The sequence below is a fragment of the Callospermophilus lateralis genome, chromosome 7 (assembly GCF_048772815.1).
Source record: "Callospermophilus lateralis isolate mCalLat2 chromosome 7, mCalLat2.hap1, whole genome shotgun sequence".
Taxonomy (NCBI): domain Eukaryota; kingdom Metazoa; phylum Chordata; class Mammalia; order Rodentia; family Sciuridae; genus Callospermophilus; species Callospermophilus lateralis.
The window spans coordinates 137,895,901-137,965,958 of record NC_135311.1 but is presented as its reverse complement, the minus strand read 5'-3'; the positions used below and the strand labels follow the sequence as shown (position 1 = coordinate 137,965,958).

The 70,058-nt window shown below is 56.0% G+C and overlaps 1 protein-coding gene across 1 annotated transcript; it reads left to right on the top strand.

Annotated features, from left to right (window-relative positions):
* The first annotated feature begins 20,528 nt into the window (after nt 1-20,528).
* On the top strand, nt 20,529-29,243 carry Spsb1 (splA/ryanodine receptor domain and SOCS box containing 1). The gene is made up of 2 exons (XM_076863385.2): nt 20,529-21,357; nt 27,291-29,243. The coding sequence occupies exons 1-2, from the start codon at nt 20,664-20,666 to the stop codon at nt 27,416-27,418; spliced, it is 822 nt and encodes a 273-aa protein (XP_076719500.1). The 5' UTR covers nt 20,529-20,663; the 3' UTR covers nt 27,419-29,243.
* The last annotated feature ends 40,815 nt before the right edge of the window (nt 29,244-70,058 follow it).

The following is a 70,058-nucleotide window of genomic DNA, read 5'->3' as shown; positions in this document are numbered from 1 at the left end:
GTGCTCATGAGAGAAGCCAAAAAGAGGAGGGGCCCAGGGAGTTGCAGGTTTGGGTCTGGGTGACCCAGAGGTAGAGGATATAGGCTGGATATAGTCATGTAGGGGCTGAGAGGGCCTATTTGGATCACCACAAGAGAGGGCTGTTTGGGGGACACAGCAAACTAGAGAAGAGGTGCTCCTGGAGCCGTGAGGGCAGAGAGCCTCTGGAAGGCTCAGAAGGGCTGTGCGTGACGGGCAGCACAGGAATGGGCAGAGGAGCCCTGCAGAGCTGCAGAGAGGGAGGAGCGTCCAGTCACAGAGACTGAAGGGCACTTTGTGCCAAGGATGTGGGCAGAATTTTCAGATGCGGTTGAGAAGTACAGAGGATGCTTCTTAGGTTCATTCAATTTATCGATTAGGAGTTCATGACCTTGGAAGAGCACTTGCCCTTGAGGCTGGGCCTGACTCAGCTTGCTGGGTGGGGACCCAGCCCACAAAAGAGGCAGGTGGCAGCAGGAGAGGGCATTGGAGAATGGGGTGGTCCTGGTGACCCCCGCCCTGGCCTGGCCTGGCTCCGTGCCTCACACTTGATTTTAGTGCTCTACACCAGCAAGTGCTGAGCCTCCGTCCTGTGGGCACCATTGATCCCCAGGTGTCCCAGCGCTGGCCTCACCGGTTCCTGGTCCACAGGAGAAAGTGCCACAAATGCAGAAATCACCTTTCTCAGTGAAACCCTATTGAGGAGCCCAGAGGGGCCAGGGGAGACCTGACTCACTTCCAGGACAGTGGCCTGTCTCAGCTTCTTAGTCATCTGAGGCTTGGCCTTCTGCAAGTATCTGCTCTCTCAAGTCCACTTCCATTTCCGGCCAGTTCAGTCTCCTGGTCAGTTTGGTGAAGTGCCGGCAGTGTGAAATCGCCCTGCCTTGACTGGCCTCGGATGGTGCAGACCTGACCCAGGCACAGCCTGGGCACAGCGATGCCCTCTCTTATTCCAGCTGAAAGGGAAGAAGGTTGCAGAGTGGCCCATGGAAGCTCAGCCAAACAAGTGCTGCCATCCTGTCTGCACCAGGCTGATTCTGTCCTCCTGGTGGCTCCTGGAAAAACAGCTTGATGCATGGACAGCCTCCAAGGCTGGTCAGCCTGGGGAGGCAGCAGGGCAAGGCCAGGCATGATGGGGCCGCGTTGCTCAGCAGTTTATCCCAGAAGCATCTGCATAAAGCCCTCCTACTGAATTTTTGTGTACCTCCTGTTTTTATTCATTTCGCGTTCATGTAAAATGAAGATTTATTATTATTATTATTACTGTGGCAAATACACCTAACATCAGATTCACCATTGTAACCATTTTACGAGTTGGTTCAGTGGCATTAAGTACACACACACACCCACCACCATCTGCAGATCTTTCCATCTTCCCCAGCGGAAGCTGTCTCTGTCTGAGGCCGACTCCCCATTCCTCCCCCCACCCAAGGGTCTGCTCTAGGAACCTGACAGCTCTTGGGGCCTCACGTAAGTGAGGAATCACACAGGTTCTGTCTTCTATGATGACTTACTTCGCTTCACAAAACCTGCTCGGGGTTACAGGAGCAAGTGTCAGAATCTCCTTTTGAGTCTGCCTTGTATCCCATCGCTTGTGGACGCCACGCTTTGTTTATCCGTCCATTCATTTGTGGGCTCCTGGGTGGCTTCCTCCCTCTGGCTTTTGTGAGTGATGATGCTGTGGACGTGGAGGCCGAGTGTCTGTCGGGGATCCTGCTTTCCATTCTCTCGGATGTCTACCCCAAAGTGGAGTTACTGGGTCATTCAGTGGTCCTTCTCTCCTTCTGAGAGTTTTGAGAAACCACCATCCTGTCTTCCACAGCAGCTGTACCATTTGACAGAACCAAGCATTTTGTTCGTTAAAGCATCTTTGTGCCTCAGGGCAGCAGTGAAGTTCTTGGGTCCCTTGGTCAGCAGCTGGAAGATGGTATTTCGTGTGAAGATTTGACCACCAGAGTGTCAGGTGAACAGCAATAACAACAATCACCCCTAATGCGTCAATACGCGTCACGTATTAATGCTCAGGAGGGTCCCACAGGTGCGGCTGGACAAGCATGGGCATCCCAGCAGGACCTAGAGCTGGGAACTGTACGTACTCATTATCTTCTGGGATTCTCTCTGCAGTCTCCCTGAGTTGGCATATATCTTTGCAGGTGAAAAATGAGCAGGGCTTTCCCATGCTGTTGCTTCAAAATGTCACTTCTTGGGTTGTTAACCCACTTTGAATTTTCTGTGTACCTAAAAGATATTTCTCTAGCTGGGTGCGGTGGCTCACACCTGTAATCCCAGCGGCTTGGGAGGCTGAAGGCAGGAGGATTACAAATTCAAAGCCAGCCTCAGCAAAAGTGAGGTGCTAAGCAACTCAGTGAGACCCTGTCTTTAAATTAAAAAAAAAAAAAAAAAAAAGGTCGAGTGCCCCTGAGTTTAACCCCCAGTACCAAAAAAAAAAAAAAAAAAAGATATTTCCTAATTCTTCCTGGTTCTTCTCCTGCCTCCCCTAAAGGGAAAGAGAGAGAAAGGAAGGAGGGAGGGTGGGGAGGAAGGAGGAGGGGTACAGGCCGTCAGCCTGGGTGTCCTGGTAGCATTCAGGAGACGTGTTTGGGGTCCCCTCCCATGTGACCCTCATGGCAGCCTCTGGCAGGTCTCCCAGTTTGGGACATCAAGAGGGCATCCATGGCTGTGTGTGGAACCACTGCTGGTGGCCTTGTGGTTTGTCAGGTGGTGACACTGTGCTTGCTCCTTGGGAACAGGAGGACCTTGGCTTGCTATTTATAGTTCTTTCTGGTTCCATCTGGATGACCCAGTGCAGGAAACCTTCCAGTGTCACCTCCCCATCTGGTCCCTGCCGGTCCCCCCAGTGCCCAGTCTCAACTCCCCGGCTGGGTCTGGCTCCAGACCATGTTTCAAGCTCTCTCACACTATTACCCTCAGTGGTCCTGGTCTTCTGGAAACTTCTCCATCAACTCGAGGGAGGGGTGCAAATATAAGGGGCAGGGAGCCTTTTGGTAGTTTCTGTCTAGCTGTCTTAGAAACGTGCTCTCTGGATTCCCAGCATGTCAGTGTCAGGTCCAGGACTCTACCCCACTGTTAACTCCAGCCTCTCGGCCTCCCCCTCCCCGTGGCGGGCAGGGCGCTGGGTGGGGTGGGCCCTCGAGCCCCTCTGAGGCCAGGACAGGGCTGAGGCCAGAGGCCTGAGGCATGGACTCCTGACACTGCAGCGAGGTCGGGCCTCCACTTCCAAAGAAGCTGATTTGTTTTTAAAAGGGGAGGAAGGGTCCCGTGCAGACCCCTGTGCCCACAGAGCAGGATCTGAGCGGGCACCTCCCCTGCCAGCTGCCAGCCTGCCTGCCTTAACTCTAAGGCCTCCCTGGTTTGGGACAGGAACCCCTCCTGGGGGGTGAGACACACCCCACTGGCCCCAGCTGGCCTCAGACTCCAGCCCTCTACCGGCTCCCTCCTCTCGCCCCTGCCGTGCGGGCGGGATCCCTAGCCCACAGCCGCTCTGGGGTGCTCAGAACCCCAAGCCTCGCCCTCCTGGTGGGGCCTCTGCCACCTGGGGCCTTGAGCTGACTTCATTCTGCCTTCCTCCTGCCCTCTCACCTGCGCAGGTCCTTGAAGCCTGGACCAGCATGGCTGCAGTGAGGATGGGGGGCAAGGGACCCCCGTGCCCGTAGGGGTGCCTGGAAGACATTGAGGGCCCAGGTGGGGCGGGGGCAGACGCCTTCCCCTGTATGCGCCACTCAGTCCCCGCTCCATAGCCTGGGGCACACCTGGAGACAGCTCCTTCCCTACCCTCTGCTACTTATGGGGCCTGCTTATGGAGGCCTTAAGACTTGGTCAGGGGGTCCCCTGGGTGGGAGAAGCCCTGACCTAGAGGAGGAGGGGCCTGACTCTCTGAGGGTCCCGGGTGTGCTGGGACAGAAGGTGACCAGGGACCAGTGCCCAGGCTGTGCCAGCTGTGCCTGAGCCCCCGTGCGCTCTCGAGGGGCACGGCATGGTGTGGTCCTGGTCGCCGTCCTGCTGGCCCCAGCTGCAGCCCACAGTGAGGGCATTCTCCTTGCCGGTGAGTCCTGTTGTCTGGGGACAAGTTGCTTGGGGACAGGCAGTTGTTGGTCATTGCTGACAGGGAGGCTGCAAAGGGGCTGTGGGAGTAGTGCCCTCCCTGAGTCCCTGAGCGCCCTGGGCTGGTCCTTCAGTGACCCCCTTAGGGGTCTCCTGGGGGTGTCCCCTCTGCACCTGCCAGGTGGGATGGTGGGAAGTTGGGGAAGCTGGCTAGGCTGGGAGTCTGCCCTGGCCCAGCCTCTGGGGGTCCAGCCTTGCTTCCCTTGCTTTCCTGAATGGGGTGGGGGTCCCTGGGTTTTGGGGTGCAGCAGCAGTGCAGGACGGGAACGAGTTGCAGACTGGCCTTCCGTGGGGCCTGCAGCCCCCACGCAGAGGGCTTCTCCCTGTAATTGTCCCCAGCAGTGAGGAGCAGGCCCGCGGCTCCAGTGTTTGTTTTGCCTGTGTTAGGCCAGTGGTAACCAAGGGCCGCTTCCCCTTGGTGACGGCGCAGCTCGCTCGGGCCAGGGCTGGTCCAGCCCAGCTCGGCAGGCCCAGGGACCCTGCGGGCGGCCTCGGTGGGGAGGACACCTGGTCCTGGGCACCGGCTGCCCCCCTTCACTCCTTAATCCCCCGCCCCAGTGGTGGGGACCCACAGACTCCTCCTGGCTTGTTCCCCAGCACTTGCCTGGAACATTCCAGAACTCCAGATCCTCTGGTAGGTACTGGGGAGAGCGTGAGGCCACTCGCTGGCCAGCCGCATGTGGGCGGGTCTCGGCAGGCTTGTGGACTTCAGCCAGGACTTGGGTCTGTGAGTGACCACCAGCCTAGGTTTTGGCAGGACCTGGGCCCTGGGGAAATCGGGGGCAGGGGTGGGAGAAGGAGACATGCTCAGAGGCAGGCCCTGGGGGGCCAAGCAGGGAAGGCTCCATGGAGGAGGGAACCCCCGGCAGATCCGGACAGTCGGGGCTCCAGCTGGGTGGGGTCGCTTGAAGTGCAAAGGACATGGCCAGTGTGGCTCTTAGGGCCCGCAAGGCTGACCTGGCTAGCTGGTGTCCAAGAGGGCTTGTCGGAGCTTGAAGGGCTGGCAGAGGGGGTGCCGTGACGAGCCGTGAGCGTTGGGAAGGGGGTGCACTCAGGACCATGTGACCGTGACCGTCTCCCCAGAGCCCAGTGAGCACGGGCTTCTTGAAGGATGCACCAGGAAGGCCACGGCTGGTTCCTGTTTCCCCAACCCCTCCCCCCCCAGTGGATCTAATGGAAGGACGGGGCTCTGATCCCGACAGGGGACCCTGCCTGCCACTTTTGCCACACAGGTCAGCCTCTTGGCTTGGCTTGTTCAAGTCTGTGGGGTTTCGGGACCAGCCTGCTGCAGGGAGCCGAGCCCTTCATCTGCCATCTTCTTGGCACGGGTGTCCTCTGAGCCTCCTGCTTGCAGATAACCCACACTGAGAGCCCGGGGTCTCCTGGACGTGCAGGTCACCTGGGGTCTGTCCAGCAGTGGGGTGGGGCCTGAAGCTCTGCCCTTCTGACCAGCTCCTGCGGGCTGTCCCAGGGGAGCTGGGTGACTGGCCCCTTGCCCTAGAGGACTGTGAAGGAGAGGGACATGCAGGGACCGATGCACATGCAGCATCTCCGTCCCATCTGGTTTTCCGTTTGGGGGCCTGGAGAGGGCGCGTCAATCAGGAGAGGCGGGTGTGGGGACTTTGGACAGCTTCCTGCCCCCAGCCCAGCTGCGATCCCCTTGGACCTCAGTGATTGACCCGCGTGCCAGGCGAGGCCGGCACCGTGTTAGGAGAACGTGGTCCTGGCCGCTGGCTTTGCCGGCAGGTCCTGCTGCCTTAGCTGAACAGAGGTGCTTTTGATATGGGAACGGAAACCCAGGACAGCGCCTGGTCCTCCTCCAGCCATGGACACTGCAGCCCAGGGGAGGATACAGCTCGTGGGGCTGGGGAGGGGTCCCTGCACCTGGACCTGTGGCCTGAGCCTCTATGCTGTGATGTGGCAGGTCCTCCGTCCCCAGGGCAGGCCGTGTCTGTGAAGGTGACGTGCTACCTCTCTTATTTTATGGAAGGTCTCCCTGGCAGAGGGAACGCCTATCTGAAGGCACCAGTCTGATGTCACAGAGCAGCTCTGCCATGCGGGGGACACGGGAAGGCCCAGTGGTTGTCCTCTGTGTACCTGGGGGGGCGGGGCACTGGGGTCTGTGCTTCTGTTTCCAAAGCTGGGCTGACAGCTCCTCCAGCCCTACTCCTCCTTCCCTCAGCCTGTGGCCATCCTCGATGAGTCCATTACATGGACATCGGGCCAATTTCCCTTTTTTCCACTTCCCCTTTTTTTCCTTCTGATTCTCAAGACTGAGAAATGGAACAGACTCTCTCGATCCAGGCTGCTCTCCCGAGGAACCCTTCTGATGCTCAGGCCCTGGCCACCTGGCCTCAGAGAGCAGACAAGTGGGGAACACGTCCCTGTCCCTGCCCAGGAGGCTGCGGACCCACTGTCCCCAGGGCCACCCCCTTTCCTGGCGAACGTGGTTACCAGGGGAGGTTCCGTGGGAGAGTCCGGCAGAGGTGGAAACCATGCCGGCTGCAGACCCAACCTCAGAAGACCCGTGGGCTTCCTGCAGGGGCCTCTTAATAAGCTGGAAACGGCAAGAGGGGGCCTGGCGCTAAGTCACAGCGCCTCGGGGCAGCTGTCCTTTGCAGTGATGGCTGAGTCTGGGGCAGGGAGGGGGTCCAGCTGCCTTCCCCCACTGGGGGACACCTAGAAACCCCATCTCAGGAAAACCCCCACCCCCGCTTTCCCTCTCTTCACACTAAATCATGCACCATCAGTGTTGCTGGCTGAGGTCTCCGCGGATCTTCATCGCACCCTTAAAGCAGACCAGCGAGACCCATCCACCACCCACCCACATCCCAGGGGAGGGGCCCTCGAGGCTCAGCCAGGAAACTCGCCCCACTCCGGACTGCAGACCCTGTTAAATGAGCCTCCCTGAATTCACCCTGTTTCAAGAATTCTTAGATAAGGATCCCAAGGAGGTGGCCTAGATCCCTGGGGACATTATGACCCACCCACATTTTGCAGATTGAGAGACTGGAGGCTTTTCCCCCCTGGTGTGTGCAATGTTGATGCAACTTCGAGGTATCCACCAAACTCACAAGAGACTGACCGTACAAACCCGAGGCACTTTGTTCTCATGCAGCAAGGAGTAGAAGAATCAGGTGTGCTGAAGATGTATGTCCCCGCCCAAGGTGGCAGTGCAGAATGAGGTCTCAGGGGTACCAACAAGTGGCTGTCATGACAGGTGCCTCGAGTTTTGCAACCCAACGTCTCCGCCGTACCCACAGGGTAGCCCTGACAGGAGCTGAGTCCCCAGGCTCCTGGATGAGGCCGCCATCTCCCTGAGCCACCGTCCTGCTGGCCCCTTTACTAGGCCCCCACTCACCTTGATTAAGCAGCACTCTGCGTGGGCGGGTTGTGACGTCAGCGAGAGGGTGAGCGCTAGATTGGGTTACGTCCTGTATCCCGCTTTGTCTGCCAGCCCGGGTCCAAGCTTCATCCTTGCGTTGCCTTCTTGCTGGTCTCCCTGCCTCCGCCCTGGCTGCCAAAAGCCCGTCCTCAACACAGAGGGATCCTCTTACAACAAAGTCAGCCTGTGGCCTCTGGCCGTGGATGCTAAAAAATGCCTGCTTTCTCAACACACTGAATGTAAAACCCAAAGTCCATATTGTTGCTCACCAGGCCCCTACCTTCTGCCCGTCTCTTACCCTGTCCCCTCCACAGCCCCCCTCCCTTTGCTCCAGCCACATGGCTTTGCTGGTATTCTCCCATTGTGCCAAGCATAATTTTGCCTCAGGGCCTTTGCATATCCTGCCCCCTCTACTCTGCTGGGGAAATTCAGCTCTTAGCAACAGGACACATTTTGAGAAATTCATCATTAGGCAGTTTAGTTATGATGGGAACATCAGAGAGTGCACTGATCCAGACCGAGATGATGCAGGGCAGGTAGGCCACATGACCTCTCTGAGACTTCATGAACACCAGAAGTGTGAGTTGTCTCTGGCAGAACCTGGCACAACCCTTTACAGGAAACTTTGCTTTATTAGCAAAAGCAGCACACTCTGTGGCAACGATAAACAGTGTACTAAGTACACCAGTAGGTAACGGTTGTTTATTACCATTATTGAGTCCTAAGTGCTGTGCTCAGTCCCAGGTGCTGTGCACAGTCCCAAGTGGTGTGCACAGTCCCAGGCATGTGCTCTATGGCTGGCAGCACGTGGCTTGCTTGCTGCAGCATTGCTGTACACTCCTAGGTCCCTCCTATATGAGGTCCAGTCCTCCGTTGCTGGCCCATCCCTCTCTCTTCCGGCATCTGGGTGTCTGCTGGTGTCTGTGTGTCAGGACCCTCCCATCCCACCCTCCCCTGCCACTTGCCCTGTCCTCCCCACGTGGATTCATTTTTCTTTGACGCCGGTTCACTCGCTGTTCATTCGTTCAGCCCTTGCCTCTGGGCACCTGCCATTCTGGGAACTGGGGCGACCCACTGAGCCTACAGAGGGAAGCCCCTTCCCTGAAGCTGCGTTTATTGCTCACTTGATTGTGTTATCTGCCACCCCCCCCCAAGATTTCTACCAGTTCTGTGTATATAGTAGGTAGCTAATAAATGCTTTGGGCGTGCCTGCCGCCCCAGGCCCCCACTTTGGGACGTGGGTATTTTCTGCGTTCATCAGCTGCGTGTTGGCCGGTCGTCTCTAGGGTGGGCTGCCTGGTCGGCTTTGGCCTTCCCGTCATGTGGGGCAGCGCCGCCCACCTCTCCTGAGCGGACCCTGTGCGGCCTGCATGTCTGCACGGCCCACCTGTGGAGGGGCTCTGGGACTAGGGAGCATGTGGGTCTCCAGGAGCCCACGCTGGCCTTCTGGCAGGGTGGCCCAGGAAGGGGGCTTGGAGCACAGGCCCAGAGCCAGGCCCCCAGGCCAGCTTTCCAAGGTCCCCACGAGCCAGCCCTGGAGGGGTGTGTGGGAAACGGTGGCACCTGGCATGAGGCGCTCAGGTTGCGCCAGGGCCACGAGGGATAATCCTCTTGGGAACGCCTCGGCTCGTCCGCTGGGCAGCCTTTCCTGTGGCAACAAGTCCAGGCCACCTGTGCGTCAGCCTGGGGCCTCTGGCTGTGGGCAGGAGCTCCATGGGGTGGCCTCGGAGCTGGCAGCCAGGCCCTGACACATGGGCAGGGGCAGCGAGCGGGATCTCAGTGGCTGGAACTATTTCCTGATACCAAACAGCAGGGCCTTTGCCAAAGCCAGTGGCCTCCCGGTGTTGGCAGGCTCCATAGGAGGTCCAGCCGGCCTCCTCCCCGGGGGCCCGCTCCCCATGGCCTTGTGTCCATCCTCATCCCCAGACCCGGGGCTTGGCGTGCGTTGCCCCCTCCAGAGACCACGTTCTGAGCCCAGGTTGGGTCACACAAGCAGATTCCTCTGGAGAAACCTGACCTACAGGTGCCGGCTCCAGGCCGCCAGAGTCTCCAGACCCGAGCTCTGAGCTCTTCCTTTCGGAGAGAAGGTGGAAGGAGGGGTCTGGATTGCAGCAACTCTAGAAAGCTCTGTGCGCTCCACATCTGAACGTCGTCAGCCCCGTCCCTGGGCGCAGCCCTGGCGAACAAGCTCGTGCGGCTGGCCAGGTCTCTGGAAGCCAGCTCCGAGCTTCTCTCAGCTCCGCACCCCGGGCCACACCCTCCTGGCCGCGTGAGTTTTGGAGGGTGGACACTTTTCACCCACTTATGTTTTCTTATTTATTGAGGTGAAATTCCTGTGGAATGGCATTTCATCCCTCCAGTTCTGTGCAACGCCACCCGTCCTGTCCATTGGCGGTCACTCCCCTCCCCTCCCCGGGCCCTGTGTTCGGCCTCTGTGGATTTGCCTGTTTCACAGAAATGGAATCGTGGGTACTCACCTTCCACGTCTGGTCCTCTCACCTCCACGTTCGCAAGGCCCGGCGTTGCCTGCTGTGCCGGCAGATTGTTCCCCTCTTGTGGCTGCGTGATACCCCACTCGGTGTGTAGACCACACCTCGCTGACCCGTTCACCCGTTGAGGGACACTTGGGTCCATCCATTTATTTTTTCTGCAACAATAAAAAATGACAGTGAAGAAATTTAAAAAGGAAGGGAGCTCATAAACTCGTGTTTGTAAACAAGCGGGCACTTGCTCTTTTCTGGGTTCCTTTCTACCTCTTTGTGCACATGATGCGTGTTTTTTCTAGGCTTTCATCTTGGCACAGGTAAGATTGTACCTTTGTGTCACCTACATAGCAAACCTCTGCCCTGGCCTGTTCTACTGGGAGCCTTCTCCTTAGGATTCTTTTCTTTCTATCTTTTTTTTTTTTTTTTTTTTTTGGTACCAGGGATCGAACCCAGGGGTGCTTAATTAACCACTGAGCCACATCCTAAGCCCTTTTTATTTTTTATTTAAAGACAGGGTCTGGCTGAGTTGCTTAAGAGCCTCACTAAATTGCTGAGGCTGGCTTAGAATTCGGGATCCTCCTGCCTCTGCCTCTGGAGCTGCCGGGATGGCAGTCATGCACCACCACCCGGGTCTCTTTCGCGTTTTTGACAGCTGAGTGACACTCTGTGGATGAGCTGCTCTCTCCTCTCTTTATCCTGCGAATGACAAGCTGGTGCCCCAACACCCTTTATCTTGCCTGGAAGTTTAGGATTCGCTTATCTGCTGCCTTTGGACTTGCTGGGGCTCTCCCCTCTAGAGTGTTCAGGACTTTCCAGGCTGACGGGGTTGGAGGAGGAAGACCAGGAACACAGCAGGAGAGGTTCTGAATGTGGTGGTGGCTGAGGAGGAAGCTAAAGTGCTTTCTTCTGCCCGCTGCCTGTGAGGCCCCAGAATCTACCTCTCCCTTGGCATCTGGTTCAGTTCCATGAAACCCCATCCCGGGGGTGGCGGTCAGGTAGCACCAGCCAACGGGCTGCCCGATTCCTTTTAGGACCCTTTCCAAGGTCGTTGGCAGTGGTCCAGTCAAGGTCCAGTTGACCAACTTCAGTCCAACTAGCGCTGCCGAAACCTTGGGCCTGCCACGCTCGGTTGCAAAGATCAGGAGGCTTGGGGGGAGGTCCCCTGCACGTTTGATTTTATTCTACTAAAGTGGGCAGCCGGTGGGAAGTCCTGAGGTCTGAGATTTTGAGGGTGGCTGTGAGCTGAATAAAGGACAAGGCTCCGAGGCCCTCCTGTTACCAGGAGCTCACTCCCTGCACCTGGAGATCATGACAGTCTAAGAGCTCAGGTGTCCCTCTGTGCAGGCACGCTACCAAGAGCCCAGTAGCCACGGTGGGCTTCTGGGCAACCATCAATCATGATTAAAAGTGACCAATATATTATGACACAGAAGAGCTGGGCATGCTGTGCCCCTGCCCATGAAGGGACAGCCGTCCTGTGTCTGCACTTGGATTCATGCCAGAAGGGTCTGGGAGACACCTGCCCCTCTCTTGGTCTTCCCTGTAGGCAGCGGGGGAGGGAGCCCTTTCATTTATACTTCATACATTTGGGAATTGAGATTTCTTATGAGCATGTAGGACCCTGAAATAGTTCTTATCCAGATAAAAAAAGGAGTTAAAAAAAAAAAAAAAAAAAAAAAAAAAACGTGGATTACGTCCAAGCCTGGTAGTTCTCATTTAGTATGGATCTGCCATCCCCAAAGGCTGAGATCTGATTCCTTTAAACCAGCGATTCTAAATGGAAGCCACCTCCCAGTCCCCGGAGGGCCTGTCGGATTGCGGACGACCCCACCCTGCCCCAGGTTCTGGTTCAGAGGTCTGGTGGGGCCGGGAGTCTGCGTCTCCGGCTGATTCCCAGACGAGGCTGCTGCGGTCTGAGGACCTCACTTTGAGAACGGCTCCTGGAAGTGTGATCTCCGGGGAGCAGCCCGCAGCCCCTTCCCACCGTGGCTGCGTTAGGGGACCCCGGCCTCTGCGCTGACCTGAGGGATCAGCCTGATGGAATGTGTGAGTTTCGAGCGTGAGAGGCTTCAGGGGCTTTTTCCCTGTGGAGGGACACCTGCCCGGGCCACTGTGCCCACTGCCTCCGAGCTGCCGTCGGAGGGGCTGAGTGACTCCTGCTGCCCCTGAGATCGCAGGACCACGCGGGCCTTGGTGTTTCCCGGCTGAGTGTGCTCTGGCACTTGGCGTTCAAGTTCCACGCTTTCAGGTGACCCTTGGTATGAAGGGGGAGGAGGGGGGCAGGGAGGTGCATGCATTATGCTCCAGCTGTGTGCCTGACCCTGTGTCAGGAGCTTTAGCTACGAACTCTGTGCTGGAATCATGAATGCCATCCTTCTTCCCTCTAGCGCCCCCCGCAGGCGGTTTGAGGGTATCCACCTGGGCGTGCAGAGGGTGAGGTGCACCTCAGAGCCAGGTGTGGGCTACTTGCTCCCAAGGGCTTTGGTCCTCCCCGTGTCCTCCTCCTCTCTCTCCTGCTCCTTCTCCCTGGAGTCGGGTAATCCAAGAGTCCACTTCCAAAAGTGACCTTCATCATGGTGAGAGGCTTAGCTGCCCAAAGCTTGGGATTGGTCAGGCACCTTGTTTGCCAGGGGCTGCCTTCAGGTGGGGCTGTGGCTGACCTGGCCTGCCCAGGCCTCCTCCTCTCTGGTCAGGCAGGAGGCCAGGCAGGAGGCCAGGCAGGAGTGAGGCCAAGTCTCCTGGGCACCTGCTTCCCCAGGGAGCCACCCCCAGCAGCTCCTGGAGGTCAGTTACCTGCTCCCAGCTTTCCTGCTTCTGCTTTTTGGGGTGTCCAGGTCCCATGTGGACCAGGAAGGCCCAATCTGTGACAGACACCTACCCACCTCCTGGCCAGGTGGGGTAGGTGGTCCTCAGTCTAGACTCTTCCCTGGGCCGCGAGGCACACCTGCGGCTGTCTAGGTGAACTTCCTGCAGGGCGGGAGGCCTCAGGAATGGGCTTCTCGCCCGCAGAGCCTCAGCCTGTGTCCCCCCCGGCTCTAACTAGGTTGCCACCGTGGCGTCTTATTTCAATATCAGTCTCTGTATGAATATCACGCTGGTTTCCCATGGGCATGGCTCAGCCGATTCGAGCCCTTTCTGAAAGTTGGGTGAGTAATCTAGGTCCTTCTGTAGGTGTTTGCGGCAGGTGCATTTTTTGGTCTTTTGAGGTCAGAGGCTAGAGCTGTGGACCGTGTGGAATTTTCTCTCCAAAATCATTTGTCAGAACTTTCCAGAAGGGTCCAAACTTCTTTTTTTTTTTTTTTTTTTTACATTGATTCTGGGAGCAGAGACTTATCTCCTGGTTGGTTGGGCCAGGGTGAGGTTTGCAACAGGTGGCAGAGTCCTGCTGGTGGTGGTCCCTTTGCCAGGGCTCTGGCTTGCATGGAGCAGCCCCGAGCACTCCCAGGAAGGCCGGAGAGAGTGCTGAGCCCTGATCAGCAGGCAGAGCCCGCGGAACGTTTCTCGTTTCTCTTGCAAAATCCCGGCTGCCACCACGGCTGCGAGAGGCAAGGCGGAGAAGTGTCTTTGATCTTCAGGTGAAAGGAGGCCTATGTAGGTCACCTTGTCCCACATCCTGAATTTCATTCTTTCCCCTCTGGTGTCAAAACAATGGTTTCACTGTTCTGGGGTCAGGTGCCCCGAGGGGGAACTGAGTTCAGGAGGTGGATGTGTGTCTGCGGCTCTCTGGTGGCCCTCCTGGGCACCCCCTGCCTACCCCGCCCAGTGCTTCCCCTCACCCTGGGTGTCTCCAACCGAGTGTCAAATGACAACAGGAAAGGGTGATCTTCAGCAGAGGCGGCCCCCCACCCCCACCCCGGACTGTTGATCTGCAAACCCAGCGGGGCCCTTGAGGTCCTAGGGTTGTGGCCTCGTGGAAGCAGGTGCTGGGAGACGGTCCTATCTGAGCAGTGTTGAAAGCCTGGCCCCCTCCAGCCTCTCTCCAGGCCCTCACTCTTCTGTGGCACCTGAGAAGCGGGCGTCCCTGCCAGAGCAGCCTGGGCAGGCCTTCGCCCAGTGCCGAGCTGAGGTACAGCCACCTGGCTGGGCTCTGGGACGAGCAGCTGTGTTTAGGGCCCGTGGAGACAGACAGCTGCCCCCTCTGTACTGGACAAATGAGGTTTGTCGTTTCGAGATGGTGCAACCCTAAGTCTTAGGAGAAATCATTGTAGAAATGACGTTCCTCTTCGTGCGGCCTCGCAGCTTTCCAAAGGTTCTGCCCCTTTACTTAAAATGCCCTTCTGCCCATGGCAGGCTCTGACTGTGTGTGGTCTGGGGGAAGCATGCAAGGTGGTCACTTAAGCATCTACCCTGTGCTAGCTTTGTAAGAGGTGATGTAGATGGAGGGTCTAGGAGTTGCTTTGGGGACAACTTGTTGTTATAAAGAAAGTGGATTAAGTCAATGTTTTCAGCCTCTGCTGAAATATCATTTTTGTGACAAAAGTAATGCATGCACTTATTTATTTGTTTATTTATACTGGGGATTGACCCTGGGATGCTCTACCACTGAGCTATACCCCCAGTCCTTTTTATTTTTTATTTTGAGACAGGATCTCACTAGTTGCTGAGGCTGGCCTCAAACTTGAGAGCCTCCTGCCTCAGCCTCCTGAGTGGTGAGAATGAGGGGCTGCCTCATTGTCTCCCTGGGCTGTGCAGTTCCCGCTGTGGATGAAGTGGGACTCACGCTGCCCTGAGCATCCTCCTCCACGCGTCTTTGTGCAGACCTGTGGGGTTTGTAGACAAGATCCTGGGAAAAGCGACTGCTGGGTATTCAACATCTGGACACAGGGCACCAGGGCACCAAGAAGCTTATTCCAGACGGCTGCTCCCTAGCCCTGTGCAGGAAGGCTCCCCCACAGCCTGTGACTCTCAGGTGTTTAACTCACGGCGCCCCCTGCGCACTCACCGCTCAGTGGTACCACGCCAAGCTCCAAGTCCCCCTCCAACTTGTGGTGAAGCAGCCAGCCAGTGTGCCCCACTGTATGTCCAGGTGGTCTTTCCTGTCCCCAGCCCCCTCCCTCTGCAATGAGATGGCTGGCTTAGACCATCCCAGGCTGTGGGTAGGACTGGTGCCCTTGGCCTGCGCAGGTCTAGGACCCCCCAGCAGTGCCCTCTGGGTATGTTTGTGCCCCTGGCCCTCCACACCTCCTTCCTTTTCACCTGTCACTTGCCCGTCGCACCCCCCCCATCCTGGGGGGAGAGGAGCCCACCGGAGGAGCCCAAGAGACTGGAAGGAGTTGGCTTGTGACCTTCTCCCTTCCCACTGAGAGCTGTGGCCAGCAAACCTCTCTGAAGCAGGCCTCCCCTGGGGTAGCAGTGCTGGGCCCCCCGGGCCAAGACCATCTTAAGTTGCAGCCGGCAGTGGGGGGACAAGGCCCTGGGGAGCTCACGTCCTTAGAAGCCAGGCTGTCTACCACTGTGGGCTTGTGGCTCTGCTGGGTTCTTAGCACCTCGCCACCCCCACCCCTGACAACCACTGGGGACACTGGGTTGAAGGCTTTTGCTCCTGAGAGGCATCCCTTTCACGAAATCATGAACTGACCTGTGACCCCAGTAAAGACTGTGTGTGGGGCCAGGGCAGGGGTGTGGGCAGGCCAGCCACAGGGCCTAGGTGGGCCGGTGTGAAAGCAGCCAGCTTGATTCCATTGTGCATGCCCTCCGCCTGCCCCGCCCCACCCTCCATGCCTGCCTTCGACACTGGGGACCTGTGTCTCCTCTTCACCCTCAGCTGTGATGGCAGGCAGAGCAGCCGGTGTCGAGGGGGAGCTGTGACCAGAGAGCAGAGGGACAGGGAGGGTGAGAGGCAGAGGCCCCGTGCACACCCCACCTGTAGACCTGAGGTCACCCCAGACCCTCGTCAAGGTGCGCTAACTCGACCCACAGCACTGCCAAGGGAGGGGGCGCATGGGTTCATGGGGAAGCCGGCCAGCCGCCGGCTCCCCGAGGATAGCCTGAGCACTCTCCCGACGCACAGTCCCACAACGGGCGTTGGCTTCAGAATGTAGACCCCAGGGAGAGGCAGCTCTGAGTCGGCTGACAGCCCATTGTGTGAAGGACGTCCTTTCTCTCAGGCTCCCAGCCCACCCTTTGATGGCTATTTTTCTACCCTGACCCTTTTGATCTTTGCTCTAATCTGATTTTACCTGTAGAAAAGTGCTGGTAGGAGTTCCTGGCCCAGAGTGTCTGCCCATCTTCCTGCCACCCGTAAGCGTGACGGACCTGCCGTCAGAGTTCCTGCTCACGCACGCACATACACACACACACACTCACACACACACACATTCACACACACACTCACACTCACCCCACCAGGAATCTGATCATCTTGGTCTGAGACGGCAAAGAGGGGGAGTGGGCAGGTGTCCTCTGAGGGGACAGCTGGTCACTGTGAGAGAGTGCCTTCTGGGATTTAAAACTTCTGCTGAGGGCGTGAGGAGCAGGAGCCACTGGCCAGTAGCCCCCACAGCCTCTGCCCATCACGTCTGTGTGGCACGCGTGTGCCCAGCAGGTGCACGAGCAGGCACGTGGCGTGTGTGTGTGTGTGTGTGTGTGTGTGTGTGTATGAAGGCATGCACAGGTGCACAAAGCTCATGGGCCAGGTGACAGCACAGCCGTCTCTGTCCTCTGCTCTCACATTCCAGCCCTGCACACTGCACACCCTTTGTGGTTTGGCTTCTCCAGGGTGGGGACGAGGCTGAGTCCTCCCACCTCTCGGAGGCTTGTCATGGGTTCGCTCGGTGACCAGGTCCTGGCACTCCTCTGGCACCTCTAGGTTCTGTGAGGCTTGTGCTTCTGCATTTGTTTCTCAGAACAGCAGGAAACAGGTGATCCCAGGGCTGAGCTGCCCCCTTCCTGACAGCAGTTTGGTCCCCACACTGGTCTCCCTCCTGGCCCAGGGGAGCCATCTCGGCTCAGTGTGAGCAGGAGCTGTAAGGCCCAGTGACATCCCTGTCACTCAGCAGCTGTGGGTGCTGCACCCCACCCCCATCCTGAGCTCCACATCCAGGTGTTTTGGTGCAGGGGTCAGAAGCTTCAATCCCTCCTGTCCCTGTGTATGTGTTGCAGGGTCCTCCATCAGGTTTAGAACAGGAGTCAGCGGACAGCGCTGGGCCAAATCCAGCCTGCTGAGTGTTTTCTTAAAGTTTTATTAGGACCTGGCCACACCATTATTTACCTGTTGTCTGGAAAGCCCAAAATAGTTGCAATCTGGCCATGCACAGAGGGAGTCTGCTGAGCCTTGATTTAGAAGAGACCTTAATCGTGGTCTGTTCCAGCCCAGCACTCCATGCCCTTGGGTCATGGCCAAAAGGCAGTGTCTGCCTGCTGGACCAGGTGTGGTGACCAGGAACACCGGTTAGCAGTGGTCTTTGTTCAGTGAATGGAGCACATTCTAGAAAATAAGAACAAAAGTAAAATGCACCAGGCCCTCTCTGGAACATTGTCTCTGCTGAGTTTTAGGCAAGCCTGTGACCCACAGGTGACATCCAAAGTACAAATGAACCAGTGGACACTCAGAAAAGTCAAAGGCGAATTCTAGTTGGTGTCCACCACTGTTGTGCTGCATGGCTTTGGGAGGCAGGGCCAGGGAGGTGCCCTGCCGGCCTGCAGTCCTGGGGGGGGGGCAAGTGGTGAGCTGCGCTCCTGGGGACTCCCAGGAAGGGGGCGTCAAAGTTGTATTGGGCTGGGCCAGGCTCTGACTTCTACACCTTCCACAGACCCTTCCATGCTCCAGTGGCAGAGCTGGTAGCTCATGGAGAGGGTCTGGCCCACAGAGAGCACATCTTGCCCGACAGAGAAAACTCGCTGGCCTCCGGTCTAGCTAAACCCGGGTTCCCTGTGCGCCCAGGCCCAGGTCGTCCCCCCACCCACTTCCCTGCCGTGTTGGGAGGCCTCTCCCCTTCACTTCCTTTCCCAGCATCTCCGCACCCCAGCCTCCTCTTCACTCCCACTGTCCCTGTGTAGGTGTTGGGGGACGGGGACCCCATCAATGAGAAAGTTCCCTCCTGCTGTGACGATGGAGCTGGCAGAGGCCATGGGCTGCTTGGCTGCAAGAAGTGGTGAAATCCACTCTCTTAGGACATCAGTTCCCTCCCCCGCCGCCTCCCAGGGAGCTGACCTCTGTGGTGAGCTGACCCAAGGACATGGAGGTCACTGGCCACCCATCAGAGAGTTGTCCAGACTCTCTGTTTTAGGGCGGTACCTCTGGGCCCTTCTTATTGAGCTCTGACTTTGGGAGACACTTCTGATGGCCTCCCCAGCTCTGCACCCTGTTCCAGTGGGGCCTGGGGAGGAGTTGGGTGGGGGTCACTCAGGGAAGGCTGAGGTCTAGTTCGCTGCCCCCAGCCTCATCTTCAATCCCTCCTGTCCCTGAAGTATGTGTTGCAGGGTCCTCCATCAGTGAGACTGGCCAGAAAGTTCCTTCCTGCTGTGACGATGGAGCTAGCAAGGTCTTAGGCAGCAAGATCCCATTTCTGCACCCAAAAGCAAGATCCCATTTCTGCACCCAAACCCAGTCTCCCCCCTCCGCCCGAGAGCTTGGATGGGGATTGTCTTTGGAGACTCAGTAGGCAGAGTCATTAGTGTCCACAGATCTTTTGGAACAGGGCAGTCCCTCAGCGGCAAAGAGGGACATCGCAGCTCTGTACTGGCCTGGCCAATGCTGGACACAGGCCCTAGCCTGTCTCTGAAGAGATGACCATGCCTCTAGCATGGAGGGAACCCTCTGTCTCACACCCAGAAAGGAAGGTGACAAATGCCACCTGCTCACAGGATAAGGGCCCCTGAGCACCCAGCATTCACATGGAATGTTCTACAGAGAGGGGAGTCTGCAGGAGGCCTGGCCTCCCTGAGGCTGTGGCCCCACCCCTGTGGTCTCTCCCCAGCTGAGAGGAAGGCGGCTCAGTTTGGTCCCACCACAGACCCTGCCCACCTGCTGGCCCTGCCGTGTCTGGGGCTAAACAGGAGGCCATTACTCTGTGGTACCCAGATGTCCCTGTGTCTGACAGCCTCCCCGACATAGACCTTTGGTGTTCTCTTTGTCCCTGTCTTCAGGAACCTTAGTGCTTCTTGGGACAGATGACCCAGTGTGACCCTGTCCCCAGGGGCCAAGCTCAATGGCCTCCACCCAGCTTCCTTGAACTCTTGTTGTTAAGTTTATTTATCCAGAAGCCTCCCTCCCCACCTTGTCCGGTTGATCCCAGGCTCCTGAAGAGATGACCGTGCCTCTGTGGTCATCTCCCAAACCCAGTGGCAAACATCCCTCCCAGAGGCCAGGGAGGTCTTCTTTGTTCCTTTATTCATTCATTCTAATCAGCTATACCTGGCAGCAGAATGCTCTTCGACTCAAGGAGGGTTTTGATGGTAGAAAGAACTTGGCTCTCGAGTGAGGCCCAGGAGCCCAGCAGGGCAGGTGGTCTGCCCCCATCTGAGGCCGGACACTGGGAGGTGGGGACATCCTGCCCTCCTGCTGCTCTTCCTGGGCTGCGGGGTGGGGGGGATGACAGGAACAGATGCAGTGAGATCTCTGTGTCCCCTAAGGAATCCAGGGGACAGTGAAGCCCGAGAGGGAGGAGAGCCCCTGGAGTCGGTCTTCCTCCCAGGAGGCCATTGAGACCTGAAGCGTGACATGTTGGCTTCTAGCTGAAGGGCGGGCGGACAGGAGAGGCAGCTGGTCTTCTAGGTGCTAGCCCCAGACTCGGGGGAGGGGGGTGGAAGTAAGGCCGCCCCCTCAGCTGAATGGGGACCTGCCCCAGACCCTTAACAAGAGCATCGCTGGCTCCTCATTCTGGGTGAGACAAGACCCATTGGGGGAGTTGCTGCGACCTTAGGGGTGCCAGGAGGCTCTGGGGCCCTTCCCACCCAGTGCATACACAGGTCCCCAGGTTGAGTTTCCGGTCCACGACCTGGCTCCCTTCCCAGGCTGTCCTGGGTTCCTGTGGTTGTCCAAGGCGCCTGGCTGTATTGGAGGAGAGAGGGGAAGGCTGGGATTTGGTGTCTTCAGCAGTCTCTGCTGCTCCTTGGGCTCTGCTGTCCCCTCTCTGCAGTGAGGCAAGGACAGGATGCCTCCCTTCCTTTTGACCATGAAGGTGCCCACTGCATCATGGCCGGCTCTGGGCTGCGCTGCCCGGGGCTTCTGCCCCCTGAGACCCTGATGATGTCCCTGGGGGTGTCCCCTGATTGTCTCAGGCTGACCCAACACATTGAGAATGGAGTCGGCCTTCAAGTCCAATCTCCATGCAGACCGCAGGGCACGGAGCCCCTTCCCTTTGTGACAGCATAGCCACGGGAACAGGGGAACAGGGGACATTTCATTCTGGGCCAAGGCTCCGGGCTGCCCCTTGTCAGGTGTGAGGGGAGCCCGGCGCCAGGCCCTGGGACACGTTGGCACGGGCAGCCCTGCTCTCCTAGGTAACTTTCCCTTCACCCCGCGCTGCTGCTCACCCGGCCTCCTGTTTTTCTTTCCATCCATTAGACGCCACGGAATGCTCCACAACGTGCGGAGGTCTCCTAGCAACCTTCCTTAGGAATTCTGCCTGGCCCCGGTTAGAGAGTGAGCTGAGGCCCGGAGATTGATGAGTTTGCCCTGGGAGCCGGCGAGAAGGTGAAACCAGGCGAACATGGGTCAGAAGGTCACTGGAGGGATCAAGACTGTGGACATGCGGGACCCCACATACCGGCCCCTGAAGCAGGAGCTCCAGGGCCTGGATTACTGCAAGCCCACCCGGCTGGACCTGCTGCTGGACATGCCCCCCGTGTCCTACGACGTCCAGCTGCTCCACTCCTGGAACAACAACGACCGCTCACTCAACGTCTTTGTGAAGGAGGACGACAAGCTGATCTTTCACCGGCATCCGGTGGCCCAGAGCACAGATGCCATCAGGGGCAAAGTCGGGTACACGCGCGGGCTGCACGTGTGGCAGATCACGTGGGCCATGAGACAGCGGGGCACACATGCCGTAGTGGGGGTGGCCACAGCAGACGCCCCCCTGCACTCCGTGGGGTACACGACCCTCGTGGGGAATAACCACGAGTCCTGGGGCTGGGACTTGGGGCGGAACCGGCTCTACCATGACGGCAAGAACCAGCCGAGCAAAACGTACCCGGCCTTTCTGGAGCCGGACGAGACGTTCATTGTCCCTGACTCCTTCCTTGTGGCCTTGGACATGGATGACGGGACCCTGAGCTTCATTGTGGATGGACAGTACATGGGAGTGGCTTTTCGGGGACTCAAGGGCAAAAAACTGTATCCTGTAGTGAGCGCCGTCTGGGGCCACTGTGAGATCCGTATGCGCTACTTGAACGGACTCGATCGTAAGTGTTGCCTGCTTTGTAGGAGGCAGTACCCTCCCCATGTCCCTGTGTTCCCTTCTGGGCTTGGGCTACAAGTTTATGCAGCTGTTGGACTTAAAGTGTTTTTAAGTAGATGTCCTCATGTATTCAGACACTCAAAGGCCACTCTTACCTGCATCTGGTTCCATGAGAAACTCTAGCCTGAGTTTGCTAACTCATCTGGCATTGCTTGATGGATGGCTGGATGCATGAATGAATGAAGAGTGGGTGGATGGACAGATGGAGTGAGTGGCTGAATGGATGGGTCAATGAACAAATGGATGGATGGAATGAATGGGTGGATGGATGGATGGATGAAGGGATGTATAGTTAGGTGAATGGATGGGATGCGTGGATGGATGGATGGATGGTTGAATGGATGATGACTAGATGGATGGGTGATGATAAACAAATAGATGGATGAATGATCTTTGTTTATCTCTGATTATCCTGCCTCCAGGTTTGACCTGCAGTTGACCAAACTCCAGCATGGTAGCCAGCATATTATTGAGTTGGGATTTGCAACCTTGGGGGTGCTAGGCCCTCTCAGATAAATGAAAAGCATTGGCCTCTGTCACTCTTCAGACAAATTTTGGGTTTTTCTCTCCTGGTGCTAGAGGCTCCTTTCAGACACTGTCCCAAGAGTGGCGTGTTCATTCACGGTGTCAGCAGACTCGGGGGAGGAGCGCGTGGATTAGAAACAGGCAGCAGCAACAGCAGGTTCTGCCTGCTCTTTTGGAAAGGGGAGTGGCTTCTGTTGGACTGTGTGAAAATAGTTTGTGTGTGGTGGGAGGCGGAGGGCTCTGTGTCTGCCTGGCGAGGTGCCTGGGCTAGCAGGAGGTCCTGGCATTCCAGAACTGTCTGCCCCTTGCTGGGCCCCACGCTGGGCTCTTTGCCTTACAGGTCCCTTCTGCTGCATATCCCACCTCTGGAAAGGAGTGGGTCAGAAAGCTCCATCCGCCCCGTGGGCTGACTGTCTTTAAGGGCAGGTTTGGCCTGACACCCTGAATCCTAGCCCTGCCCTACAAGCCAAATGGGCAGTGGGCAAGGCCCCCCTGAGGTTAAGTGCATTTGCTTGACCGTCTCACAGACTCCAAAACTGCAGGTTCTCCTGATCTTCATCCTCCTCCTCCCCCTCTGCCACCACCCACTTCAGTCTTTGGAAAATACTGAAACATGGAGGGTGGTCAGGCGTGAACTAACTCGGAAGGCTTTCTCTTTGAAAGCCTCCCCTCTACTCTGGCTCTGGATCCTCCCTTCTGGCTTTGTCTGAGGAGTGACAGGGAGCTAACAGCCAAATGGGGCAGCATGTCCGAGTGCAGGCTCCCAGTTGCTCCATCCTCACCTGGGCAGTGCCCTGAGGTTGTGGCATTCCCAGCAGGGTGGCCAGGTGTGCATCCAGCAGGTGACTCCTGAGGAATTCACCTGAGACCTGCACTAGGGAACCAAGAGAGTGAGTTCTGTGAGTCCATCTGCCCAGGTGACAGAAATGGGCAGCAGAAGTCCACCACCAAATTTGTCCCCTGAGTGATGGTAAAGGAGCCGAGATAGGCAGGGACTGGGAGCCCTGGGCATATGCTGCCAGCACTTAAGATCTTGGGGATCCCTGGCCCTTGGGTCAGCCTCCATCCTCCCAGCAGAGAGGTGCCATGGAGCTAGCGAGGTTAAGGTCCATTCTGTACCAGATGAGGGGACTGATGAGCCTACCATCACAGCCTGGCCACCAAGACTCTTGGTCCCTCTGGAAACAGGCCTGCCGATACTGTCACAAGTCCTGTGAGCTACACAGCTTTGCTGTCTGTGTGTCCTTGCACTAGTACCGAATACAGACCTGGAGCACCGCGAGGGGTCTGGGCCTATGAGTCCTGGAGATATAGGCGCAGCTCAGAGTTCTGCTGACACAGTCCCCGAAGCCCAGACACATGTCCTCTGACTAGGTGATGCTTATCCTGCATCTATTGGGAAGTTGAAAATGTTTGTCATTTTTCTTGTTTGAAAAGTTCTAGGGATTGGGGGAAGGAGAGAATGGGAATGTGTGGTTGGGTACTGTACCTGTGAGCTGGAATCTGCATGGAGACTCCAACTGTCACACCAGGACCCTCTTGGTCAGGGTTGAGGAGGCCTCCCCCACCCATATGCAGATGCAAACTGAGGCACTGCCAGGGCCTTTGGCTTCCTGTCTTCCCCCATCCTGGCCGGGCACGGTTGACTGGAGGATCCAAATGGGAACATAGACGTGCATGGTCAGTCCCTAGGACACTGAGCAGAACACCAAGGGTCGGGCATTGTCAGCCCCACGGCAGGACTGGGGTAGGATGAGGAGCCATGTGTTGGAGCCACCAGCGTTGACCTGCTTAAACAGATGCCCCAGGGGCTTGAGTCTGGGGAGCAGTGGCTCATGTCCTGTGTAGAAATGGACAGTAGTGGCAGCCGTGACAGTTGACTGGGTGAGAGGTGACCAGCGTTGGGCCGGGTGGGAGCTGTGAAGGTGGTGAGGACAGGACTGCTAACTGGTGAGATGGAGAAGCCAGAGGGTGGAGCAGGTTGAGGGGCCAAAGCTAAATTTGAAAAGTTCCTTCAGTACATCCTGATGGCCTACAAGCCTGGAGTCTGGGACAAGGGTCAGGGGAGAGTCACCAATGCACCGAAGGCATTTAGGGCTGCGCTCTCCCACACCTCTCATTCATTCCTTTAGCCCACGGACCAGGTACAGAATTGCACTCTTGCAGTGTGAGTTGGGTCCACGTCTCCCAGAGAACCGTGAGAGTCACGGCGGGGGCTCTGAATGGCGCCAGTTCAAATAGGCCATCAGGTGGCCTTTTCTCATAGACGTGCAGAAGGTGGCTCCTGGGCTCCTCCAGGTTCTTGACCTTCGGGTCCCTGAAGTGGGACCTGATTTGCTTTCTTATGTCTTTGCTGCATGTTCATCCACTATCAGTCTCTCTCGTTCGTGTCACTTGTTAAAATGAACTAGTGTCTTAGCCTCTGGGGAATGGGCATAGGACCAGGGGCCCTAGTCAACACGACAGTGCCCACCAGTATGGTGGACTTTCAGTGGGCACCTGGGCTTGTGGATGGAGCTGGATACAAGGCTCACAGCCCACAGTCAAAGGTCCTGAAGTGGGGGAGACCTTCTGGAATTGGTGCTGACACAGAATTGGTAGGAGGGACATTTCTCCGAGGCACAGTGCCCACATCCATTTCTGTGGCCAGTGTGTTTTGTCTCCGTCCAGCCTTTGAAGATAGATCACCACCCTGTGCACCGTTGTTTTGCTTCCTGCCTGTGACATCAGGGAGGTGTGACCTATTTGTGTACTTGTAGCCCCAGAGAGTAGACCCGTCCACGGGATGCCTGGGTGACTCTGGCATATTTTCACCATAGCCATTAACTGCCCCTCTGTAGCCAGTCCAGGAAGATCCCACAGCCCCTTCCCACACAGCAGGAACCCCCACACCCCACTGCTGCCATGTGGGGTAGAACGAGGTAGCTGCTGGGTCCTCTTGGAGTCTTTGGCTCTCAGACTGTGGTCCCCCAACTTTGGTTTCCCTGTCTGTAGGTCAGGGCCACAGTCCCCATAAGATAGACTATGGGTGCTCCACACCCCATGCCTGTTGCTGGTGCTACAATGTCACCCAGGCCTCTGCTGCACATTGCTCCACAGGGGTATTCGTGAGGTGACCTGGAACCCGTCTAGCCAAGAGGGTGGCCATGGGAGCATCCTCCCAGCCCTGGCTCTTCAGCCTGGCAGAGAACCTGGGCCACATTCAGTGGCTCTTCATGCTTTCTCAAGTGCCTTCAGACACTAGGGGAAGCCCCCGTACCCCTAGTGGGAGCCAATCTGCGTCCTCCAGGGAGGGGACTCAGGCTCTTTGGACCTCACGAGGGGCAGATGGAAGGCTCTGGGCAGCCATGGGTATGCACTCTTGAATTGCACCCTGCACCATGCAGAAGGGCTTCCTCTCAATGGCCACGCCCCAACCAAGAGCTGCCGCGAAGCACTTCAGGTTTTCAGGGTCTCAGCTGGACAAGGCTTTGGTCTGGATTTCCCTGTCTTAGGACAGGGAAAGTCATGGGCTCCAAGTCTTGTTGTGTGCAGGGGGGAATGAGAAGCCAGGTCCAGAGTATCCTGGGTGTAGACTGAGTAGGCAGGTGAGGTTGGAGGGGTCCTTGGTCCTGAAGGATAGAGGGTCACTTAGTTCAACCTCCTGGTATGGTCAGGGCTCCTGGATTTCATCCTGAGCTCTCTGGGAAAAGCCCCAGTTCAAAGCTTTCCATCAACAATGTTCACCATCTCGGTTCTTCTGTCTAGCCGTAGCTACAGGAAGGGGAAGAGCAACTAGGGCTTTCCTTCAAAGTCTGGAATTTAGTAAGTGCATTATCCAGCCTAAGATTTACTCTGTTTCGATAAAAGCCTCATTGACGTATAATTTGCGTGCCATCTAGTCCAGCTACTGGAGTGTTCCAATCATGGTTTCTAGTGGTACAACCATCACCACAGTCAGCTTCAGAACATTCTCTTCACCCCAAAAAGAAGCTCCTACCCATCACTAGACTATTCCCATTTCCCCAGCCATAAGATTTGCCTTTCAACATTCAAGGCTTTTAATGTCACTTTAAAATTGAATTGAGTTGCATTTATTTATTGTTCGCAGAGCTGGGATCTGAACCCAGAGCCTGGCACATGCTAATAAGCACATGCTGTTCTGAGCTTAATATTTTTGAGGCACATTGGTGAATATCAAAGGACTTTTAAAAATAAGAATACACTTTTTAATCAATGGAATTGAATTTTTTTTTCCCAGTTTTTTTGGTCTGAACTTTATTTTACTCCCAAAGAAGGCTCACAGTCAAAGGGAGACCATGGACAATGCCTCAATCCATTCATTTCTGCTCTTTCCACCCTCAGAACCCAGCAGGTGCCGAGCAGTTCCAGGTGTGCTCACCTGTGGCTGCTCTGGGGCAGAGAGCAGAGAGGGGCCGCCTTGGGGAGGCTGGGTGAGCCGAGCTGTCTGCGGTCTCAGCAGCCTTGGGGGCTGCCAAGCCTGAGAAAGGGTGATTTTCAAACTCCTGAGATGCCAGCTGGCCAGGTCCTCCTCTGTAGCAAGGCAGGGCCTGGGCCAGCTGGGAACTGAATGGAGAAGATTCCAAAGGCTTTAGGGGTAGGTTCCCTTTCTTCTGGGTGTCCGCAGAGCCTCTGCCTGGGAAATACCCTGATGGTGCCTGGGACGGTGCAGGGAAGTGGCCCTCGCTGTCCTTGGGGCATTTACAGGTTCCCTGAGCCACTCTGTAGGGTAGAAAGAAGCCCCAGGACCTGGGGTTTCTCTGGTTCCAACCTGCCAGTGGGAGTGGCCAAACCCTGTGCCATCAGGCTGTGGGGGCAGCTGACCGGAAAGGCTCCTGAACGCCACCACCTGTAACGTGGCTCTGGGCTGGTGTTTCTTATGTCTTAATGGGCTACAGCTTGGTGGCTACAAATGTGGATGCTGGAAGCAGTCTGACCCAATTTGGGTTCAACCTGTATCCTGGCATGTTAGGGACCCTTTCTAGAACTCAGTGGTTCTCTGCCATAAATCAAAGACAGGAACAGTACCCAGTGGGGAGCCCCGGGATGGCCTGGGTTCAAGTCCCAGCTCCGTCTCCGACAACCCATGCAAGGTATTTAGACTCTGTCCATTTCCTCTTCTCTAAAATGGGGATGATCATCATGGCATCTCTGTGAGCGCATCTCTCTTGGCAGCCATCAAGGGCACTGAATGAGTCAGTGTGGGCAGAGGACTTTGGAAGCTTCTAGGTTAGCTTCTGTGCACTTAGAAATCAGCCTTGCTATTCACTCATTGCAATGCTGTGAGCGAAGGTGGCCTCGTGCGTGTGGACGCTGACACTGACCTCCAGTTCTCTCTCTGGCTTTTCCCAGCCGAGCCCCTGCCGCTCATGGATCTCTGCCGTCGCTCGGTGCGCCTGGCCCTGGGGAAGGAGCGCCTGGGTGCCATCCCGGCGCTGCCACTGCCTGCCGCCCTCAAGGCCTACCTCCTCTACCAGTGATGCTCTGCCCCAGGACTGCTGCCCGACCGCCACCTGGTGCCAACTCACTGAGCCACCGGGGCCACCGCACCCTATGCCTGAGACCGCAGCCTGCGGCCACAGACAGAAGTGCCTACTCTTCCTCCTCGTCCTGGCTGCCTCTGCCAGACCCGGACAGATGCCGGCTGGGGCTCTTCTCCCTGTCCCCGGCGCTGGCAGGGGGCAGCGTCCCGGCAGGCGGGATCGCAGCCCCTCCTTGAATCCAGACGCAGAGAATAAACTCTACGAAAGCCACGTGGAGCGCCTGTCTGCTGGGGGGCGTGGTTTGCTGTCCACACCTCTGGGGAAAGGCTGCAGCCCCCCGGGGGTCCCAGGTGGTGGAGCTGGCAGGAAGTGCCAGGGCTCAAGGGCAGATAGCAGGAGTGGGAAGGGCAGGGCCAGGCTGTGCACATGCAGCTCAGGATACCAAACGCCATGGACCCGAGGCAGAAGCCGAGGTCGGACCTGCCACAGGCAGATAAGCACCCAGCACCCATCCCCGTCAGCGCCCGTCCCCTGTATTTATTCTTTTAACCATAACAAAGGTCGTTTATTTATTCCATTTGGAAAGGAAACCTCGTTTGGGTCACCTCTCTGGCGCGTTCTGTTGCCTTTCCCCCAGCTGCTGCCTCCGCAGGATGTGTGTGTGGCACCTGTCCTTCCTGGGCCGTGCCCGTGGCGTGGTGCCCTGGTGCTCAGGCACAGAGTGTCTCTGTTGTAGTTCCCTCCTTTCCTGAAGCTCTGCGCTGAGTCCTCAAGCAGGCCCCTCAGAGAGACTTAGCCTCACGTGCAATAGGAGTGTCTTAGGGAGCCCACCTGAGAGGGCTGTGCCGGTCCCCAGGTCCCCAGGTAGCCACTTACCTCTTGAGTTCATATATCGTTGCACATGTTTGGATTTCTTTTGTCGTCTATGATTTTTTTTTTTTTTTTTAGTGTGGGTTTGATTTTGCATCTGCTTTTCTAGATGAGATTTCCCAAGTGCATCCTCAGAAGCTCTGTGTCCCAGAGGACCCCAGAATAAAGAAAAGGAGTGAGAGGGTCCCCACCCTTAGAAGCCACAGGCAGGGCAGGGTGAGGAGAGCAGGCGTGGGGTCCACCTCACAAAGCCAGTGTGAACCTGCTCAGCACCTGCCTGGGCTCCAGGCCCACACGCAGGAGCTCCTCTTCCCGTGACCCCGAGGGTGGTGACGGGTGGCCAGCAGCAGGATGCCTGTCCCCAGCCACGCCCCCATGTGGTGTCCCAGCACCTTTTGTCTTGAAACCAACCCCCTTGGAGTCTGAGCTCTGTTCTTTCTGCACAGGTACAATAGATGACTTTATTTGTTTGAAATGTTTAATATATATGCATAAATATTTGTCCATAAGAATTATGTTTTAAGCAGCTGCTGTAGGGTACCTTTTTTAAAAAATAAAATTCTTCCAGTGGAGTTTATTTTTTAAAGCACAAAACTGGTGCCAAGACTGGGTGAGGAATGTAAATTACCCCCTGAGTATTTGAGGGTTTTGTTTTTTTGTTTTTTCCTTTCGGGGAAGGGGACCTTAGCTGTCGGGCTCTTGAAGATTTCTCTGCTCTCGTTTCAGGGTGGGTCACATTCTGACACTCTTGCACATGACAGAGGTTCACTTGTACAGGCTCCAGCTTGCTTCCTTGACCAGTGTCCTCCACCGGTGCTGATGGATGCGGGCTCTCTGCCCCCCTGGCCTTCACTCCCTGGGACCCTCCACCCACCTTTCTCTCCTCTCAGCCCAGAGCCTTGTGGCGTGTATAGTTTTGAAACTCCCGTTCTATTTTATGATGGTTCATAATAGCCAGTAACCTAATAAAAGAAAGTTTGTTAAAATAAGAAACCACTTCTGAATCCCTCCTTTGTGCTTTGCGGGAGGGGAAAGAGGCATGGCAGAGCCCGCCCAGGTCCAGCCCGCAACGCGGTTTTCCCTGCCACCTGCAAGGGACGGATGCCAGCCAGAGCCTCAGGTGGAGGAGAGCCCTGGACGACAACCCTAGGACACACCAGCCCCTTTCAGGAGTGTGAAGCCCCGGCAGCCAAACAGAAGGGCACTTGCTGAGCCTAAAAAAGCGATTCTATGCACTACGAGCGCCTCTGGCTCAGCTGCCCAGTTACGAAGCTCACCCGTGGGGGAAGATGTCACGACCCCAGTGGGACCCAGTGTGGCATCCTCAGACCCAGGCTCAGCACTCTGCAGAACTGCGGATCCTTACTTGTCTCTGTCCCCAGGGTCAGGTGTAGTGATGCTCCCTCGCCAAGCTCTTGCCTGTTGAAGCCATCCTGCCAAGGGGCTGTGGGCAGGGCCCTCTCTAGAAGGTCGGGAAATCTGGCTTATTTGGAGGCTCAATGAGTGATATGTGAACAGTCAAAAAATGTACTAGATGTGATCTCATGTTGTCACTGTTTCAAAAAAACCAAAAAAAACAGCAAGAGCCCTCAGCTCCCTGCAGGGACTTCTCACCTGCTGTGAGAAGTGCCTGGCTAAGGGCCCAAGGTCCCTAGGACCAAAGTGCTCTGTCCCTTCCTCTGAGCGCCTCCTTCCTCAGAACCCTGGCCTCAGGCACGCGTGGAAGTTGTCAGAATGCAGATTCCAGGGCACCCCCTGAGACAGGCAGATTCAGTGTTTCTGGGACCAGGCCCAGGAATCTGTGCTGTCCCCAAACTCCCCAGGTGACCTTGCCCAAGACTGTCAGGACACCACACTTTGTGTCTGTGTCAGCTCTTTCTCTTGCAAAGTTGCTGGGTAAAGGGAAATTATTTCAGTGTGGTGGTGGCTTGGCTCAGGGACAAGCACATGAACTCCTGAGTCAGACCTGGGTTCAAACATTGGCTATGTGGCCTTGGACAAGCCTCCTACAAAATGGCAGTTGTCAGTGTCCCAGTCTCCTCGGCAAGTAACAAGGGGGATGTGAAGTTCCGGGAACAGGACCCAGGATGCTGGAAAATCCACCAGCAAGTGTTTTAAAGACTCATGCTCTCCTGGAAAAATGTCACTTCCTGCATGGGGACTTTGACGTCGAGGATGGACCGAGCACTCCTGAGCCAAATTCCTGATAAATCTTCTTTTTCCGAGGTAAAGACTCCAAACATCAAGGTGAATATTGGGGAAAGGAACCCCACAAGCCTGCCCCAGCTACGGGTGGAGGAAAGAGGTGGTTTCGAACTATTTTTAGGTCGGAGTTCATGTCTGGGTTGCAGTTAGAACTCCAGCTTCCTTTGAAGGGGGTGGCAGGGGAGGAGTGGGGTCAGGCATGGGGGTGGGGGAGCACAAGGGGAATAAGGACGTTTGTGCTGCCGGGAGACTTCTGGGGAGCAAGGTTTTGCACTGAAGGGAGCCGTATTAATAAAACCATCTGTGCAGACTTGGCCCATGTGGTTGCAATTAATCCCCTGCCTTCGCGCAGGTAGCTGACTCTCAGGGCTTGGCCATAGATGGGAAGACTCCTGTCTCTATCATCTGCCCACAGCCTCCCTCCTGCTCCTCGGCGGGATGAGGAATGTGGACTTTACTGAACCATAAACTATTCCGGGGGAGCTGGGGAGGGGGCCGAAGGCTGAGCAATTAGTTCATGCTCCAGTCCAGACACCCAAACATGGTTGGATTCCAGCTGCAAAGAATATTTGAAATAAATGAGCTGCCCAGGGCCAGGAGTTTGCTGTGTTTTCTGTCCGGGGCCATGGCAACCCGGGAGGAAATCATGAGCTTGGATTGGGCTGGAGGAGCAACAACTGATGTCCTGGCCCAGCAAGCCTGAGGAAGCCGCTCATGGCTCTCCTAGGGTTTCTCAGGACTTGCATGCTGGCAGGCGGGACTCGGTCTGATCATCCCCTGGATCCCCTGGTGCACTTGGACCTCGGTGTCCTCTTTTGAGCTCAGATTTTTATTTATTTATTTAAAGAAAAGAGAAAACCGGCTCTTCTGGGGAATCCTTCTTCCTGGGCCAGGGATGAATGGACAGATAGGATATTCTCAGTGGACAAGTCCAGGCTGAGGGCAGCTGGCTGGGGGCAGGTGACCTCTGACTGGGCCCTAGGTCTGTCTTACCACCTGGCCCTGCCTACAGATTTTTCTGGATCTACTCTGGAGACAGAACAGCCTCCTTCAGCCTCCTCCCTTCCCCTGACAGCTTTTGAGGGTGGGCCCACGGTGATTGCTTAATATGTGTTTTGTACACACACACAAGTAACGGGACCTATTTGAGGTTTCAGCCTGAAGTTCCCAGATACCCCTCATACTGGAACCCACAGGGAAATTTGGGGACCAAGCAAAATCCCAGGAAGCTTGATACACCATAGGTGGGGCCTGGAGATCTACATCTTTCCAAACCTGGTGATTCTGATGACGTCGCCCCAGGGGTCCCCGGGGGCCTGGAATTATTTGCAGAGTTGAGCCCCTAAAGATCCCTCTGAGATTCCTCCACGGTCCTTTCCGATCTGCATGGGGCCGAGGCCCAGAGACCTTGGCAACCTCTGGTGCAAGAGGTTCCACCGGTTGGTTAGTGTGGTTGACCCGGCTCCGTCTGCCCTGAGTCTCAGAACATGCAGCAGAGCCCCAGGAGTGGGGGGTCAACACAGCAAACCCAAGCGTGAAGTGCTGGCTCTCAAATGAACCAAGCAGGTCCACAGGGAGGTAGAGGCAGAGAAGCCTCTGTGGGGAACTCTCCCCTGAGCCCGTTTACCACAGGAAAATGGTCCAAGGAGGCCAAACCAGGAGCAGGGAGACACCATAAGGTCTCCAAGCTGCTGCCCAAGCAGGACTGTCTAGCAGGACTGTCCACCCAGGAGCTGCCCTTTTATTTGTAATGAGGATAAAATTCATACGACATCAAATTCACCATTTCAGGTGGAGCGCTGAGGCCCTACACCCCTATCTTCCCAGTGGCTCAGGAGGATCGCAAGTTCAAAGCCAGCCTCAGCAACTTATAGAGGCCCTAAGCAACTCACAGAGACCCTGTCTCAAAATAAAAGATTAAAAAAGGCTGGGGATGTGGCTCAGTGGTTAAGCACCCCTGGGTTCAATCCCCAGTATCAAAAGTAAAATAGAAAAAAAATTTTTTTAATTCACCATTTCAAGTGCATGCTTGTGGCCAACCCCATCTAGGTCCAAAACATTTTGGGCGGCCCCCCCGCCGCCCCTGACACAATCACCCTCCACTTCCCCTGCCTGCAGCCCATGGCAACCAGGAATCTACTTTCTGCCTCAGTGAATTTGTCTGTTCTGGACATTTCCTTCCAGTGAATCATGCGTCAGGTGGCCTTTTGTTTCTGGCTTCTTTCACTTCTGATTCGCATTTGAGGGGGACATTTCCTGACACCACCCCCCATGGCTTCCCTTGGCTTCCTCTTTTGTCCAATGGGGAGAATACTCCCACCGAGGGTTGTTTGAGAATTTGTGAGCCATTGTCTTAGAACCCTGGCTGTAGAGCAATAAAACAGCTGGAAGGATTCTCTGCCCACCCCCTGGGATGCCCAGGTACCCTCAGGGTATCCCAAGTCAGCCCTTTCCTAAGAGGGCAGTTTCAGGGAAATTTCATGGGCCCTGGAGCTTCTGTCCTCCCAGAAATGAGATCCTGCTTTTACAAATCAATCTGATAACCGGGTAGCGGGGCGCAGTGTAGGGAAGAGCTGTGTCCCCGTCGGCCTCTCTGACCCCCACTCTCCATTTCGTTCACTTCCTGAGGCTGCTGTGCCAACGTACCACAAACTGGGTGGCTTCAAACAGAGGCCATGTATTTACTCCCTGACAGCCCTGGAGGTCACAAGTCCAACATCAAGATCCAGGCAGGGCTGCGCCCCTCTGGGGTTCTAGGAGAGGAAATTTCCTGCCCTCTTCCAGTTTCTGTTGGCTCCAGGCCTCCCCTGACTTCTGGGTCTGTCTCCCCATGGCCTTCCTTCCTCTGCTCTGTGACTGCCCTGAAAGGACACTGGCCACTGGGACTTAAGATGCTCTCATTTCAGGGCCCTCAACTCAATGGCATCAACTAAGACCTTTTTCCCCGGGTAGCTCCAGGATGAGGACGTGGACACACAACCCTCTACCCATATCTTGAGAATAGAGCTCCTAACAGTAGGCACTCCTGGGGTGGCCATGAGGATTGACCAGTCTATAGAGGAGCAAGTCACCGTCCAGCGCCAGGCCTGAGGGAGGTACCACCATTATTAGCCACCTGCCTCCTGCCCCGGCTCTTGCAGCACCAGATCTGCTGGAGGATCCGAGGACGTTCTACCAGTTGGGTGCTTAGGGTTGGCTGGGAAGCCACAGGGGTGAGCTCAGGCCAGGAACTTGTTTTGGATATAGATCTTGGACTCTGTCTTCCCTCTGACCAGCTGAGTGTGTCCCTGGGTCTTGAAAGAGTGACCCTGCCTTGGGGGACACTGGAAAGGGAGGCTGGGCTGAGGCTTAGTCTAACTGCCAAGTCCGCCATGGAGGTTCAAGGTCATCTCTCTGCATCTCGCTTTGGGATGGAGGGATGCAGCTCAGATCCCCGCAGCTTCTCCTGCCAAGCTGCTCTGAATTCATCCTGCAAGGAGGTAGAAGGTGAGTCCCAGGCTATTTAAAGCTCTCGGAGGCCATAGGTGCAGCTGGGGCCGGGCCAGGCCGGGTGCCTGGGTCGGCCCAGGAGTCCTCTGTGCACATGGTTTGATTTACAGGAGGCCGCGAGCAGCTCCGACTGCAGACAGAGAAGTATTTGAAGCAGCTGCCAGATGTTGTGTCTGAGCTGGGTTTTTACAACTTGCTTACTGGTTAGCAGCCTGCCTCCCACTGGGGTTCATCTTGCCCCAGCGGGTTCAGGGCCCTGGCACGGACCCATGGGCCTTTCCTCAGCAGCCTCGTGGGCCCTCCTGCTCAGCCCAAGCCTGTTCAGCCTCCAGCGGAGCCAGCGTGGGAGCCCAGTTGCCAAAGCTTCTTATCTTCCCGGAGTCAGTACAGCCCTGACTTCGGATGTCTTTCAGGCACCCCAAGAATGCTCTGGAGTATCCCGAGTTCACAGCTGGGCCCTCTGGGAGAGGCAGGACCCCTTCCAACTCCCAAGACAGCTTTGGCAACGAGGCACCTCTAAAGCAGGATGACTCGCCAGGGCTGTCCCCAAGTACTTGGGCACGGCCTGGAAGATGTAACCAAGGGTGGCCCTGCCCACTCACTTCACTTTGGCCTGCTGTTGCCAATCTCTTAAAATGGACTATGGGAGGCCACAGGGGACCAAGGCTGGGACCCCAGCACAGCGAGGGACTGCAAGAAGGCTCAGTAGGAGGCAGCGGTGGGACCAACCTCAGGACGAAGGCCACTGTCCTAGGCCAGGCCACCTCTTCAAGTGGTCTGGTTTCCTCAGCAAGTGATTGCTGGGGTTCACTTGAAGCCAGGGGTGTTTCTCAGCTCTTCCCCCGCAGGGGAGGCCTGTCAGGGAGGCGCATGCCTCGGGGCCCATGATCACTTCCTGAGGCCACTTGGAATGGACTCCTCAGAAAGCCTGGCTTGGAGCAGAACAGGCGACAGGGAAAGGGCTGGGGAGGAGGGCGGGGCTGCGGGCGGAGGCCCTGGTCAGTCTGGTTGCGTGAGAAAGCACACTCGCGTTGTCCGGGAATCCCAACGCTGCCAGAGTGGACAGAGTGTTCAGTCCCCTCCTGAACGGGCCAGAAGCGTTTTGTCCTCTGGGAAGGAACACCCTTTGCCTGCAGGCGAGGATTCGGCTCTCCCTGGCCAGAGACGCCTCCGAGGGCCCGGGTTCCGAGGATGGAGCTCTGTGCCACGGGGCTGGGGGGGACCCTGTCTCTCTTGAGGGCTGAGACCCCTGCAGCCTACATTTTGGGCTGCCCTTGGGAGCTCCACCTCCGCCCCCACCTCCGACTCTGCTCCTGCTCTTTTGCTTCTGAATCCTCCAGAGAATCAGGGAACCTGTCCTCGCGGCTCGCCCTGTCCCAAGAGTTAGCAGCCCAGAGACCAGGGCAGGATTTAGGAGGTTCCTGGGCTGGGCCCCTGCCAGGGTGAAGCCGCTGGGGAAGGTCACAGCAGCCCAGGCCAGGGGTGAGGGCGTCTGGGCTTGGGACTCAGAACACCAGCCAGGGCCAGGCCCGCGACTCTGGACCAGTCACCGCCTCCTCCACCAACTGGGAACAGGGACGGCTTCCAGCCAGGTCGGATGAGGCCGGGGGATGGGGCAGTCCTCCAACACTGAAAAGCCCACACTTGCCCCAGGCCGGTTATCCTGACGTCTCTCCATGGGAGCCCCTTGCTCTGGACCAGTGGCTTCTCCTGGGTCCGCGGCACCATCCCTGGAAGCTCGGGTCCCTCTGAGTAGCCCTGACCCTGGCTTCCTGGAAGGACGGGTTGAGGATGTCACCCCTCAGCAGAAGCCAGGAGGTGGAGACAGCCATCCTGGCCACCTGTGAGGTGCAGGAGACCCTGCTGGGGTTGGAAACAGAGGCCCCTCGTCTCCTTTGGCAAACAGGACTTGACCCCTGGGCCAGAAACCTGAGTGAGGAGCAGGGGGCAGGGGGCAGGGGGCACAGACCAGCAGACACGCGAGACAGGCCCTCGAGTGGTGCAGAAGGAGGAGCGTGGGCTCTGCGGGGCAATCAGGGCAGGGCTGGCCTAGCAGGGTTTTGAAGGATAAATAGGAGTTTTCCAGGGGAGAACAGTGATCCCATTTGTGTACCTGGCTCTGTAAAATGGGGACATTGCTGAGTGGCTCTTCATGAGGGACTGCGACAGCATCTGGCATATTAGCACCATTTAAGGGTTTGTGGACACAGTGATAATAATATGCAGGCCATGCTCCCAGACTTTCTGCCTCCTGCCGACAGCCCCTCAAAGGAACCCTAAACCCAGAACTTGAGGGACTCAGGATCATTTATTCCGGATTTTTCTGCTTCCCAGCAGCCCCTGGTCCAGGTCTACTTCGGATTCCCCCTGGGGGCTCCGGCTACAAACCCTGCGGCCCTCTCTGTTCTGACAGTTTCCCCAGAGTGTCGGGCCCAGCCTCCGGGGAGCTGCCTGCGCCGCTCCCTGAGCCCTGCTTTGGGGTCTGGGTTTTCTGGGAGAAGCCTCTCGGCGCAGTGCAGCTGGGCAGCTGGGACTGTCCTGGGAAGGTCTCTCTTCTGCACCTGGTGACCAGGACTTGGGTGCTCTGTGGGGGTCTGTGGGCCAGCCCAGTGATGCTACCACACCTCGATGGGGTGGGGGTCAGGCCCCAGCACCCCCAGGCTCCAGAACAGCCACAAGTAGGTGCAGCCACTTCCTCCCACAGTCATGTCCTGGGCCAGGGCCAGCAGGCACTGGGGCTGACTCCTCCACGGGCCACGGATTCAAAAAGGACTGAGGTGGAAGACCTGGGCCCCGACTGCCACTTGCCACTCCTGTGGTCCCAGGAAAATAGCCCCAGCTCTGGCACCTCCAAGCCACCCTCCCAAGGCAGCGTGTCCTAGGGCCGCCCCCTTCCGCTGGCGCAGCCCTGACCGGGCCAGCGAGCACTCCACCCGTCCTGCCTGATTCCCCACACCAGTGTGACCTGGCTGCTCAGAGAGGCTCCTCCTGGCTCAAGCTTTGCTTCCCATCCCTTCCCTTTTCCAGGGACAGACATTCCTGTTTGGAGCTTGCCCCCAGCACTCTGTGCCAGCCACGGTGACCATTTTCAGCTCATCATTTGGGTCAGGCAGGGCGCGTGACTCTGAAGGTAGAAGAGGGAAAAACAGTAACCACGGAGCTAAGGAGTCACCGCCCGGGTGACTGGTGATGCCCTACTAGGTGCCATGCTTTTCACCCTTGTTTACTCCCGTCCTTCTCTGCTCCTCCCCAGGCAGAGGGTCCTCTGTCATCCCCACCTTAAGAAGAGGACCCTGAGGCTCGGGCAGCTGGGGGGCATCATCCAGGGTCACATGGACCAGAGCGGCAGGTCCGTCTGGCTGGCACGTGCCAGGAGCCTCCCCGCCCTGCCTGCCAGTACCTCCAGGGACTGCGGAAACCCTGAGTCTCCACGGCCTGCAGGCTTCAGCTGGGGCGCCAGCCATCAGGGCTTCAGGAGCAGGACGTCTGGGCTAGTGTTCCAGGTGGGGACAGGGGAGAGAGGCTGTGGAGCAGGTGGAGGCCAAGGGGAGGCTCGGGGAAAGAGAGGTGTCCTGGGGCTGGAGATGCAGACCGGCACAGAGACAGGAACTGGGTGGCCGTGAGGCCTCCTGCACTATGCTCTGGGGGCCCCCCCGCGGTCCTCGAGAGAAGAATCAGAGCAGGTCGCAGGGGTCTCCACGTTTCACTCTGGTCCATTGCGTTTCCGGGTCCCTTTTCCCTGTCTCCATCTGGAAGCCTCCCAGGCACGACCAGAGCCCCTGCCTGGCACCTGTGAGTGCTGGCAGCCTCAGGGAGCCGTGAACCCACAAGTGGATGGACAAACAAGCAAGCGATAAATCATCCACCAGGGTGTGCCCCCACCCTGGCTGGTTGATCCCCAGGGTCCGGCTCCCCCAGGGAATCAGGTGACCCTGATTAGGGTGGGACCACAGAGAGGTGTGACGTGGCTGCTAGCCCTGGCCCCCAGGCCCCAGGAGGCCCAGATTTTTGCAGATTGGGTGCCAGCTGTCCTGCGAGGCCTGACCCAGTCAAGGAGACCCCTCGGTCCTTCCTGTGCCAGCCTCATCCAGGAGGGCAAGCTCTGTGGAGGCCCTGAGGGCTCCAGGGGGGTCAACAGGATCCCGCTGGCCTCCCCAGGGCCACACACCCCTGTTTTCTCTGAACACATCCCCGTGTCCAGCTGTTCTCAAGTCACTGAGGACAACCGACCAGCCGGGGTTACCTTGGTCTTCGGGGCTCGGCTTCAGTTGCCAGCTCAGTTTTATGAGCTATTTAATCTGTACTCCTTCTCCCTGCACTCCAGGATGGCCTCGAACGGTAACACCAGCTGTCTAGACAGAGGCCGCCCGACACTGCCGTAAATAAAAATAGCTCCGTGTCCCAGGCCTGGAAAGAGCAGGGAGGGGTGGGCAGCTCCCGCAGGCTGGCTGCGCCTGGGCTCTCCCAGCCCCTGGCAGGCCCTGGTTCTGCCCCATGCCCACCTCCCTGCAGAGCCCATGTGGTCCGCAGAGGCGGTAAGGGAGGAGGCCTAGTCGTCCTGAGTGGCCCTCACAGGACCAAGGTGACGAAGCACCCCCCTTGGCACTTCCCCTCTACCTGACCCCCAGGGGCAACCTGGGCAGTTGGACCCGGTGGCCAGTTAGGACTTCAACTTGGACTCAGACAGTGCTCTATCCACTGCTCTCGGGCCTGGGATGAGAGAGGCCCAGACTGGAGGCCAAGGCACGTGGTCAGGATTTTCAGTCACATGTCCTTCCGTCCCTGTCCACGGAAGGACATGGTGGGTCCCTTGCTCCCTCTGCCCCTCACTTACTCCTTGTTCCCCACTGTCTCCCAGAGTGTCAGTTCAGGGCCTGCTTCAGGAGCCAGGAGAGGCTGGGCTGAGCTCTGGGAGCAACAGGCAGGCAGAAGGAGCTCAGGGTGCCACCTGAGCCCGGTGGGCAGGCACTGCTGACACACCGTGGTATGCCTGGAGCGTGCAGGAGCCTCCCTGAGTGTCTCCAGGTAGGGTGGGGTCAGGTAAAAGAAGCTTGCTGCTCCGGGATCCGCCGTAGCCCCAAGTCCCCTGCTTCCCCACGTGTTCTCACCGAGAGTAGTTTATGTCAGCACCTTCATGTGAGGTGCCCTTGTGCATACACAACCTGAACACCTCTGTAAGGCAGCCCATGCCACTTCTCCTCCCACCGCCCCTAGGTCCAGTCAGATCAAGTCTCTGCAATAAACCCTGGCTCCTTTGTGGACAGTGGAGTCTTCATTTTAGCCTCTAATATGGGCTAGGGGAGCCATGGGGCCCAGTGAGAGAGCAATAGAAGATTTCCAAAGAACAAAGAACATTCTTTAAGATGGAACGTGGTTGCAGCTTGTGGTGGAAAGGGAGACTATGGGCCAGGTTCAGAGAGGACACAAGTGTAAGGGCCAGCATGGTGCCCGGCACACGGCCCAGGCCCTGCACATAGGGTGGAGCTTCTGTTTTCATTACTGGAGGCCAAGAGTCGATCGCAGTCCTCGGGCTCCTAACCCAGGGCTCCAGCTCAATCTGGAGAGCACGGCCACCCGGCCACATGGGACTTGGTAAATCCCCCGACTCGCTCTCAGTTCCCATGGGTCCCCAAATCCTGCCCCCACGTCTGCCTGGGGCAGGGCCCTCGAGAGCCAAGCCTGAGGAAACGCAGCACAGGTGGCAGGAGGGCCGCTGCCAGGCATGACACACCCCACTGCCCACCAGGCACCCCCGGCTGCAGACTGGCCTCGGCCATAGCCGTCCTGGCCAAGGGGCTCCCGCCTCATGGAAGGGGCTGCACATGCTTGAGGTTCCTTCCTCCTCCCCTTCTCCCCCTTCCCTACACCGTCAGATTCACAAAACGAGGAAACATCCTGTCCCAACCTGGAACAAGTTCACCCTGTGACAAGAAGACTCAATCATCAGGCCAAGTGTCCCCCCACCTGGCTGCAGGCTAGACAGTCAGGAGTGTCGGGAGTCCCCAGACTGCTATGGATGAGGGAGGAGGTGGCAGGAAGCCACACGTCCCTTGGTGGACATTTGCTCACATGCTTGACTTGTTGAAGGTGGAGAAGGGAGTCAGGAGGAGATGGTGGGTGGGATGGGGCCCACCAGGGACACACAAATGCCACAGGATGTGGCTGGTGTCATTCTGGTCCTGACCCAGGGAAGGGTCCGTGGGGTAAGGGTGGGCCAGCAGCAGGGCCAGCGGCACCTCCGCAGGGACAGGGGCTGAGGGGAAGATGGCCACCTAGGGAAGACCAGGGCCAGGGTGGGTGAGGCCCATGCACACATCTCGTGACTTGTCACATTCCTGTCCCCAAATACACCAGAGGTGCTTCACAGAAGCAGAAGGGAAGAGACAAGCAGAGACCAGGACATTGGAACACACCGGCCTGTGCCTTTAAATCTACAAGTGACGGAAAATCTGGTCCAAAGCCAGGGGAGAGGGGTTTGACCAGCACAACGGGGAGGGGGGGGGTAGGAGACAGTGACTGGGGCAAAGTCCAGCCACTCCCGGCTCCTCCATAAACCACCAACTGAAGCTAGGACCCAGTGGCCTGTCTGCACCCCAACCCTGTGCAGAACCGTCCATCCTCTGGACGGTCTCAGAGGGCTTCCAGGGCATCGGGCTCCTGTCTGCATTTTACAGAGGAGGAAACAGAGGCACTGAGTCAGGGAGGCCTGACCTCAGCGGGCCCTGCAGCTGTCGGGGGCAGGGCCAGCGCTCCAGACAGAGGTGGCTCTGACTCCCAGCGGCCCCGTCCCCTCAGCCCCTCTGTGTCCTGTACCGCCTGGCACCGTGTTGGCACCAGCCGTGTTTACTCAGTGCTGGACCCGAGAGAGCAGAGCCCTCCCTGCCTGGCTCGGGCTCAGCTCTCCATCTTGCACATCAGCTCTCAAACAAGTGTCTGTGGGGGGTGGGGAGGACAAGGCGGCGTCAGCCCAGCGCTCAGGCCTCCAGGGCCTCCAGCCTGGCTGGGCACAAGCTGACCACAGAGGAGACAAAAGGGAGGCATCCAAGGACAAGACCCAATTGTAGAGCTCCCAGCTCCATAGCCCCCTGGGGCTGAGACCCCAAGGCTGGGATTCCAGGCTGGGACACTGTCTCCAGAGCCCCGGACAGCATCTGGCACCCTGAACCCCAGTACAGCCACTCAGAAAAAGGGGCAGGCTCCCTCTTCACAGGAGAAGAAGTTGAGGTCCAGAGGGAACAGGGTGGCCCAGGCCATGTCCAAGAATGGGCTAGATGGGGTTTCTTTCTACTCATTCACTACACCCAGCCTTGGAGGGGACCCAGGGGGTAAGGGGGCCACCGTTCCTGAGGCCACAAGAGCAGACTTAGAAGTAGCCACTGGCTCTGCCAAGGGTCCGTCTGCGTCACCCGCCAGGCCTTGACCCAACTCGCCAACATCTTCCCTGAGACTCTGCAGGCTCTCTGGGAGAGAAGCACCCTCTCTGCTGGGGGTCTGAAGCCCAGGCAGGCAGAGGGAGCTGCTGGGCGCCATCTTGGTCTTGCCTTGCCCAGCTGCCAGAGGACAGCCCAGCCCAGGGAAGCCCGTACCTGAGAGAGGAGGACCCTGCCCACCTGAGCCGGCACCGGCACACCTGAATTCAGAGGCACCTCAGGCCAGGCCATCCCAAATGCTGGGCACCAGGGCCAGTACAGCAGAAGCTGAGCCGGGCTGCTGGGTCACCCGTGGCACAGGAGTTTGGAGCCCACTCTCCCCACTTCACACCCCAAAGTCCCTCTCTCCATGACAGAGCTGGCTTTTCCTGGGACCCTGGAGAGGGGACACTGCCTATGGCCAGGAGCATAGTCCTGGAGCTCAGTGGCATGGCTTTGGCAGTAGCTGCTTCATGGCACATGGGGACAAGGACAGTGGATGGAAGGAGATGGAGAGAGTGCTCAGTGGTGGCCGCTGTATCCACTGGTGTCCCAACAAAAAGGCATGGGACCTTTGGGACCATTCCAGAAGAGTCTATTCAAGGTGGGGGTGGAGGGGAACCGGCAAAGGAGAAAGAAGGACCCTGGGGACGGTAATGGCAGAGGGGAGCCATAACCCAAATCCAGAGCCAGAGGACGCCCCGAGGGCAGCAGCAACCTATGCTCCAGGGACAGGGCCAGCCCAAGAGGGCCTTTCAGTGAGCTGAACTACATCTCAGAGAGATTCGTCCACCCAAAACTCCAAAAGGTGACCTTATTTAGAAATAGGCTCTTTGCAGATGCAACTAGGTAAGACTCCGAATGTGCTGCACGGGGTTCCAATCTGCTCGTTCGGCACACCAGAGCCTCGGTGGGGACCAGGCTGAAGTTACCCCTGCTGGCCCTACGAGAAGAGAGGACACTGAGAGAAGAAGAGCAGAAGGCCATGTGAAGACAGGGGCAGAGATGGCAGTGATGTGACACAAACCAGGGAAGCTGGGGCCACGAAGCTGGAAGAGCCCAGCGGGGGGTGTGGCTCTACTTTGAAGACCGCTGGCCTCCTGGGCTGAGCGAGTGGGCCTTGTTTTAAGCCACTCCATTTGGTGATAAGGACAGCTCCAGGAGTGCAGGCCTCGGCGGGAGGGGACCAGGTGATGAGTACCCTGTCCTCGGCACCCTCCTTCTCTCTAGCCTGACCTGGGGCTTCCCAACCAGAAGGTGGAGGTCAGGGGAGCCCAGGTGGGGCCTCCAGAGCTCAGCCTGAGGCGGGAAGCAGGACCGGGGTGGGGCGGGGCCCAGAAGATGACAGGGGTAGTTACTGTTACAATGACACCCCACCCAGATGCCCGCCAGACACCTGTGGCTCTCCCGTTCCCACTGAGGTGGGACCTTGATGGAGGCCCGCCCGCCTCCCCGGGTCAGGAGTGGTGTTGGCCTCTGGGCCCATTTCCTCCCTCAGCTTGTCACGTGGGCATCCAGGAAGTTTCTCCAGAGATCCGGCTGCACTTCCCCTCCCATGCCCACCTGCCCTCTGCCCCGGACCATCCGGGAAGAAGATAGAAAAGAGGGTTTCCACCTACAGCAGGGGGCCCAGGCAGGTGTCCTCTGCAGAAGGGCAAGGCCAAAGGCGTTGCGAGAGCTTCGCTTCCATCTTTCACCAGCTCCTCCACCCAGAGAAAACAGCAGCCCCCTAACCCCCAGGCTCCAGGTTCCAGAAGCCCTCACACACCCCAAACTGGCTTCAAGGACCCCGGACTGAATGACCAAAGTGAGTCTCCACATGTTTCCTAACTACAAAGTGCCAGGGAAAGACTGTGCTCACGGCTCTCAGGCTTCCAGCACCCCGACACACACACACACGCACGCACGCACGCACGCACGCACACACACACTCACACTCACACTCACGTCACAGATGGAGGACACTCACGCGGGCGATGCTCAGTCTCATGGATGCTCCCCAGTGAAACTGCACAGAAATTCATAAGCACCCAGGAAACACTTAGCAGGCTGCAGGCAAAGTGGGCCGAGGCACTGCAGCTGGGTCTCCTCCCACTTCTGTCCCACCCAAGGGAACATCTCAATACCAGGGTCAGGAGTGACATTCGCAGGGGCCCTTTGTTGCCAGAGACTGAATCCCATCTCACACAGATTTGAGTAAAATGGGATTTATTGGCTCCTGTATCAGAAAAGTTCAGGAACAGGTGAATTGGGTCTTGACAGGGTCCTCAGGGGGCACCCTGTCACCTCACAGCCCCATCTTGAGGTGAATGGCCTGATGGCTGCAGCCATTCCAGGCTTACATGGACCCTCAGCCACCTCAGAAGGAGGGTGACTCTCTCTTCCCCATGACGTCCACGCACAAGCCAAAGCAGAGCCCTGTGGACGCGGCCTCCTGCCCTGAGGCCACACGGTCCAGCCAGGAGCCGGAGAGGGGTCAGCTCTACCCAGACCCAGCACTGAGAGGGGAGGGGGCAAAGGAAGGTCCAGGGGCATCTGCCAGGAGAAGGGAAGGAACACCAGGCAGTGGACAGGACCGGAGACGGCCCTGGCGGGTTTCCTGCAGATGCCGTGGCCAACAGCCAGGCTCAGTGGCTTAAGACAACACAGGGTGCTACCTCTTGGTTCTAGAGACTGGTGCTGGTTCTTTCTGGAGGCTCCAGGGAGAGTCTAGAGGCCACCTGCATTCCTGGGCTGGCCGCCCCTCCTCCATCTGCAACGCCAGAAGAAAGCAGAGTCTCAAGTCTCTTCCTTTCTCTCTCTTTGTGCCTTTCTATGCATCTGTCTCTGTGTGTCTCTGTCTGTCTCTCTCCTTGTCTCTGCTCCTCCTGCCTGTCTCTTGAAGGACCCACAGGTTCTGGTGATGAGGATGGGGGTGTCTTCAGGGGGCCATGTTCTGTCCACCACATCCCCTCATAGTCAGACAAATGGGCTTATAGTCAAGCCCTCGCTCTTACTGATGGGAAATGGTCAGCCCTGCCTCGGTGGTCACCAGCAAGTTAGCCTCCTGTCATCACAAATGCTGCCCCTGACCTTCCCTGTGCACATAGGGCCCAGCACTCAGGCCAGTGGCAGACAGAGAGCCCACCCAAAGGCACCAGGACATGGGGGCAGGGCAGAGGTCCAGTGGCCAGACACAAGGGGACATCATGCCCTCACTGTTCATAGTTTCAGAGTACCAGGAAGTCACAGCAAAATCCAACAGGGGTCAGGATCCGACGCGAGTTGAGAGACAGCCTCACCAGGCCCTCGGCAGAGTTTGCACTGACAGATTCCAAACCAATAAAGAACTTTAAGATTAAAAAAGAAGAGCAACTAATAAAAAAAAATTTTAAAAAAGATTAAAAAAGAAAAATAGGGCTGGGGCTGGGGCTCAGTGGTAAAGCGTTTGCCTGGCATGTGTGAGGCACTGGGTTTGATTCTCAGCACCACATAAAAATCAATGAATAAAACCAAGGTCCAACAACAACTAAAAAATATTTTTTAAAAGATTAAAAAGTGTAAGTGATTTATGATAGAAGAACCATGGATCCTGACCCAGGTTTCCCCTCCAGAGCTGGCACCCAGGGAGTGCCCAGCACCTTGTGGGCCCTAGAGGAGGCTCCCACTGACAAGGGGCTGGTTCTGCCACATACGTCCTGGGATGGCCTCAGCAACCCCCAGGGGAGATAGGGCCGGGGGGGGGGGGGCAAAGAAGACAGGGGTGTGCCCCACAGTGTGGTAGGAACCAAGGTCAGCGGCTGTCTACCTCTTGCCATCCTCAACGGCCACCCCACAAAAGCCCAGGTCTCCCTGAGTCCTGTTGAACCAGACTCCAGTGAACTGAGGCCTCTCCCCAAATCGGTCACCAGGCTTGGCAGGACACTGTGGTCCACTTCCTCCAGGAGAAATGAGAATCCGGGAGTCTGGGGGTGGGAGGCGGGTCTGCTGCAGGTCTGTCCCTGAGATGGATTCCAGAGCCCAGTCCCCTCTCCTGGCCTTGATGTCCCGGCCACAGGAGAGATTTAAAAATACTTGTCAGTTAAGTCGGGGAGGGCTCAGAATGGCCCCTGGACACAGCTACAGGCCGGGCTCTGCAGCAGCTAATCAGTTGGCAAAGAGCCCCTGGCCACGGCCTGGCAGCCACACCCTGGGCAAGCCAGGTTTTTCCTGAGTGGAAGCAAGTTCAAGCCCTGTGCACCCCACAGGCCCAAGGAGCCCAGCAGCCCATCCGGGCCCCGTAGGAAAGCGGGGATTGTGGCCACCAGCTGGGACGACGGAGGAAGTTTCCAGGCTGCTTCTCACCCTCCTGAGTCCCCTGGGAATGTTTGAGACCAGGAGGCAGGTGGGGAGGCTGCAGGGGACTTTGCACAGCTCTGCCAGGGTCACAGTTGGGGCACGGGGGGGAGCTGGGCCGCACAGGCCCAGGGAAGGCTGGACAGAGGCAGCAGGAGGATACAGCTGCAGCCTCAGACCAGACACCACTTCCTCTCTCCCACCAAAGACCTCGCTCTCTGGAAACACTAGGCAGCCCCTCCCACAGGGACAGGGGCCCTTGGGCTCCTCATTCCCATCTCATCCCAGAGCAGGCCACGGCCCGGACTCACTTCCCCCAACTCTACCCTGCCCCTGGGCGCTGCTGCTCCCACCTGCAGCTTCTGGGTGGCAACCTCCTTCCTGCCATCCCCAACGTCCGCACCAAGAGAGGTATACAGTCGGACTTTAATAAATACCCATTTCCTCTCCTCAGCATCACTGTACAGGGCCTATCTGGGCCTCCACCTTGCCCCGTAGGCCCAGGCAGGACACCCACAAACCAGGAACGACATCATCTGCAGAAGCTGGCTTCCTGCCCCCAAAGAGGCCACTGAGACTCGGCCAGGGCCTCACCGTGCAGGGAGCCCATCCTGCTCTGTCCCCGGGAGGGGCTGTGGCAGGCTCTGCCTGTGCCTTCACCTGAGACCGCCCCCAGGCCCCCACTTCTAGTTGTTGCTCCCCTGGACCAGAGGGCTGCCGTGGCTCCCAGTCTTCCTCGTTCGCTGTTCCTTGCTTTGAGAAGCGAAGCCATGTCTTGCCCCTAGCAGCCCAACCCACCCTGGAGTTGGAGGCCCAAGCAGGGAGCCCGGGAGCCCTCTGAAGTCCCTGTCTCAGCTGACAGCCCTTCCCTCTGGCTCCCACCAGGGAATCCCTCTGCCTCTGGGTGAAACCCAGCAAGGAGGAGCCATCTTTCAGAAGGCCTGCCCTTCTGAAAGCCACGGAACACAGTTCTGGGACTGGGACTGTTGCTTCCTGCACACCGATGTGGCCTTTAGGGTATAGCAGGGGGCCAGAAAACTTTAGGGTGCCTAGCTCAGAACCCAGGCCCCAGCCACCCTCCCCAGGCAGAACTGAGGAGAACCTGGGGACCCGGATGTTGGACAACTGGGATCCGTCTTCCAAGTGAGTCCCCAGCCAGCCCAACCCTTCTCCAAGTGGAACCTCTGCCTTGCTTGACCAGAGTTGCTGTCTGCACTGGAGTCAGCTCAGCCCACCTGACCAGAGACATGGATGGCCCAGGCCAGGTCAGCCTCTGGGGTCTACAGGGAAAAGGAGTTTGGCTTCCATATCTCAGGCTCCTGAAGGGGAGAGATGGGGTACATCCTGCCAGAGCTTTTGGCACCTCTGATTCAGCCACCTCCCTGAACCCTGCTCTGTGCTGAGTCCATGATGAGATATAGAGACAGACGAAATGCAGGCCCCACTCTGGAGCAGTTCCATCAGACCGATGAAACACCAGCTCCAAGGTGCACCTGAGCCAGTTCAGCAGAGGTCCAGAGAAGCAGCCCCTGAGTCACCTGAGAGGGCTCCCGGGGGCAGGAGTGGCAGGAAACCAGCTGGGTGTGGCCGACTGACTTGTAGGAAGCAGAAGATGCTGGAGAGCCCAGAGGCAGACTGCCGCCCTCTGGAACTGGGGTGCCTTCATTGTGCCCACGGGGTGCCAGGCCCCAGCAGGGCCAGTCCTGCACCGGGAGTCCCCCCCATCTCCGTGGCTCTGGAGGCCACAGTCCCAGCTGCACCTGCTCAGCCTTGGACGGGGGGAAGTGACTTGCTCTCAAGGCTCCTGCAGGCCGCATCCTGGGGGAGCCCACAGGAAAGAGTTTGCAAGTTTTATGGCCACTGAAGTCAGGCTCAGGCCCGGGAGGGTGGGGGGCCCGTGCTGGCCGGGTCTAATCAGGGCACTGGGCTCCTTGCACAGCCGAAGGGGCTGGGGGCTGCACCAGGTTTGCCGAGCAGCCAGCAACGTTTTGTCTCCCACACTGTGCACAGGGCCCCTCTCTTGGGAAGGGCATCCCAGAGCCAGGGAGAGCCACAGCCAGTCCCACCATAAGGCCTGCAAACGGCCAGGCTCCAATGCCCATCCTGAGCTGGAGCAGGGCAGCTCATTCCTGCTGGCTGACCCCTCCACCAGGCTGACCATGGGGGACACAGGTCCTACTGGGACTGGAGGGCACATTGCTCTCCCCCATCCCATGGCAGCACTACAAGGAACAAAGGGACTGAGGACAGAATGAGGCTGTGTGCTCCCTACTCTGGGTGGCCCTGGGTGGCCTTGGGGGGTTCTGGGGGGCCCTGGGTGAGTGTACTGAAACCAGAGAAGAGAGAAGAATTTAGCACCATGAATAAAGCCTCACCCACAGTCGGTACTCAGTGTAGACTCACTGAGTAGGGCCCTGTCTGGCACACAGTAGGTGCCCAACATGTGTTGAACAAACAAAGGACTGAAGTGTATCTTCTGTTCCATGCAGAAGTGACAACCAGCAGACAGCCCGCCTTCTCACCCGTACCCGCCAGGCCTCACGCAGGCCCCAGGACTGCGCAGCCCTGAAGACCCTGACCGTGAGGTCCCCACTGGCGCAGGGGCCGGGCAAGGCAGAGACGGCAGGCACGGGTCAGACAGTGCGTGTCTGGCCTTTGAATGCTTTTCCCGGCAGTTCCTCTGATTCACAGCTGTCCCAGGAACAGTCACGGCTGTGTCAATAAATATGGGTGACACAGAGTGACCTCTCCGTCTCGCAGGGCCATTTGGGCCTTCCTGCCCCTCCAAAACCCTGCCCGGACGGTTGTTATTCTAGCCAGCGTGAGAGTCTCTAAACCAGCGAGAGGGCCTGGGGGACGGAACGACCCGGCAGGCTGATAACCCAGAAAGAGGCTGCTTTATCTAGACTGCGTTCGGCTTTAGCCAAACTCCCGACCCCTGGTGCAGAACACTGGGATGCCCTGACCGGAAAAGAGCCAGAAAGGTGCCCAGCACTGGCCCTGCCCTTCCCCTGCAGGAGCGTGTCACAGACTAACTTCTCTCCTTGGAGCTGCAAGCTTGCCATTGTGTGCGGGGGGAGCTGGAGAGCTGGAGTTAGAAGGATTTCCTCCACTGCACCCTCCTTGCCTGACGACAGAGTTTATCATGGAAGGGAAGGACGGCTAGGAGCCCACAGGATTTGTGTCATCTCCTCTGTCCACGTCCACCAAATGCCTTTTGCATGCTTCCTCTGCGCCAGGCACTCTGGGGATGTGACCGTGCTCAGGGAGGTTGGTCCCTTCTCCAGGAGTCTGCAGTCAAGAGGGAAAGCAGATCCCTCAACAAGCCACGCCACAGAGCAGGACTGGGGCGCCCGTGGGGAAGTTGGGGGCTGCTGGAGGGATTAACAAAGACTAAAAGGACAAGCCACCAACTGCACGAGTGATTCCCAGCTGGAACCCACGTGAAAGCAGGATAAGGACAGTGTCGCATTTCAGGGTCTCGGAGAAGTAATTATGGACCAAATATTAGCACCTATTCCTGCATCAAAGTAAAATTCTCGGGTAGGAAAGTGGACTTCAGGTCATGCAGGACACCGTGCTGGGTCCTAGAAGGTACCTCGTGTCTGCAGATGCCTTTGGTGGAGGAGGCCGCTCCCGCAGGCTGAGACAGAAGGAGAGGGAATGGGGCAGAGGGAGAGGGCAGGAGGAGTTGGGCAGTCGGTAGCCAGCAGGCAGCGATGGCACCCCTGGGGGCCAGGAGGGTGATGGTGAGTGTGGAAAGGATCAAGAGGTTCTTGGGAGACCGAAGTTGCAGGGCTTGGTGCAGGATCTCAGGTTGGAGAAAAGGGGTGGGAGGAGAGAATCCTGACTTCTGCTTGAGATCTAGGGGACAGTGGGGACACCGTCTTAGGTAAAAGGCCACCGGAGAAGCAGATTCGAAGTGCTAGAAGTTCAGGAGCTGTGCAGTGGGACATCCCAGAGTCCCAGGAATTGGAAAGTGCATTTGCCCAAACGTCTGCGGAACAGAACTCTGAGCTCAGGCATGGCCGTGGGGACGGTGTTCTTTGGCAACGCCAGCCTGGCATGCTGGACGCGGCAGAGGTGAGCCCAGTGAGGGCAGACCAGGTGACATCCACACCTGAACTCGTGTCTCTGCTCACCCTGCACTGGTTTTCCTGGGTTCCTCTCCATGTGACCCAATGCGTCCATCAGGACATTGTCCCCATAGGCTCTTGATGGAAGTCAGGTTTCGGAGCTGACCCAAGACACCACCCACCTCCAGTCACAGGTTGGAAAGGGGCTAATTTCCCAGAATTTGATTGAAAGGAAGCCACGCGTTTCATCCTGGAATTTCTAAGTCCCCATGTGTGTTTATGTATCTTGAGGGCAGTCAGGTGTCTTGGTCAGGCTGCAGAGGGATGGGCCAGCCTTGGGGCTGCTGGTCACCTGGTCCATCACCAGCTACCTTCAGTCTAAGCCCACTCTGCCATTATTTTGTCATTCAGCACCTAATTAATGAGCTACCATGGTCCAGGCACTGTCCTTGATGCTGGGGAGGGAACAGTAAACAAAACATATAGTAATTATACCTAATTATTGCTGAGCACAGAGGCTCATACCTGTAATCCCAGTGACTTGGGAGGCTGAGACAGGAGGATTGCAAGTTTGAGGTCAGCCTCAGCAACTTAGTGAGGCCCTCAGCAACTTAGCAAGAACCTGTCTCAAAATAAAACATAAAAAGGGTTGGTTCAGTGTTTAAGTGCCCTGGTTCAATTCTCAGCACCAAAAACAAAATAAAACGAAAGCACTTTATTGTTGTAGTAACCGACTATTATGTAATGATGTTCAGGAAAATATCAGTGTGCGATCGTGCCAACAATTTGTTGAGCATTTGGTAGGCATGGGCACTGTGCCGGGTGCCTATGTCCCCCATACCCTTCACAGTCACCCCTGTGTAACACTAATCCCTATTTGACAGAGGACAGCAAGGGCTCAGAGAAGGAAGCTAAGTGCCTGCCCAAAGTCATAGCAAGGTCAGGGTCAGGATGTAGACTCAGGCCTGGAGACGATGCTCCTGAGTTCTTGGCCTGCAGCCGCCCTGTGTCCCAGTCCACCCTGCAGTGGGTGGTAGTCAGAGGGTTTGGAGCCCTGTCCCTTGGGGGCAGCCTCACCCTCAGGGAATCAGAGCTGAGTCACTGTGTCCTAAGCACATGTCCTAGGACCAGTCATCGACCAGGAAGTTTGGTCTCACAGAGCAGAGCTGTAAGTTCTGCTTTGTGCGGCTTTGAACCCCCGGCCTGGCCTGGCCTCAGACACACTGTGCTCATGCAGGTTCTCGGATGCCCCAGAATCTCATTCCTCCTCCCTAGAAGGCCACATGCCACCTCCTGACCATCTTCCCTCCACCAAGCACTGCCTGTATGACTTACTAGTGAGTCGGGCTCCCAGTGCACTCTCCACAATTGTCCTGGGACCTCTCTTCCCAGAGGGACTTGTCTGTCCCCAAACCTGTTGTCACCCTGCCGTCACCACCACCACCATCACTAATTCCGGCCATGCTCTGGGGCTTCCAGGACCTCCTTGCTCTCCACTCTGCCTTTCTGCTGGTGAAACTCCCTGACACCCCAGGCCTGCCCTCCCCGTACACCCTGAATGTCCTTGTCATTGCACCTCTTAAATGCCTTCCTCAGGAACCTTGGAATGGAACCCCCATTTGACCCAGCTCTCCCACTCCTCAGTTTATACCCAAAGGACTTAAAATCAGCACACTACAGGGACACAGCCACATGGATGTTTATGGCAGCTCAACTCACAATAGCTAAACTACGGAACCAACCTAGATGCCCTTCAAGAGATGAGTGGATAAAGAAACTGGTATATACACAGTGGAATATTACTCAGCATTAAAAGAGAATGAAATTATGGCATTTGCAGGTAAATGGATGGAGTTGGAGAATACCATGCTAAGCGAAGTAAGCCAGGCCCAGAAGACCAAAAGCCAAATGTTCTCTCTGATAAGTGGATGCTGATCCATAACAGGGGGTGGGGAGTGGAGGAACTTTGATTTGGCCAAGGGGAGGGACAGAAGGGGAGGGGGCATGGGGGTAGAAAAAAATGGCAGAATGAGACAAACATCATTACCCTAGGTACATGTATGACTGCACATGTGGTACAACTCTACATCTTGTACAACCAGAGAAATGAAAAGTTGTGCTCCATTTGCGTACAATGAATCAAAAAGCTTTCTGCTGTCATGTATAACTGAATAAAACTAATAAAAATAATTTTTTAAAAAATGTGAGATATATACACACACACACACACACACACACACACACACACACAATGGAATATTACTCAACCTTAAAAAAGAATGAAGTTTTGGCATTTGCTGGTAAATGGATGGAGCTGGAGAACATCATGCTAAGCGAAATAAGCCAATCCCCCCCAAAAAAACGCTGAGTGTTTTCTCAGATAGGTGGATGCCAATTCATACTGGGGGAAGAATAGAGTTACTTTGGATTATGCAGAGGGGAGTGAAGGGAGGGGATTTGGAGGTAGGAAGCGTGGTAGAATGAATCGGACATTATTACCCTATGTGCACATACATGACCAGTATGATTCTACATCAGGTACAACCAGAAGAATAAGTTAACTCCATTTACGCATGATGTGTCAAAGTGCACTCTACCGTCATGTATAGCTAATTAGAATTTTTAAAGAATTGTTTTCTCATTGTGTCTGGGTGTTGAGAGGGTCATGGTCTGGAGCCCTCTCCTCTCTCTCTCTCTCTCTTTCTCTCTCACACACACACACACACAAAGATCAGGGGATTTACTGACATCCCCCACGCCCAGGCCATGTATAGACCCCAGATCATTGTCACGTCCTGGTTACTTCATTGTCTCTCACTAGACTACCAACTCCATGAGGACCTCGCTCAGCACAGGCCAGGTCCTGGCATGTAGTGTTTATCAAGAATTATCAATTCTAATATCAATAAATGATCGGTAAAGATGAAAATAAACAAAACATATTTATTAAGAAAGACAAAGAGCTGGGTGCCTAGCACCCACCACAACGACACGGACGGAGTGCTTTTGAGTAAGTGAGTGTCTCAGTGCCCCGTGCTCTGCCTTGGAGGCTGGACTCACTCTGTGCCCCCTCAGTCTGCCCTGCCCCACCCCCAGGCAATCACCTTGGCCTGCTCCAGTCCTTCCCACTTGTCCAGCCCAGCCAACCTCGGGGTCCTGAATCATCTCTCAAGATGGGTGGACACTGAACCAACCAGGTGGCTCCCACTATGGGCTCCAAACCTCTCACCTGTGCCCAGAATGTGGCCTGTGTGTGCCAGGTAACCCCAAGGATGCCCATCTGAGATGTCTTCATGGGCAGGGACACTGCAGGCCAGGATTACAAGAACCAGTTCTCACCTGAGCTCAGACACACGTCACCTCCCCAAAGGCCCCGGCCGCAGGGCCACTGTCTGAACTGATATTGTCAACTGACTGGTTTAAGAATTTTTCACATCCGAGGCCACATTCTGTGCCTTGCTGGTAAATGTTTCACCACCAGCTTTCTTGGCAGGGCAGAGGGAAAATACCCACAGATATGGGTCCATAAATAGGAGCATCGATCCTACAAGTAAGTGCTTGATTCCTACCTGACTCAGCGAAAGATCGTTCATGTGACTGATGATGTGCGAGTCGGCAGACATTTCCATTTATATTAATGAGCAAGGAAAAGTAAAATGATGAAGGTGAGTATTGGAAATTCACCTTTTGGCTTAACTGGGCAACAGTTTTTTGAGTACTCGGAGAATATTTCCTTATTTTTTTTGTTCAGCTCACAATATAATGACTATTACTACCACTCACTTCCAAACGGACTCTGCATCATTAATATTTCCTCTATCATTTTCTTAAATCTAGAAAATCAGCAAAATGACAATCCCTGGACTGGCTGCATTTGCCAGTTTCTTGGTGTCAATACTCGGAACAAGGCTGATCTTAAGGTACCAATGTGACGTCCTTAAGTGTGGAGGGAAAGTCACATCTCATTCTCCTACCACCCCAAAGGAGAGGACTTATTTCCCCTTTTTTATAAGCCAGGAAGCTGGGGCTCACGGGCCACGCAGCAAGGCTGGGGCCCAGGAGGGTCTGGTGCTGGGAGACATGGGTCATGCGCCAGCCACTTGAGCTGGGCAGCGGTGTGTAGGGACGGGGCTTCAGCAGGCTTGGGGATCTGCTGTCAGGAAACAGTCACCTCTCTCTGCCAGCCTGGCCTCAGTCACAGCCCTGGCATGTGGATTCCACACCAGAGCAAAATGACAACAAAGGGCTGCAAAAGGAGGTGGTGACACAGTGGCCGGGACCCCACAGTAACAAAGCACAGGGCAGACCTGCCCATCGATTTCTTAAAACAGGGCCTCAACCGCCACAACCCGAACCCTGAAACTCTACAGATGAAAACTCATTGGCCAGTGGGGGCTAGGCCTGGGGGCTAGGCCTGGGGGCTCTCAGCATCAGGACTGTGGACACATAGGGCCAGGTCATTCTTCGTCGTGCTGGGGAAGGGGAGGCTTACCTGTGCTCTGCGGGACCTTGAGCAGCTCCCTGGCCTCCTCCCACGGGACGCCAGTAGCACCCTTCCCACCCGAGTTTTGACAACCAGAAATGCCTCCAGATGTCCCTTGCAGAGGGGAGAGGTGCAAAGTCACCCCAGTTGAGATCGATGGAGCCAAGGAAAAGAGGGACAGGGAAGAGCACAGCTCAGAGCAGATGCATGGGGGGCACAGGCTGCAGCGGGGCTCCACATGCCCTTGGCCCCACATTGGCCTTGGATGCCGTTGAGCCAAGTGCTGCAGCAGATGCAGGAGGAGTCTGATTGACTCCCCAGCCTAGGGCCGCCTCTGGAACCACCGTCCCGGGATTTGTGTGGGGCAGGGCCTGGGACTGGGAGCACTTTCGGGCCAGCGCCCGTTCTCTCCCTTTCTTGCATTTAGCGGATACTGAGTCCACCATGTCCTGATGCTGCCAGGTGCTGGGTTTACCCGGGCGAGCAAGGTGGAGATCCTGCCCTCTGTCCCCCCTGACGGACCAAAAGCTCTGGGAGGGCAAGAATGCTGGGTCTTGCACAGCCCCAGGAAGTGCTCAATATAGACCATAAGCACGTTGAATGGAGTAACGGGATAATAGGAGTTTCAGCCTGGTGGGGGCACGGGGAGGAGAAACGCATGTGGTTGTACGGGCGGAGGAAGGCACCCTGCACACCTGGGCTGAACCCTGAAGGGCTGCCAGGAGTCAGATGGCATGACAAAGCTCAGGCCAGCAGGGCACTGTGAAGGCGCTCAGGTGAGCCAGCACTGCTGGGTGAGCGTCTGAGCTTCCTCTCGCAACTGCAATGAGTCATCATCACAAACCAAGTGGCACGACACACACGTTTGTTGTCTTGTCATTCTGGAAGTTAAAGATCCATCCCACTAGGTTACGATCAAGGTGACAGTTTGTGTTACCTTGTCAACTTCTCATTACTGTGACCAAAATGGTCAACATAAACAACTTAGAGGAGGAGAGATTTGTTTTGGTTCATGGCTTTAGAAGTTTCAGTCCATGGTCAGCAGGCTCCGTCACTTTGGGTCGGAGACCAGCAGAACATCATGGCAGAAGGACATGGTGGAGGAGATCTGCTCAGCTCACCACAGTCATGTTGGGAGGAAGGGGTCAGCACAAAGATACCCTTCCAGGGAAGGCCCCAAGTGACCTGCTTCTACCGACTAGGTCTTATTTCCCAATGGCCCATTCAGCTATAAGTGGATTAATCCACTGACCCACTTGGATGGATTAATCCACTAATGAAGTCAGAGCCCCATGATCCAATCATTGCCTAAAAGCCCCACCTCAGGACATTGCTGCCTTGGGGACCAAGCTTTTAAGTACATGAGTCTTTGGGAGACATTTCCAGATCCAAACCATGACACCAGGGGACAACGTTCCCTCTGAGGTCCTCGGGGAGAACCCTCTGTCTCCACTGCACTCCTCGGCCCCTGCTCCTGCTGTCACATCTCCTCCCTGTCTCTGACCTTCCCTCCTCAACTCTTAGAAGGATCCTTGAAGTTCCATTGAGCCTGCCCAGTGATCCAGGGAAATCTCCACCTCTAAGTCCTTAACTGGAATCTCACCTGCAAATTCCCTTTAGCCATGAAGGTTCTGGTGTATTGACAGGTTCTGGGACTTCACCAAGGGCATCTTTGGAGTGCCATTATTCTTCCTGCCACATGGAATCCAGCCAAAGAGAGGCTGTGTATGTTGGTGTGAATGTGTTGGGGCCTTGGGTGGAGCTGGGGGCATGTGATATACAAAGATTCTGAGGTCATGGCACCTTGTACATTGTGCTTAGTTTTTAAAACTCAGTTTCAACTGGTTCCCCCATGAGGACACTCAAGCCAAAATCACCTGGGGGCAGAGTGAGCAGGGTACAACAGCAATAAACTCCAAAGATTGTATTTACTTAGTGCAAAAACCAAAATCAATCCAGCGTAATGGGGAAAATCTACTACCTTATACCAGAGAAGTTCACAGACTTCTGTCCCTGGGCTTCAGCCTCAGGAACAAGATGGCCCAGCAGTTCCCTTGATGCTCTCAGGTTTCTGCCTTCCTCCAAAACTTTAAGGTAAAGCCTTTCTGTCAGCAGAGCAGCAGCAGCATCTGAAATCTGAAGCTTCCCCGCCTCCCACCTCAGCAACCCCCTGGAGAGCAAGTGCTCAGCAGCTCTGGCTAGAAGTGCCCAGGGACGCCCTGAAGGCCGGCTTGGGTCATGAGCTCACTCCTAAGCCAGTCACTGCAGTCTGAAGTGTAGTGGGTACTGTCACGGCAAGCTCTGCCTCCGGGGCCCGCTCCCCAAGGACAGGGAGGCCCAACTTGGCAATGCTGGAAAGAGGGACCCTCAGAGAGGGATGCTGAACCCACAGAAACAGCCATGTCCCCTGGCTGAGGCCACTGGGCTTTAGCTCCACATTTATTCCTCCTGTGGATCCTCCTCTCTGCAAAGCTGTGAGTGCACCTGTCTGTCCCTGAGGACCAGAGTCCAGCTATAATACAGGACATGGTTCAGGCCCTTCCCACTCCCCAGCGCCTCCAGCTTTATTGACACACAGTGACCCCGTGGGTCCAGCCATTAACTCCAGGGCACCTTGGTATCTGGAGGCCTTCCATACCATTAACCATCTTAAAAGTACCATCCCAACCTAAAATAAATGCTCTGTTAATGCAAAAGAAAGTTGCTAAAGAAGGGCCACTTACACCCCAGCAACCAGGCACAGCTGCAAGGCTGGGTGTGCATAGCAGTGCTCCTCTGGGAGGAGCTAAGATGTGAGAGCTAGGGTGACAAATATCTCACTTTAAAAAAATAAAAATAGGGGTGGGGTTATGGCTCAGCGGCAAAGCGCTCGCCTCGCGCATGCAAGGCCCTGGGTTCGATCCTCAGCACCACATAAAAAATAAACAAACAAACTTAATAAATAAATAAAAATAAAAACATGTACCTTGCACATAGTGAATGCTTAGCAGATACATTTTGGATGGATTTAGGCTTCTAGAGAATAGAAGTAAAGTAAGTTTTTCCATCATCACAGAATAAAAACATGGCCATCCTTCTGCACCATCTCCCTGGGGCCCTGGAGAAGATCATCTAGCCACCAAATGCTGCAAGCACAGCCTGTGTGGCCGGCACAGTGCTGGGCACTGGAGCAGACTCAAACAACGGATGTCTCTGGGCATCCTGGCCCACTCCTGGCTGGCCTGGAGCTCAGCCTCCTTCACCTCTGTCACCTCGGTCAGGTCCTCCTGACTCAGCCTGGTCTGTCCGGCCTCTGTAGTAGAGACAGGCTGCCACAGAGCGCCAGCTCTGGGCAGACCCCGTGGCGCCTGATTCACATCGACGGAGGTGGTTATCAGCTGTGGTTATCAGAGAGCTGCTGGGGGCCAGGGCCCGCCGGAGCAGGAGGCTGTCGGGTGGGCAGGGATTCCGGGAGGCAGAGGAGCTCTGAATCACCGAATCTTACTCGTGGGGCAGATGCGGCCACAGGGTGGGAAGGGGCTGGGGTGGGAAGAGGAAGTCTCAGGCCGAGGACAGGCCACACAGACCAGGTCTTCCCTGTCCCCCACCCCCACCTCACCCCTAAAGTGCATGGCATTTCCTAGAAGAGCCGGGGGTGAGCTGGCCAGGCCTACAGGGGGCAAATGAGTCATCGGCCCTGCAGGGCCACACAAGGTGAATAGTGCCAGCAGGTTCTCAGGGGCCACTGCTGCCCGCTCTTGGCAGAGCCCTGGGGCAGATGTCCTCATCTGAATAGGGCAAGACAGGGCCAGGCCAGGAGGCCCACCATCCTCAGGGCCCAGCCTGCTGTTGATTGGCCAATCCAAAGCACCTAGCCAGAAAATCCCCACCGTGACCAAGAAGGGCCAAAACCACTTGAAAGGATCATGTCCTACTGGTTGGAGGCGAGGACTTTGGAAAGGTCAAGAGGAGTTAGCAAACTGGTTGCCCAGAGGTCCCTGGAAAGAGGCTGTGGGCGGCAGGATGGGGCCTGGAGGCTGGGCTGGGAAGCTGGGCCTGAGGGCAGTGTCCCCTTGGAGGATGGTGAGGCGATGGGTTCACTCTGGCTCAGGACCCTGAGCAGACCACCACTCCAGTCCCACCAGCCTGGGCAGCAGCCCGGCTCTTCCCAGAGCTGCAGGGAACTTCCAGGGAACTGGGGCCTCTGAGCCAGGGAGAATGCCTCCAAAATTCCTTGGGGTTTTTCTTCCCTAGTCCAAGAGTACCTAATTATAGATGTGGAAACATGCGTGGAGAAAGGCCTGGAAGGAAATGCATGAAATGTTAACATGTTTATTTTCTCCTTTTCCTTATTCATCTTGTTTTACCAAAAAATATGACTTTCGAGATAAGGGAAAAAAAGATATTTTAAAGTATAATTAATCTTGATGTGAGTTGTTCACGCTGGTTATAGAAAAGTAGAAAGAGAGTTAGAAATCAGCCATGGTCCTGGTGACCAGGAACACTTTGCCGGGTTTCCTGCCGTTGTTTCTCCTATGCATACTCTTGGCTGTGAGCTTGTTGTTTTTGAACATCATGATCATTGCGCTGTATTTTGTGTTATTACACAACTTTCTATGTTGCCACAACTGTTTTTCATAAGTGTCTCTCTGGTATTTATTCAGTAGATAATGTCATTATTTGTTTGGGCATTCTTCCACTTTAGGGTATGTAGACACTGTGATTTCCAGCTCTTCACCTTTGTAAGTAACACAGCTGTGAACATCCGCATGGAGAAGAGTCCTACTATCTGCCGTTCTGTCTGTGAGCCCAGCCCTGGCCAGTGGCCTGAGGGGAACAGGACAGAGGTGCAGTTGGCCAGCTAAGGCCTGCACAAATGAGCAACAGGATCAGTGGGGAGAGAAGCCCCTGCACCGCGGGCTGGGAGGTCCCTCAGAGAAGGTGCAGCTGAGCTGTGTCTTCAGAGATGGGTGGGGTTTGTCCCGCAGAGCAGGACAGGGGCACCAGCTCCTGGATGGGCAGTTAGGGTCCATCCAGAGGAAGCCAGGAGAGGACAACCACAAGACCCCAGGCTGCAGGTGGGTCCTATGAGTTCCAGGTGGGCACACATTTGCCTACTCCCCAGAATGTCCCCAGGAACGGGAGGCAAAGTCCCCCTATACTCTGTCATCATCTTGGAGCATCTCCTGGGTTTCTTCACCTTTTGCTCGTCCAGTCCCTTGGGTCACTCCTCACCCCCAAGGACTCAAGGGCCCTTTACTGTTCCCACACCTGTCTCCTCCTTCCCGACCGTTCCTGGGCCTCCCTTCCACTCCCTGCTGGTTCCTGTTTTTCTGTGGAGACCACAGTGTCCTGTCCCAGATGGGGAAGGCTGCCCTGCACCCACGGCTGGAGGACTTCCTGTCAGGACCACCAGACATTGCAGGGAGATGTGCCCTCCTGGGAGCACACACACACACACACCAGCACACACACCTACATACACTCACACACCTGCACATACTCATGCACCTGGACACACTTGCACACCTGCACACACCCACACACCTGCACACACTCACACACCTATACACACACACATCTGAACACACACCCGCACACACTCAAACACACCCCACACACACTCACATACCTGCACACCTGCACACACACCTTCACACACAACCCATACACACAACTGCACACATACTCGCACATGCACATCTGCACACACACACCCACACACACTCACACCTGCATACATACACATGCACACCTCTGCACACACTCGCATATGCACACTCACACTTGCTTCTCTCACACACTCATGCTCACACTCACACACTCACACTCACCTGCACTTGCTCAGGGCAGCCCCACCCTCACTGACCCAGAGGGAGAATCTGGTTGGCAAAGGGTCAAGGGCCTCACCAGAGGGATAATTGGGGCCCGGTGTCAATACAGGGGTCCTGGCCATTCCCTCCCCTCTCCCCATGGCCGCAGACCCCCTGACAGTTGTTGCTCCCCTCTGTGATGGCTGGGACAGGATCTGAATGAGAGGTCTGAGTCCCAGACCCCCCACCGCCCCGCTACCTACCGTGAGTCTAGACCTGAGCCTTGGTGTCCCTGTCTGAGACGCAGCACCTCCCTCACAGGAGCGCTGGCAACAAAACGATGTGAGATGTGAACCGTTCTGAGCCTGACCCTGCTGACGCCCAGCGGGTAAGCCGGAGAGTAAGTGCCCGGCAAGCAGAAGAACTTCGGGCGCAGGGTTGCCAGCGTTCCTCAGATGGCTGGGGTACCCTTGGGCTTGTCCCAGAGTAATGGAGTCTATTCTTGTTCCTGAGTCACCCGCAGAGAGCTCCCTCACAGACAAGCTGCCACCCCACCCTGCCTTGCTCCAGCCTCTGGGACTCCAAGGAGGCTGAGTGACCTGCACTGTTCTCTGTGCCCCAAGGACACTGAAGCCCAAACACACCAGGCCAAGGCCTGCCCGGCTCCCTGTGTCACAGACACACCCAAACACTTGTCCTCAGCCTGGGGCAGCCTCGTGGGACCCCTCACCATGTTCACCTACCAGCACTGGAGATCAGAACCCAGTTGGGAAAATCTCCCCCTGGCCACGGTGCTCAGAGCCTTCCTATATTAGCATCAGGCATTTAAAATTCACTTGGCCAAGATTAGCTCACCTGTCTGGGACTGCTTATTATGAACTCAGTGCCTCTGGGTGAGAACCATAAGTGCAACTCTCTCTGCTTTATATAGTGTACAAACAGGAAGACCAGGTTTGGGGCCAGAGAGAACTGAGTCGGAGGTCCAGCCAGGCCTCTCCTTCACTGTGTGACCTTGGACAAGTGACTTAGCTTCTCTGAGCTTCATTTTCCTCTTAGGATGGAGATTATCAGAGAGCACACCTCCAGGACTGTGAAAATTACACAAGCCCATGCTGATAAGCCAGACACAGAGTGGCACTTAAATGGTCCCCCGGGGAAAGCAGGAAGGATAGCTGTTGTCATCTGTATTATTTCACAGCTCCATCTGGAACTGTGTAGGGGACGAGGTGTCACCCTGGGAACCCGGCTTGCTCCTAAGCAAAGCTAAGGGGAGGAATATGGAGGCCAGAGCCTTGGAGCGCGGAGCCAGGGCTAAACGGGAAAAAGGAGGCCTTGCCAGAGGCAGACTTGCCCCGTCTCATTCCCCAGACCCCAGAGGTAGGAAGGGAGATCGGGTTCACAGCAGGGGCACTTCAGGGCCGTGCCCAAGGAGGCCTGGCCATGATGCTGGCTGAGCATCAGCCCTCGGCAAGCCCGTCTTTCCTGGATGGACAACTCTGGCCGCTTTCCAGGGCTCGCCCCGTGGAGGCGACACCCACCGGCAGCTGAGGACTCGGCTTCTCCCACCTCCAAGGAAGCTGCCTTCCTTCCTCCCTGTCTTTTCCAAGAAGTTCCAGCAATAAGTGTGTGGGTGGACAGACGCCCGGTGCAGGCTGAAGCAGGTACCAGTGGCTGTCGGTGGTAGAACAGTCCTTCTATTTTCAAGTGGTTTTCCAACCTGTGTCTGTGTCTTTGCTTGGCAGAATTAGCTAGGGAAAAAAAAAATCCCCCAAACCACACACCCCGAAACTATTTGTTTTATTTATTTATTATTTAGGTAGCAGGGATTGAGCTCAGGGGTGCTCCACCACTGAGCCACATCCCCAGCCCTCTTTATATTTGCTTTCAAGACAAGGTCTTACTAAGTTGCTTAGGGCCTCACTAACTTGCTGAAGCTGGTTTTGAACTTGAGAGCCTCCTGCCTCAGCCTCCAGAGCTCCTGGGATCACAGGTGTGCACCACAATGCCCGGCTAATTACTGTATATTTTTAATACCTTAACTGAGACATAATAAGCTTCACCCACTTACTGGGTACACCCAAAGAGTTTCAGTGATTGACACAGAGGACCATGAAGCTATGAGAACAAAGCCAAAGCCAGGTCCATGCCACCAGCTTCCTATGGTGACCCACCTATTCTATCTGTGGCATATTCCAGACATGCCCAGGTGGCAGAAGTTCAACTTCCACCTAGGCCCGGTTCTGTGTAAGCAGGAAGTCTAGGGATATCTAGGTATAGCTGGACTCTGGGGCTCAAATGATATTGCGGGTGTCCTTTTCCCTTCACTCAAACAAATCCTCCCCTCACGGCCAACAAGATGGCCGCTAGCAGCCAGAAACCGACATCCTGCTGGTAGCCACACCAAAGGAGTTAAAGCAGTCCTCTCTGCCAGCCTGAGAGCCCGGGAGGGCACCTGTCCGTCATGCTCTTCCTGGATGAGGGAGGATCCACGCCAGGGGTGTGCTGCAGGGCTTGGCTTGCCCATCTCCTTTCCAACTCCGTGTTCTGAGCTGTCTCCTGCGTAGCTTGACGTTGGCCATGGTGGAGGTGACTGACACCCTGGAGACCGTCAAAGGCTAATTCAGGCTTCTCCACCCACCCCCCAAGGGCCATCTGTGAAACACCCCTGAGTCGGCCCTGCCTGGACCTATGAACAGGGGAGAGATTTCTCTACCAAAATGGGGGGGGGGGGAGGCTGACAGCAACTGAGAGAAGCACCCCTTGGAGAGCACATGGCCCAGAGTGGATCTCAGAATAGAATCCACCCGGGTATCCTCTACCCCGAGCCCACGGTACCCTGATCAGACAAGGCTGAACCCCTGCAGAGGCAGCCCAGCCGAGATGGAGTCTTCCAGAAGGAGGGCCCAGCACTGCTCCTCCCACAGCTTTCCCCCACGACTCCCGACCCGGCCAGTCACAAGGACTCCCTGAGCTCTGCTGCTCTGCGCGGAGCCTTCCAGCAGCCTAGACCCATGGTTTCCAGCTTGTTCAGCTAATTTAAAACCATCCCTCTCCAAACAGCCCAGAAATGGGGGCTGCGGCTTGATTCGAGGTTAAACAAATAAGTGCCATTTCTCCACTGAAGCTCGAGGAACAAAAGATTTCCCAGGGCAAATTCCCAAGCTGCGTGCTCCAGAAAAACTGCTGCCCCAGATTGCAGGTTCCAGTCTGGTGTTCTCCATTGCCAAAGACATCTGGGTTGCCTTGGCTGTGCCTAGACCAGCGGTGGTGTGGGCACCAGGAACGTGGCCTCCGCCTCTGCTCATCCCATCCAGGGCCTTCTGGGTCCAGCAGCCTCCCAGGCCCAGGCTCCTGGGTCCCTTGGAACCAGGAGGGCCCTTGGCCTCCTGGGAAATGCTCCTGTCCATCGTGGGGGGGCCTGGGCCAGACAGTTGGCTGTTTGAGGCCGACTGCTTTTCTTCCTGTGTCTCAAGAGTAGGCAAGAAGGAGAAAAAGGAAAACGCAAACACACGCCCAGACAAATTAAACTGCACTTCACAGGAGAGAGCAAAGCGGAGCCTCCCAGGACGCAAGAGGCAAAAAACAAGGCAAGCAAAGAGCGCTTCTTCCCGTTCTCTCATGAGCCATGTCTGTGTGCCCAAGCTGGGAATCTGGACCAAGAGTTTTCAGTCCTCCTGACTCCTGGACACTTCCCGTGGCAGAAACAGCAGTGCTCCCCCACAGTCCCAGCTGTGCCATGAGGCACGTGTTGACCAACAGAACTGAGCAGCAAAAGCCCCTGTCCTGTCCTCTAGGGGCTCTTTCCTACGTGCTGCAACTATGGAGGTGTGTGTTCCAGAAGGTGCAGACGCAAGATGGGCAAACTCTCAGCCTGGGTCCCTGCGTGAGTCTGTGCAGGAGGGTTGCCCGCTGACCTGCTGGGACAGACAGCGAGAGTAAGACATCAGCTTAAGTTCAGGAGCCCAAAAGATTTAAGGAACTTCTCTGAGGCTAGGCCTGATCCGGGCCGTCCTTGGTGTTCCTGACGGACTCGAGCCCTAACCTGAACATGGCATCACTCCCACCCGGCACCCGACAGGCCAGGAAGCACTGCACTGATCCCCTCATGGGTCAGGAGAGAGGCTTGATTCTAGTTTAAAGACAAGAGCACGGAGGCTCAGAAGGACTAAGTCCAAGGTCACATGGCTAATACAAGTACTTGAACTTAGTCTTGTGTTTCAGCATTCTCAAAAGGGAGTGCACACACCTGGCCAGCACCTCAGGCGCTCATTTTAAAGCTTCTCAGGCAATAATTAGGCTAAATTTGAGAACCTCGCACCCTGCTTCTTCTTTCTACCAGTCAGCTTCATACAGCAGGGGAGAGGAAGCCACCCCCAGAGCCAGGGTGGGGGTGTTTGTGGAATACAGCACACAAAAATGTCCCCCTGGCCAGACTGCTCTTTGTGGCTGAAATTCCCCACAAGAGACACGTCTTTTGGTTAGACTGCAAATAGTCCCAGAATATTCGAGACTTCTTGTGAATTAATTCGGGCTCTTCCCAGTGAGGAACAACTGTAAGGGAAGGTTTGTCGGGAAAACAGTCAAAAACCGAGACCTGGATTTGGACGAGTGAGTCCAGCTGGGGCTGCAGGTGGTGAGATCCTGGACAGAGGAAGAAACCAAGCATCGTAAAGCAGAGAGCAGGGTAGGGGTGGAGGCCGCCCGGGTGACAGAAAGAAGTGCAGCTCAGACTTTATGCACCAGAGTCAGAACTGTAGCTCAGACTTCATGCACCAGAAAGAGTCAGAACGGCAGTAAAGTCTCAGCCTCCTGTGTAACCCTGAAGCATTACATTGCCTCTCTGTGCCTCAGTTTTCTCATCTGTTCAATAGAGTTCATCATTCAATACAGCTAGAAGTAGGTTGCTGTAAGAATCAAACACATTCATATTGGAAATAGCACTTATTGATCTTTTACCACGTGCCAGCAGAGGCTCTAAGTGCTTTACACGTATTAAATCATCTTCACAGCTACCATAGGATGTGGTTGTTATCAATTTTACCAATGAAAAAAAGAGGCACAGAAAGGTGAAGTAACTTGCCCAAGGTTGCACAGAGCTGTCAATGTGAACATCAGAGACAGTGACCCTAATGCTTGCTCGTGCCTGCGGATACCTCGCTTTATAAGAAGGGATGCGGCTAGAAAAGGACCAAAGTGGAGCCTGCTGAAGGATGGGGCTCTGGGCAGGGGTCCCTGTGACCTGTGACCTGGGTGGGTCCCAATGCAGACTGAACGAGAGTCATAATTATTATGACCACCACTGAGCAAAGAGGAGACCATTCTGCCTGTTCTCCCCTCCGCCCCAAGACACTAAACCCTACACCACACCCAGGGATGACTACAGGCCCTTCTTCCAATATCCCCGTGCTGGACACCACCATGAATATAGCACTCTTGCTGTACCATGTCACCAGGCAATTGTCCTGGGGTCGGGGTGTTGGCTCATGCTTGCTTGTTTGATCTCCTTTGCTTTGTCTTGCTTCTCACTGAATAGACTTCAATGTTGCAAGGAGAAAATGGAAGCCAGCCATTTACTGTGCAGTTACTATGGGCAAGAGACTCCATCAAGCAAATCTACACTGTGTCTCAAGTTGATGCTATTGTGTTTCACAGATGAGGAAACCAGGACCAGAGAAGTTAAATTACTTGCACATTGCAAATCAGCAGCGTAGTGCTGCTTCCAACCCTTGTCTGTTAGAATCCAAGGCTCAGCTGGGACTTCTACACCCAATCCCCAAAGACACAGTTCCCTACCATTCCTTCGTGTATGTGTGTGTGTGTGTGTGTGTGTGTGTGTGTGTGTTTGAGACAGGGTCTCACTGGGTTGCCCAAGCTGGCCTTGATCCCGGGCCCCAGTGATCTTCCCACCTCAGCCTCCCAAGTGCTGGGACTACAAGTGCATGCCACTGCACCTGGCCTTTGTGAGGGTTTCCAAGTGGCTCCTGCGTGTCAGCCTCTGAATTAGACTATTGCAAACTGGCCCCAGGATCCTTCCATTCACTGGAGACCGCAGTCTAGATATAAGGCATATTAAAGAGGTTTCCATCATCCCCAGGTTCTATGTGGGTCAGTCATCAGTCTAGGAGATGCTCCTTGGGGACAGGGGAATTCAGCCTCTTCCTGGGAGAATTCAGCTCTGAGTGTTTCAGGAAATATCTGACCTGCCAGGTTTCCATGTAACTGATCAGTCAGAGCTGAGGGGGGCGGGGGGGGGGGCGGCTGAGAGGTTTCCCGTCAGCCCAGCTTTTGTCTTTCACATGAGCCCCAGACAGACAAACCACAGCCACAGACTCGACCAGCTGTGGAAGCATCGAACAGGAAACCCAGAACATCTGGCGCTCCACTTCCTCTGAAGGCTATGCAAGTCTGGGTGCGTGTGTGGCTGCCTGTGTACACGTCTGTTTTCTCTCCTGCTGTTGGTTAGTGGGACTCGGATGCAGACAGGGTTAGAAACCACAGACCTTGTGGTGACAAGGAAGTCAGATGCTGGCTCCCCAACCCTCACCGCGCGCCAGCTCCCCAGACAGTAACCCAGGCAGGATCTGATCCAGGCTGCTCCACGACACCAGGCCTATGGTTAGAGTCAAGTCACCGAGCAGTTGGAAGAAGGGGGATCTTCTCCTTTTGGATTTCGGTGGTTTTAGAGGAGCTGTCTGGGGATGTAGTGAGAGGGCTCTGCTTCAACATAATTTGGCCTCAGCATGTAGACCAAAAAGCAGTGTCTGAATGAAAGCTGCTTTTACACCAATTTGCAAGAGAATCTGAGTGATCACTGGGGTCATATGCTGGTCGGGGGGCTGAGCACCATTAGTGATGCTGTCCTCTATGCAAGCGGTGAGATACAGTTTGATGATTGCTTATTTTTCCATCCAACCCCCTATCTTCTAACAGGAAGAAATATAAGGAAGTGGAAAGAAAAGGCATGAGGTTTAACTCTCATATTACTCTTAAGAGGTAGGCATTTCGCCCATTGTTAAGAATCATGAAATTGATACACAGAAGGAGTTGTAACTCACCCAGCAAGTAAGAAGCAGGGACAAGGTTCAGATTAAAATTGATTCCTGCTAGGCCCTAAATCACACTCTAGTCTTTCAATAAACGGTAATAACCCGTGCTTAGCACGCTGTTGGTGTTAAATAAATGCTTCTTGGATTACTCAGTGAAATGTGGTATTTGGCAGTGGTGGCACACTGTGCCATTCTCATTGCAGCAGCCCCAGGAATCTACCAAGTGCCTAGTAAGGAATGGATGCTCAATGTTAGGGAATGAATACCAATTGAGCAAAGGAATTCTGAGTTTTAGAAGAGTCACCTCATTTTTTTGGAGGTCCTTTGCTTAGCAGGGTCAACTGTCTGGATCCGAGCTCAAAATCTTAAATAGGGGAGAAAGCACCACAGGCAACCAACAGAAGTCTCAGGTCCTGGCACGCTCACGTCTTTGACCCAGAGCAGAACTTCTCAGGTCCTCAGCCAGAGTCTGGTTACCTACTCCACAACCTGGGCTAAAAAGCATGGTTACTGATCTCTCCCGCGTACAACACCCAGGCGCACCAGTTCAGAAAGGAGACAGCCTGCGAGACGAAGTTCCTGGGCCACAGCGATCTGTAAGCCCGACGGGCACGTTCGGACTGGTTAGCGGCCTTTCGGGCGCAGGCGGGAAGGTGCCGGGTGGAAGGGAACGAATGCCTGCTCCAGCTCCTCCACTGCTCCGAGAACCAGGCAGAAACCGCCGCCTCTCGGATAAGCTCTGGGTAAGATTAAAGGGACGGGAGGGTAACCTGACTCTGGGCTACCGCCAGCTTCCCACCCGACCCCAGGCGACAAGGCGCCCGCCGCAGATTGCAAGTCCAAGGTGCACGAGGGCGCCAGCCCGCGGGGGCACATGCGCGGTGCCGGAGGCCTTGCGCCCCTTCACACCTGCCTCGGCTGGGGCGGGGCTTGCGTCACGCCCACGCTGCGGGTCGTGACGTCATCCGTGAGCGCCTGCGGCGGTGCAGAGGCCCTGGGCCCAGACAGGCGTAGACGTTGCTGTGGAGACGGCGCGTCGAGCCCCGCCCTTGACACGGGATTGGAGAAGAACTGGTCAGCTGACGCGGTGGGTTTCGAAGGCGCGCGGGAGACGCTACGGCGGCTTCGTCGGGGGAGGTTTCCCCGGGAGCGGGACGTGCGCTGTTGCGGGGATGCGTGAGTCCTCAGAACCAAGTCAGAGCCCAGAGTCATGGCGAGGGCCTTCCTGACCTGAAGTACTAAATATCGCAGGACTCCGTTAAAATAAAAGTTCAGACAGCCCTAGATTGGATTCCGTGTGAGGCGGGAGGCCCCAATAAGACTGAGTCGACCACTTGGGTAACGCCGGGGTAAGAAGGAAGAACAGTCTAGTGCCAGAGGTAACTTCACTTTTTTGAGTCCGATTTTCTTCATGATCATTCCTGTCAGCATATAAATGTTATTTGTTTTCCCAAGAGACCCTTTTCATGACTCCATCCCCACCCATCTCTCTCTTCCTGAGTGTCCTTGAAAGTGCACTCCCTGTCCAGTTCTCCCTTCCCAGTGTGTTGACCCTCTCCTGGCACCCTTTCAGTCTGTTCCCAATCCTGGTCTTGCCTGCTCTATCAGCGACATTTGATACAGTCTCCTCCGTGAAACTTTTCTTCACTTCGTTTTTGGAATTGCACGTTCTGGATTTCTTCTTCCACCTCTGGCCCCTGCTTCTCTGTCTAATGTAATGCTCTCTTTCCCCTGACCTCTAAATGTAGCGATGCCCCCAGCACTGGCTTCTTGGACTTTTCTTTCTTTTCACTTAATCTCCTGATAATCTCATCCTGCTTTGTGGCTCTAAAGACAATATCTATATGCTGATGGTTCCCATCTGTCTACCTCCAGCTTGGAATGCTTCCTCTGAGAGTGGTTCTTCCATGTTTCCAGCTTCTCAGCTTCCAAACTTTGACTGCTCCTTGGTCCCATATCCAGTCTGTCAGCAAATCCTATTGGCTTTTTCTCAAGAGCTGTCCAGAATAAGGGGTTGGGGGTAGCTCAGCAGTAGAGTGTTTTCCTAGCATGCATGAGACCCTGGGTTGTATCACCAGCACTCCCAGCCTCACCTGACAGCATCTTAGAACAAGCTCACATCATCTCTCACCCAGGTGATTGTAATTGCCTCCTAACTGGTTCCCCTGCTTCTACACTTGACCCTCTCCCCGGTCACAAAAGGTGCAACTTAAGCAGTCGAGGGGGAGAAATAAAAAGAATGTCCATGTGCTTCTGCCCTTTTCAATGTTTTATTTACTTAATCACTCAATACAATTTCACTCTATAGGTTCTTAATCAAGGAAATGACAATCCTTTTTGCTAGGCACTGCAATAGACATAATCAATTCACAGCAAACAACTCTAGGTTAATTCCAAGCACTGCAAACACATTTAATCATAACAGGATCATGACAGACATTCCCTCTACATGTCAAGTTCAAGTGTCACATCAAAAGTCTTAAGCCTTAGGCTCTAAGTCCAGCAGATAAACATTCACTCAGACTGTGGTGATAGGTCAGGAACCAAGGTAGGTTTCTCCTGGGGTGGAGCTGACGGCCAGCTGAGGAGGTGGTCTTAGGGAGAAGTTGTGGTACTCACCAGGGCCAAGATGTGGCTGTAGAGTTTGAGATCTGTGAGAACAACACAGAGGTTTAGGCAGATGAGAAGAGTTGGGATGTCATTCCAGGTCCTCATCAGGCTCTCAGGGGCTTGTGTGCATCAGTGTCGGCTGCTGAATGTCTGTTTATTTGCTCTATTATTTCAGTCCTTATCAGCTACCACCAGATTTCTCAGTGACATCATTTACCCTGGGGTTAAAACCATCTGGTCTGGTGGTCCCCACTCTGATCTTTTTGCCTTTCCCTCTTATCAGGAAAGGACAGCCAATGACTTGTTTGTGTCTGAGGGCCATACTGGATGGCTCCAGTAGGTG

Excerpts from the sequence above, each read along its gene's own strand:
- Spsb1 (XM_076863385.2), top strand. The coding sequence starts at position 20,664 with ATGGGTCAGAAGGTCACTGGAGGGATCAAGACTGTGGACATGCGGGAC. Across the intron at positions 21,358-27,290 it reads CTACTTGAACGGACTCGATC|CCGAGCCCCTGCCGCTCATG; the intron begins GTAAGTGTTGCC and ends GGCTTTTCCCAG.